Source organism: Phoca vitulina, unplaced genomic scaffold (genome assembly GCF_004348235.1).
Source record: "Phoca vitulina isolate PV1807 unplaced genomic scaffold, GSC_HSeal_1.0 scaffold33, whole genome shotgun sequence".
Taxonomy (NCBI): domain Eukaryota; kingdom Metazoa; phylum Chordata; class Mammalia; order Carnivora; family Phocidae; genus Phoca; species Phoca vitulina.
The window spans coordinates 23,386,381-23,458,469 of record NW_022589736.1 but is presented as its reverse complement, the minus strand read 5'-3'; the positions used below and the strand labels follow the sequence as shown (position 1 = coordinate 23,458,469).

General features: G+C 40.4%; 1 non-coding gene across 1 annotated transcript; it reads right to left on the bottom strand.

Moving 5' to 3' along the window:
• Nucleotides 1–39,544: 39,544 nt before the first annotated feature.
• LOC116645702 lies at nt 39,545–39,646 on the bottom strand. Its single transcript, XR_004302004.1, has one exon. It is a non-coding gene; the product is annotated as a U6 spliceosomal RNA (small nuclear RNA).
• Nucleotides 39,647–72,089: the final 32,443 nt, after the last annotated feature.

Genomic DNA, 72,089 nt, shown 5'->3' with positions numbered 1-72,089 from the left:
GAGAAAAAGTCCAGGTATTTTTAATTTACAGCTTAATGCTAGTAGGAAAATAAGAAGCTGTGTGTAATGAGCACTGTGGATACCACCAATATCCCCTCTCCAGAACTGAGGCCTTTGTCCCCCAGCTGCTGGGAGTGTTGCCCCCGAAGTCTCCCCCTGGATCCCTCCCTGGGAAGTGCCCTCAACTGGAGGAGCTCCCTTGCTTCTAGGACATGACCGCGTGACCCCTCTCCAGGGACAGCCCACATCCATGACTAGTCGATACCGGAGCATAAATGCTAGCTGCTGGCTAACCCTCCCACTCCCACCCCCACACTTTAATTTGGAATGTTCTAGAAGGGCCATCCCAATCTCAGAGCTCCATGTGAATTAGGCTGAGACTTCTGTTGCAACTGCATCGCAGTTCAGCTTCTCTCAGCCTAGTCCTACATTCCTCACACCCTTGGGGATACTGTTCCTGAGCACATTTTCTAGCAAAGTTCTTACAGGCAAATCTCCACTTGTTTCTAGGGGCAACTAATAACACTATGTGACTTCCAAGTGATGATGGGGTGTAAAAGACAAAGGAAACACAGTCCTTATAGTTAAAGCAAAATACAGTGAAACAAAAAAAATTTTTTACGCAGAGTACTTTTTGTAACTGAGAGCGTGAAACAAGCTAACGGGTAGATGTGTGTGTGTGTGTGTGTGTGTGTGTGTGTGTGTGCGGGTGTTAAAACCTCCTCTATTAGAAGACAAAGACACCCCAGTGGATCAAAACACAAAATCCAACTGTGTCCTATTTTGTCAGTGTTATTTATTTCATAGATGTTGGCTGAGGTCATCTTGACCTTTTAAAATTAAAATAAAATTGGCTGGAGCCTTTAGTTCTATGTCCCTAGGGAAGCACAGTGCCCTCCTCTGATATTTCTGCAAATTCCTGGGCACTTACATTGTCGCTGTTACTTCTGTTCACCTCTAGACCCTTGATCTCATTCGTGATTCACTGCGGCTGTTTGCCACTCTCCACGCCTCCCCAGCCCCTAACTCAAGCCCTGTCTTTGACTCTTCCAAAACGTTTCACACGAAGCAAAGGTGTGCAGTGGGGTTGGAGTGAGGGGCATTGTTTTAAATCACAGCAATGCAGACAACTTCAATTTGGATTTGATTTTCATGCTCTTCAAGTTCTTTGATGTCCATAAGAAGCTCAGCATGGGGGTCTCCTGAACAAAGACAGTTCCCTCTCTAAACAGAGCTCTAAGATCAACTAATAAAATATTTTTCATCCTATATTTTTAATTAAAAAAGAAACTGAACACTACTGAAAAGTCCAACAATAGTGAAGGGTTACTAAGTTATGGTAGCTCCATAGGGTGGGAAATTGGAGAGCCATTTTAACATTTCATTTTCAAATAATATGTAATGGCTTGGTAAAGTGTTCTTGGTATTATAAATAAAAATAGTCAAAAATATAATTGTGTATACAGTAATTGTATACCCTTTGTGAACCAAAATATATATAATTTCACGTATATTAATAAAACAGATTGCAAGGAAATACACTAAACTGTTAACTCTAGTTTCTGGGTGGTGAGTTTATTGAAGGCGTCTATTTTACTTTTTACACTTCTCTGAACTTTTTAATTTTTAAAAATGAAGGCATACCACTTTCAGAATCAGGCCAAATAGGGATATTTTGAAATAGTTATTGGGAATTTACTAGTGGATTTAAAATACCTAATTATTTTAGGGGAGGAAAAAAGCAATCGTTTATATTAAGTATTTGTATTAAGCTTCAAGCCTCTTAATTTTTTATCAGGATGGGAAATCAGGGCCTTCTGAAAAGAATGGCAGTATTTCCCATTGCTTTGCTGAGTATTTGCTGAAAGGGAGCGGGGGGTGCAGGTTCAGGGAAAGAGCAAAAGGGAGAGAGACAGAAAGAGATTTACACCTGGAAAGTAATAAAAATTAGTTGATTGATTCTATGCTCTAAAATTCACAGACAGTGGGATTTTGTATTAAATGTAATTAGTTTGTATTTGTAATACAATTATAGTAAATATCATCTTATATTAAATATCATCTTACATTAAATATCATCTTATATTAAATACAAAGAATACCTCTATTATCACATGTGCAGTTGTCTATTTTTTTAATAAATTCTCTATCAAGTATTGGTTAATTGTAGAAGTGATGTCTTCTTTTTTAAACTTTTTTAAGATTTTATTTATTTATTTGAGAGAGAGAGAGCACACGTGGGGTGAGGGTCAGAGGGAGAAGCAGACTCCCCGCTGAGCAGGGAGCCCAGTGTAGGCCTCGCTCCCAGGACTCTGGGATCATGACCTGAGCCAAAAGCAGACATTTAATGACTGAGCCACCCAGGCCCCCATGTTGTGTTCTTTTTTAAACTACAAGACCATGGGGCACCTGGATGGCTCAATTGATTAAGCAGCCAACTCTTGATTTTGGCTCAGGTCCTGATCTTGAGGATCATGGGATCAAACCCCTCGTGGAGCCCCACAACGCCCCCCATCACCTGTGGAGCTCCACACTCAGCAGGGAGTCTGCTCCAGATTCTCTTCTTCTGCCCCCTCCCGGCTGGCTCTCTCTCTCTCTCTCAAATAAATAAGTCTTTAAAAAAAAATGAGCTACAGGGACGCCTGGGTGGCTCAGTCAGTTAAGCATCTGCCTTCCGCTCAGGTCATGACCCCAGGGTCCTGGGATCGAGCCCCGCATCGGGCTCCTTGCTCAGCGGGGAGCCTTCTTCTTCCTCTGCCTGCCGCTCTCCCAGCTTGTGCTCTCTCTCTCTGACAAATACATAAATAAAATCTTAAAAAATAATAATAATAAAAATAAACTACAGAATTCTCTGTGAACGTTGTTTTTCTAAGAGAACATGAAATTAGCATTACAGAGTCAGGTATATTAACAGTGTGGCAATGGCCTCCTCTATGAAATGGTAATAGTAACTATGTCACTGATAATCATCAACATAAGACCAAGAAAGTCTCCCTTTACTGATAGGACAGGCCTTTCCCTCCCCTCTTCTCCCATTCCTCCACCCTCCCACCCACATCCCCCCACCTAATCCGTTCCCCGCCCCCATGAAAGTGGATTCCCTATAACATAACCATGCCCCTGTGGGCTGCCGTGAATCATCCTGCTTCCCCAAGAACATGAAGGCGCTGATTGCATCCACGAGGAAAGGCACTGGTTTCTAATTAAAAAGCCAGTGTTCACGTCAAAAACAAAAGACGGATAATGGGCTAAAACAGCTCTTGTTAAGAAGTCTTCTCTTTCATAAAGTCTGAGGAACTGGAAAGAGGAAAAGCATTTTTATTAATTGGCTTCAGGTCCTCCTTTCATCCACTAATCAAATCTATCAGAAATGAGAAGAGGAGTTCTTGTTCGAGCATCTTCCTCATTTCAAGCCACCAAAAAACACTTTCTCTGTCAAGGCAGAGCTTGATCGGTTGGATCCAAAGGGGGCTGTGTTTCCTGAAGGTGGGTTTGGTGCTACTTCCAGCAGAACCACCAAAGACCTCATTAAAATGCAGATCTCAGGACGTCCCCCCAGAAATTATGACTCAGTAAATCCACAGTGAAGCCTGGGAATCCACATATTTTACAAGTGCCCTGGAGATTCCTGTACACGTGAAAAGTTGAGAACCATTTAATAATGCTGTATGATGGTTTTAACGAACTCTTGGCAATTTAGAAGTATGAGGGCCTGGTAAAGTCCTAAGGTCCATGGTTCCCTGGACCTACAGAATATTGTTACCCCTTTAACAAAATATCTTGTTTTATCAACTAAGTCTTTTGAACTGGTGAGAAGGGTGGGATTTCAAGAATTCATCTAATTTCTCTCCTGGCAAGACCCAATTGAAATTTGGTGCCATCATGATTATGCATTCTGTTCCATTAGCTCAGAATCACTCATGCTACTGGTAAACATTCCCGGAACACACGGTTTAATGTATACTTTAAAATAGCATTTGATTTGACTGTAAATCACTAATCAAGATTATCCGTAATTACTACACACGTATATGTGTGTAGATATACGTGGGCACTTCAGCTTCTCCACTGCTTGTAAGATCTGGACACTAATTTTAAAAACACTTTTTTTATGATTATAAACATAGTATAGAGTAAGGCAAAATTCAAACATACATCAAATATTTAAGATAGAGAATGAAAATCTACCATAATCCCCAAGCAAACTAGATATTTCTCAATGTGTATATACATACGTGTGTATATCTTTTTTATACACATGGAACATTCTTGGAACATTTCTATACATATGGAACATAAATGGGATTCTATAAAATACAGTGTTATACAGCTTGGCCACACATGTTGGACTTGTTTCGATGATAATACCTCCTTCTTTTTATTTATTTATTTTTATTTTTTAAGATTTTATTTATTTATTTGCGAGAGAGAGCATGAGCAGGGGGGAGTAGCAGAGGAAGAGGGAGAAGCAGGCTCCTGACTGAGCAGGGAGCCCGTCATGGGACTGGATCCCAGGACCCTGAGATCATGACCTGAGCCGAAGGCAGACGCTTAACCAACTGAGCCACCCAGGCACACCCTCCTTCTTTTTAATAGCTGGATAGTGGGGCGCCTGGGTGGCTCAGTCAGTTAAGCGTCTGCCTTCAGCTCAGGTCATGATCCTAGGGTCCTGGGATCGAGCCCCATGACAGGCTCCCTGCTCAGTGGGAAGCCTGCTTCTCCCTCTCCCACTCCCCTGCTTGTGTTCCCTCTCTCGCTGTGTCTCTCTGTCAAATAAAGAAATAAAAGCTTAAAAAAAAAAAAAAAGCTGGATAGTATTCCAGTAAATGGCTGTATGATGATGGTTTATTTAATCATTTTTGTAATTAGGTTGTTCCACATTTTTGTTTATTAGGAACAATGCCACAAGGAACATTCTCGCTCCTACTTAGTCTTCAGATTTCTGCCCATTTGTCCCTTCCTCAAAATATCTTCCCTGACCCCTAAATTAGTTTTGCTTTCCTAATACATGCTATCATAGTACCATGAATCTCTCCACTCTTATCTGATCCAACTCGAAACTTATGTGTACTTGCATGATTATTTGATTAAAGCCTGATGCCTCAATTCAACTGTGAACTTTGTGAGTTTTTTCTCCATTTTTCTCCACTGCATCCTCAGTGCCCAGGTCTGCCCATTTCAAAAGCAGTTTCTGTAGGATAAATCCCTACAGAAAATTTATTGGAAAGCCTGAACCACAAGGTATGAACACTGTTTTATTTTTAATAGCTTTTAGTTCATATTCATAAAAAATACTCATTATAGAAAAGCTTCACTTGGCTTTTCTAGACAAGGAATAGAATAGACAATAAAGTAGTACATATTAATATGTGAGTTAGAAATTAGTATTCCGATATTGAGGCTAGGTACTGGAAATTTTTATTGATGGGGTGTAATAAGAGAGCTAGGATCACCCTGTTAGAGAAAGAGATGAGTCCCTGGAGGCGGTGCATTCAAAGCTCTCCACCATCCAACTCAACCTCCCCTTTCAGCCTGTCCTCCAGTCTGTGGGCCACACAATCTGTCACGTAGCTGGGCCATATGTTTCCATTTCCCCTGCCACGCTTTACATGTTCATACCTGGAATGCACTTCTTTGAAGTCCTGTCTTTTCACTGCCAGATCAAATGTGATTTCCATCATAAAGCTTTCAGGATGCCCAAATTGGAATTAATTCCTTTCTCTTGAGGAATATGTGCTGGGAAACCCTTTCTTCCTAGTATTATTATCGTACTTACTATGTAGGGACTAACATAGTTATTAGTAGGTCTCCCTCAATTAGACTGTAAATTCCTTTAGAGTAGCAGACATTGCGAGAGATAGATGATGGATGGATGGATGGATGGATAGGTAGATAGATAGATAGATACTCTTTATGAATGAACCGTTCATTTACTTATCAAATACGTATTTATAGGGTGCTTCCTAACGTGCCAGGCACTGTGTTAGGCTCAGGGGATCACTGTCTTGTACAGACCTTTATTTAGTCTAAAGCAGAGGGACTAGAGTGACAATAAATATCTAATGACATTTTGCATTAGATATCCCAATGATTTGAAATTGGGTTTCTGACTGAACTGGTTTCTTTATGCTATCTGATACTTTCTTAATGAGTCTTTCAATGTATCCATTAATTTATAACATTATCATTTTTCATTATAAATTCAGGTTTTAAGACGTGTATTGATCCCTCAAAACTGTATCTGAGAAAGTTTTGTTTGCGGTCATTAAATTACCGGGCTTTACTGAGGGGTACAATTTAAGTGCAAGGTGAACATAATTCTTCATTCGTTCTTTTTTAAAATATCAATGCAGTAACCCTTGACTAAGCCAACAGAAAATGCTACCTCTACAAATAAAATAGAGCAAGATTCAATAAAGCCTTGGCTTCTTTGTCCTGCGCATCACTGGCGCCTATCACAATTGGGTCCATCTTTGACTTTATCCCTAAACTTGATTAGAAAACTTACTTCAATTTCTCCTAGTTTTGGCCACGTTTCTGGGAATTCAGACCAAGTTTGGCAACAAAAAGACTTTGTGGTTCCTTATTGCTGCCAGTGTCTTCCCACTTTTATAGCCAATAATCAGGCTATTTGCCCTATTTGGGCTATTTGTGCTGATTAATCAAATATATATTATCTTCCTGGTAATATCCCATTCCCTCTGACCCTTTTGCCTCTCAGCTCCTCACACAAACTGGAGAGAACAAACTAACTAACCACATCTTTACACTGAGTAGAGAGGACAGAAGTGTTTTTAGTTAACTCTTTTCAAATCCTGAAGATTTCTGTACACCCAACTTCCCCTATACTCTTATATAACCATTTCTTCCTTCCATTTGAGAGAGAGACGTTTCACTTTCTTTCTCTATTAGTCAGAACCTGCTTTAGCCTTTTTCTTTTTATAAAGTCACTTCCCTTATTAATTTCCTAATAATCTGCAATTTTTAAACGACTGGCAATGCCCACTTCCTTAAAAGCATAGGGTCATCCCTTAAATCATTAAATAATTTATAGATAAATACAACTGTATTTAGAAGTGCTCCTAGATTTTAGATCTGAAAACAGAAATTTATCCCACCAACCTCCCAAAACAAAACAAAAATAAAAACCTACACTGCTTGTTATTCTCCATTCTCGCCATCCCATTAAACATTATTAAATGTTAGATGCAGCCTTGGTTTTTCAATGATCCCTAAAGGATACTGTGCTCTGATCCATGAATCTTTCATTTATTAATTCAATAACCATTGACTATGACTATAGCAGACACTGGGATGCACCGCGGAGCTCATAGAGCAGTGGGAAGATAGAGTAAATAGAACATAGTAACAGCTGCTACTCTCAGCAGAATCTTAGATCCCTAAGCTAACCCTCTGCCAGGCCCAACCAATAATCTGTTCTAGCCTTTTCTTCACAACATCGCTGAGAATCATGACAGGCGCTAGAAAAAACAGTGTTGTTACTAACATGTTTGATATACAACATCTATGTAATTGATCTGTGAATTTCTTCTTATTATTTTTTAAAAGATTTTATTTATTTATTTGACAGAGACAGAGAGCACAAGCAAGGGGAGCAGCAGAGGGAGAGGGAGAAGCAGGCTCCCTGCTGAGCAGGGAGCCCAATGTGGGGCTCAATCACAGGACCCTGGGATCACGAACTGAGCCTAAGGCAGTCACTTAATCAACTGAACCAACCAGACGTCCTTTACTCTTAAAATAATTTACAAAGAGAAAACTTGCCCCCCCCCGACCAAACTTAATATTCTAATATTCCTCACTTGAAAGTGTATTTCCTGGGGTGCTTTGCTGGCTCAGTCGGAAGAATGTGAGACTCTTGATCTCAAGGCCATGAGTTCAAGCCCCATGTTGGGTATAGAGATCACTTAAGTAAATAAAACTTTTTTTAAAAAAGTGTATTTCCTGAGGCGTCTGGGTGGCTCAGTTTGTTGGGCGACTGGCTCTTGATTTCAGCTCAGGTCATGATTTCGGGGTCGTGGGATCAAGCCCCAGGTGGGGCTCCATGTTCCGGGGTAATTGGCTTGAGATTCTCTCCCTCTCCCTCTCCCTCTGCCCCAGCCCTCGCTCACACTGTCTCTCTCTCTCTCTCTTTCTCTAAAATAAATAAGTAGGGGCACCTGTGTGGCTCAGTCAGTTAAGCATCTGCCTTCAGCTCAGGTCATGATCTCAGGGTTGTGAGATTGAGCCCCGCGTCAGCCTCCATGCTCAGCAGGGAATCTGCTTGAGATCCTCCTTCTCCTGCTCCCTCTACCCTCCTCCACACTCTCTCTCTCTCTCTCTCTGAAATAAATAAGATAAAATAAAACAAATAAATCTTTAAGGAAAAAAAGGTGTATTTCCTTACATCATGTGGATTTACAAAAATTCATTTCATAGCTTTTATTCAATTAGTAAGGAGAGACTCAAAAGTTTTTATGAAATAGGAAAAGATAGCTGAACCAGCAAAATTTCTTAGATGTGTGAAGTTGTGCAAAATGCCTGGAAACATTAATAATAACAAAAAACATCAACCAAAATATCAACAATGAAAGGATTTTCATAGCCAGAGAGTGACCTAGTATACCATACAGCTGTAGATAAAAGAAACTCCTTTAATTTTTACAAATGCTCCACAAGCCCCATTTGTACAGTTGGAGACTCTATTCTGAACCCTTCTGTCAGGAGCAGTGACCCAAAAAAGAGCCTGAGGAAAAATACCCCCTAAGAGATACTAGCATGTACTTGAGAAATGGGAAGCTGATAGGTATTAAGCCCTAGGCAAGTAGCAACAGTGTGGACAGCAACAATGGTGGCCAACTATTTTATTTTTGTTGCTCTGGTAATAGCCAGCCCTCACATTAGAGGATGGTTGGCCATGGTATTTGTGGCTAAATGACTACGATATTGTCCTCAATTACTAAGTGATTTACATTGCATATAAGGGGGAACTTCCTGACAGCAAACGAGTTGAACATTAAGATGGGAGGCAAGCCCCGTATATTTTATGTACTGCCCTAAAATGACTGACTCTTTGAACATGCTCCCATTGTATAAACATTCTATTCTTATTGCTTTTTCCGAATTGTATTTTTGAAGAGAGACCTGTCTACCTTCCTGGAATGTAACCTCTGTCCTCCTTATGTTTTGTATCCCCAATACCTAGCAAAGGCCTGATATACATTATGTATTTGAGAAGTTTTGATTGAATTAAATTTTAAAGGTGTTATTATTTTTTTTTTTAAAGATTTTATTTATTTATTTGACAGCGAAAGAGACAGTGAGAGAGGGGACACAAGCAGGGGGAGTGGGAGAGGGAGAAGCAGGCCTCCCGCTGAGCAGGGAGCCCGATGCGGGGCTCGATCCCAGGACCCTGGGATCATGACCTGAGCTGAAGGCAGACGCTTAACCGACTGAGCCACCCAGGCACCCCTAAAGGTGTTATTATTTGGTAATTTCCATAAAACCTCTCCATTAGATAAATGGAGATCATGTGATAAAGATTTCATTTTTTGTCAAATGTTAACTCTTTGACTAAGGAGAAAGACAAAAATTATATTGAGACATACATCAGATTTCTATAGAAAGGTATTTTAGGGGCTCCTGGGTGGCACGGTCAGTTGAGCATCTGACTCTTGGTTTAGGCTTGAGTCATGGTGTTGGGGTTGTGAGACTGAGCCCCGAGTTGGGCTCCACACTCAGCGTGGAATCTGCTTGGGATTCTCTCTCCCTCTCTCTCTGCCCCTCCTGCTCATGCTCTCTCTCTGTCTCTCTCTCTAATGTGAATAAATAAATCTTAAAAAAAAGAGAGAGGAAAGAAAGAAAGAAAGAAGAAAAGAAAAAAAGGTATTTTCTTTTGGATTACATTGTGTAAAGATCATTAGGTACTTTCAAAAATATAGAGAGTAAGATAAAATAATAATGCCAATAATTAGTAATACTTACAATAGTAAGTCCTGTTTGGACTATGGAGAGAGTTTACTCTCTAGATCACTTCAGTAGATATTTAGAAAGGCCTAACTATTTCTTAAATATTAAAACACATTTTAATAACTAAGGCATTTAAATTCTATCCTCTTTCAATCAGAAAATGAGTGGGACAGTGTCTATAACAAGTGTGAGAAGTTGGTGTAAAATGTCTCGATTCATATCTAAAACCAGACATTCTGGTTTCTTCTGTTCATTAATTCCATGAAGCTAGAATCACAGATGATTAAGGCAAGTCACATGAGAACCTGGGTACTCTATGCTTTCAGAATCCCTCCAATTGTCTAATTTGGACAATCCACACCCAGGTTCTGAATGGAGTGTGGAAGGTTTTGACTCTGTGTCCTATGTACTGAACCCTCCATTTAATCTCTTATTCTGGGCTTAGGGAAGCACAGGTCTGTGGGCTCGGGCACTGTTACACACCGATATGAAGAAACAGGAACACCAGCACACATACATTATTTTTATCCCGGAATATACCCCATATGGGGACAGCAGATCAAACCTGCCTTCTAACAGGTTATTATCATCCCCTCCTGCCTTCCCCATCTGTGCCTTCTCTCTCCTGACCAAGTGGCTGGGATTTGTTCAGGTTGCAGCCTTCAGATTATCTTGTTTTGTGCCTCTTGGGAAATTCACAGATTTTATAGACAAGAAACCAGGCTAGTATTGCAATAAATCCACCTTTTTTAAATATCAAAGCTGAGAGAATCAATCTAGTGTGTGAGTGTGTTATCTTGTGCCCTAAGCTGCCAACACACTCAAGTCTTTTCTTTCAATCACACATGTGTTTAATGATACATCAACCTCATTGTCCGGAACCTTCCATTCTTCTTCAGAATGACAACAGTCAATATACTGCCCATTTTGTCCCTTTGTCTTTTTTGACAATAAGTTCTTCCAGTGGAGCCAAAAACAGAAAAACAAAACAACAAAATACTATGACCTTTCCAATATGCTATTTGAACTAGTCAGAGTTCAGAACAAATGACGAGAAATATTCAAATAAGATTGTGACACACGCACAAACGTTTTCTCAACTTTCTTCAAAAACATTTTACTTCTGGGCCTAAACTATGGGTGTACACGAGGCGGTGGTGTGTGTGCATGTGTGTATGTATATAAAAAGCAATAAACAGAAAACATTAATAAAACACTACCAAATATACTATGAAATGTATTTTGGCTTTTTCATTTTAAAAAAATCAACAGTTGGGACGCCTGGGTGGCTCAGTCGGTTGAGTGTCTGCCTTCGGCGCGGGTCATGATCCCAGGGTCCTGGGATCGAGGCCCACTTCTGGCTCCTTGCTCAGCAGGGAGTCTGCTTCTCCCTCTGCTGCTCCCCACTGCTTGTGCTCTCTCTCTCTCTCTGACAAATAAATAAATAAATCTTTAAAAAAAAAAATAACAACAACAATGTTTCTGTTTCCATAGAAGACACTAGAACTATCAGGATGTATTTATTCTGTTTTCAGCATGTCTTCTTCCAGAGACAGGGAACACGAAAATAAGGGTTCTTTCAGCCCAGACCATCACATCACAATCCATCTGCATCCTAAAGGCAAGGGCCTTTCCAAACAATCATTACATTGTCCCTTCAGCAATAATGCACTGTAACATTTTTCAATTGTTTCCACAGAGTGAAAGGGATTCATCCAGTGGCAGTTGCCACGGGCAAAGCAGACACGGGTGTAAACATATCCATTATAGCTTCTCGTGGAGACATGCAAAAATAGATAGCAGGAACACCACATGACAGATTATTACAGGCTATTCTGACCATGCTCCGGTTGTAGGTGGCACTTTCCAGAAAATGAGAATCAAATAAAATAGGTCCTTTCCCTCAAGAGTCTAAAATCTATGCTGCGAAAGCATGTATTTATTTGGTCTCGCTCTAAACTGCCCGTTTATAGTTTGTCTTTCAACACATGTGGGAACGCCAAGATTCCTCGGTCCCTGAGGAGAGACAAAGTGGCCTGTTCCGAAACCCTCGGTGGCTCGATAGCAGTTCAAACACCACTTTGCTTCACACGGCGTTCTAATTCCGCTCGTCTATCTCGTACCCCTTCATCAAGAGGATGGAAGTGGGATCTGACCTCTTTTCTCCTTCAGTTATGCACTTGATTAGACCAATGTGGGAAAGAGATGTTCTGAGGGGAAAAGAAGGCTAAAGCGCAGACTGCATGTCTATTTACAGTCAGAGTGGACCGAAAAGAAGTTACCTGTCAAATCTTCATTAGGCACAGAATCAGTGTAATTCAATTGTTGAGATCATTATCATCCTGCAGGCCCAGTCATTACGAGCCTCGGTTCTCTATACCCATCCTCAAAAGAAAAACAAGAAAAAGAACCACAGGTTGAGTTCTGGGACCTCAGTTTTTAGCTTCTGGTGCGAACCTGTCGTTACCCCTGCCCTGCCCCCATTCACCCCCCACAGAGCTTGGCCAGCACACTTTGACCCAATGATAAAGGCCAGGGAAAGGTCAGACCCAAGGAATGATGATGCGGCAAAGGCAGGGACAGTCGTGTTCAGTTTGGCTTTGCTTTTTCCAGTTGCTTCATCATTTTTTCAGATCATCGGAGCAATATACGCTCAATTTAGGAAATTCAAAAAGTATAGATAATTATAAAGAAACAAAACAGGGATGCCTGGGTAGAGCAGTCAGTTAAGCATTCGACTCTTGGTTTCAGCTCAGGTCATGATCTGGGGGTCATGAGATTGAGCCCTGCGTTGGTTCCACACTCAGCAAGGAGTCTGCTTGAGATTCTCTCTCTCTCTCTCTCTCCCCCTCTCACTCATGTGCTCTCTCTCTCTAAAATAAATAAATCAATCTTAAAAAAAAAAAAGAAACAAACAAACAAAATAATGTTACCACCTGGAGACAAACACCGCCTGTTTTGGTACTATTGAATACTTTTTCCTGGTTCAAGAGTTTACCAACAGTGGAATGGCTAGTAAGTCTTCCCAAAGCCATGCTGTTATTCGTCTGGTTTCACCTCGACAGCACTGGAATATAGTGGTATTTCTTACAGGATATTGTAACTGTCCATTTACTTGTTCGTCATATGCCTTCTCTTGAGGGTGTGTCTGTCACATAGTAGTTATTCAATAAACCTTTCTTAACTGAAGTAAATTAAATCTAATTAGCCAGCAGTGGACTCCTAGGCAGACTTAGAAGCCCAGAATCGAAAGTTTTGTTTCAGCCAAGAGCAAATCAAGTATTATCTGCTGAGGAGTATATATTTTTCTTCCGAAGTAAAACATCTACCCTCTTAACCTTTAATTAGCTCAATGGAATTTTCTATCCCTGATGATTCTGACATCTCAGAAATGTCCAGAGAGAGAAAGAGAAAAAAAAGTCACAGAATGATCAGTATTTTAAAATGTCTAATTAGAATATTTCCCATTGTTAACACAGATATCTTATTTTCAAACTTTGTTCATAAATCTGGGTGAAAAAAAAAAAAAAGCAAAAGGCACCATGGGATATAACCAAGAGATCCAGACATAAAGATATAGGATGTGGGCTTAAAATTTGGTTCTGGCATTTTCTTTTCCTGACTTTCTTTTATTTTTTTTTTAAGTTTTATTTGTTTAGGTAATCTCTACACCCCACGTGGGGCTCAAACTCATGACCCCGAGATCAAGAGTCGCATGCTCTTCCCACTGAGCCAACCAGGTGCCCTTTCTTTTCCTGTCTTTAACGGAGTTACTAAACGATCCAAAATTAAGAAACCACCCTTAGTGTCTTCGTTGGTGAAACATAGATAATGTCTACCTTACTGAGTTGTTTTTAGGATTAAGTGAAAGAACACCCCAATACGTCGGACGTGCTCAGAAAATGTTCGCTGAATCTAAGGGACTCATGTTTTCTGTCCCTTTTTTCAGGATGCTTTTCTTCCTGGGATTATTCACAACATGGCATAAAATAATGAGTAACTTTTGATATAATGAGTAACTTAGGTAATTATTATCCTATGCATTCTATAAAAGAAAAATACTCAGCCATTAAGGTTGTGTCTCCTTGAGACAATTTGCCAGTCATGCCGGGTAATTTGGGTCAAAGCACTTTTTCCTTTTTCCTTTTAATATGCCTTTACAGAGACCTTGCGGGAGAGACAATTGTCTTCTTCCCCAAAGAGCTGACTGAGTCACATGCTCTTGCTGGGGTGAATCAGCGAAATCACACAGTTCTCATCCTGAGATCTAAGATGTTGGTGTAAAAGTTTTCAACACTGGGGAGCCGTCACATCTGGGTGTCTCCTTGGGGAAGGACAGCTGATCGACCACCCAAGTGACACCAGTTCCCATTCACCATTGTCTGGGACACAGCCCAACCAACCTGCTCACTCATAACTGCTCAGAGTTGACTGGGCTCGGGGCGCTGATGCGCCCTGACAACATAACAGGAGATGAAGTTAATAAATCTGCCGGCCAGTAGGTTCACTTATATTAAAAAGTACAGTGTGTGGGTAAAGCAAATCCTGGCTTCTCCACACCACCCCCCACCCCCCTACCCCCTCACCCCCCACCGCCCCAGGTCACCCTCCACCCTGCTGTAAGGGAGCTTTGTGAAAACCAGTATATGAGAATTTTGTTTTGTAAGCCTAGAATCATAACGAGAGAAATTAGTTGTATAATTCAAATGTCCGATGCTATCAAGTGTTTGGGTTCTGTCCATCTCCCTGAATTCTTTTGTTGTCTTCCAATGTCCCAGGTAAAACAAAACCCTTTCAGGCATTGTTATCCGGAACAATCTGACCTGGGTGTACTGGGACTGAATGTTGCAGTCAAATTTTAGTGCTTGGAGTGGTCAGACCAGAAATGTTCAGCCTGTTGGCCAGATTCCTTGAGTTTTAAAATATATATAGTGTTTAATGAAAATAGAGGGGTAAAACTAAATTGACCCAAAAAACGCAGCCTGATTGCCAGGATCCTTAAATAAACACCATCTTAACCTGCCCAGAGCCAAGTAGGGTGAGGTGCTATGAATCACCCACCTTTAGCCTCTTATCCACGCCTACGGCTGGAGAGAAGGAGCCTGACAAGGGAGGTAGAGGAGAGAGAGAGTCAAGCGGCACAGACATGGCGTGGGGTGAACCTTGTGGACCCTGGTTGCTGGGCTCACCTGTCTCCATTACTTGGTAAAGAAATCAAATGTTGCTAGTTGCTCAGTTTCACTTAGTTCTTTTAAGTTTCCATCCCTCTCTCGGTGTTTCTACCTTCTAACAAAATCATCAGTGGGACACCTAAAGGGCCACTTAAAAATATGTAAGGGCGCCTGGGTGGCTCAGATGGTTAAGCATCTGCCTTCGGCTCAGGTCATGGTCCCAGGGTCCTGGGATGGAGTCCTGCATTGGGCTCCCTGCTCAGTGGGGAGCCTGCTTCTCCCTCTGCCTGCCACTCCCCTGCTTGTGCGCTCTCTCTCTGTCAAATAAATAAAGTCTAAAAAAAATAAATAATGATAATATGTAAAATCTCTTTGATTTACAAAACTTCAAGTCAGCAAATTGTGCAGGGAAATCATCTCAGATCTAACTGAAACTGCCCCCAAGAGAACAGGCAAGAGCCATGAACCCGAATTTAAAACAGATTGGAAATTAGCAACATTAGCCAACACCATGATCAATTTCTCCTGACCGGTTGGGTTACCTTTTAAATCCCACTTGCACAAAACCTGACCGAAAATGAAGAGGGTTTTTTTTGGTTTGTTGATGGTTAACTTTCCAATTAAAGCTTCTTTCCTGACTTACAGAAACATGCTTCAAAGCATTTCATTCAAATTGTTCTGATGGGCTACATGTGAAATTTCATTGCAGAAATGTCATCTAATCCAAGAACCAAATTTGATATGAAATCTCTCAACTCCCATAAGCTGAAAGAAGACACAAGTACCTTAACCTAGTGGAGAAAGTTTGTCTTTCATTAGCTCCCAGCTGTTTTTAGCCAAAATGAATCACAGTAGAAAGACTCTAATACAGTAACTCACACAAAAGTATTGATGACCAAAACAGCTTACAGTATTGACTTACCCAAAGCATTAGTATTTTAACAAGAGACTATGCTTTAACATAAAGGAATAAATCACAGTTCGTGGAATTTCAGGCACTAAGACACAACGAAAGAAGAGATGAGTCAGATAACACCACATGGGCAACATGGCCAAATGGATCAAAGTTCAAGCTTTGAATTCACTCAGATCTGAATTGAGTCCTGCCTCTGGATCTTTCTAGCTGTGTGACCCTGAGCAAATAAATTACTTAACCTATTTCAGGGTCAGTTTTCTTACCAATAATAGTACTTTCTTCACACAATTGTTTTTTGGGTTTGTTTGTTTTTTTTTTAAGATTTTATTTATTTATTTGACAGAGAGAAGGAGAGAGAGAGAGAGAACAAGCAGGGGTGGGGGCGGCAGGCAGAGGCAGAGGGAAAAGCAGGCTTCCTGCTGAGCAGGGAACCTGATGCCGGGCTCGATGCCAGGACCCTGGGACCATGACCGGAGCCAAAGACAGACGCTCAACGGACTGAACCACCCAGGTGCCCCTAAGGCTTACTTATAATAAATAAGTAAATGTGTTTGTAGAGAGAGCTACAACCATCTTAAATTGAACTCGCAGACTCTCTGATGAGATGTAGTTCTCCATGATAATGGGAACTGGTGACTCAAAGACTAGGACAAAGGTGAACATGAAGAATTGAGACAATCAGAAAGAGCATCAGGGAAACCTCTATGAAGATGAAAGATCTGGAAGTGTTCATTAACTCATTGGGGGAAATCCGTTCACAGCGCATGCATATAGAACCAGTGTTCATACACTTTGGCTAAAAACAGCTGGGAGCTAATGAAAGACAAACTTTCTCCACTTGGTTAAAGTACTTGTGTCTTCTTTTAGCTTATGGGAGTTGAGAGATTTCATATCAAACTGGTTCTTCGATTAGATGACATTTCTGCAATGAAAAGATCTTCATTTTCTTTGTCAATTATACCTCAATAAAGCTGAAAATAAAGAAGACAAAACTACATCTTCCATTTACAAAAAAAAAAAAGGAGAGAGAGAGACTGGAAAGAAGGAATTTTTTCTTCTTGCCAAAAATAAGTAAAGAATGGAGGCTAAATAGACTTTTTGTTTAAATTTAATTTTTAATGTCATTGTCCCAATTCTGTAAGTGACAGAATGCCTGCAGAAAGAGGAGAAGCCTTTTATAGGTTAAAAGATGCTGCGGGGAGGGAGGGGAGAGGCCATTAACTCGCATTAGATGAATTTGCAGAGGACTCGAAGCCTCTATGAGACAGTATGTCCCGGAGAGCCTCAGGATTTGCCAGGGTGTACATGCTCTGCTTTTGTGATAAAAATCTGATGACCCCAGTCACGAGCTTATTATATTCAGGAGGAAGCTGTAGGGACCGTAGGAAAAGGAAATGGCATTTCCCCAGCACTGTGACTGTGGTTACCATTGGTTTAAACATTTTATTTTGTACTTTGTGGCAAACCACCAGCACAGCTCTTGTTTTCCCCACAGGTTGCTGTAAGTACCTCCCGTACATCCAGATCCTCTGGGAATTTAAACTTCTCTTTTTAAGCGTTAGACTTAAATTGTCTTCTAAACTGGTGGGAGGTTAGGCTCATCATTGTGGAAGACAGTAAAAATTCATCATTCTGCTGAAAACATCAATAAGGGGTAACCTCTCTAAATGTGAAATTTGACAATTTATCTGTCCTCAAACCTAATGAGATTTAACGCTCAGGTGCTACAAGGTGAGACTTATTATTATGGAATAATTATTAGAATTAAATGAAGCAGAGATCCTTCATGCTATTCCTCATTTTGATCTGTTGATTAAAGTGATAGTAAGCACCTGTCAAGGACTACAGTAGAGTCCCTGTTGCCTTCAACCCAAAAGTTATGACCTTTTCAGTTAGAGACAAATGTGTATACTTTGAAATATTCATGCATTCTCACCTTTATATATGTATCACCTTCCATTTCATGAACATCAAACATTTTTCATTTTGATCCATCATTTTAATTTTTTTTTTTAAATAGGCTCCATGCTTGGGGCACCTGGGTAGCTCAGTCCGTTAAGCGTCTGACTCTTGGCTTTGGCTCAGGTCATGATCTCAGGGTTCTGAGATCAAGCCCTGTGTCGGGCTCCACACTCAACATGGAGTCTGCTTGTCCTTCTCCCTCTGCTCCTCCCCCTGCACTCATTCTCTCTCTCTCTCTCTCTTACTTTCTTGAATAAATAAATTAAAAATCTTAAAAAAAAAAGTAGGTTCCATGACCAACATGGGGCTTAAACTCAAGACCTCAAGAATGAGAGTCACATGCTCTACCAGCCAGACGCCCCTGATTCATCACTTAAAAAGTGAAATGGATGCACTAAAGCTGAATGTATGAGATTCACGGTAACTCTGGGTAACCTCACCTAGTGTCCGGGTCTGCAGTTCAGAGCTTAATTGGACAAAAAGGAAGAGATTTTGGACAGGATCCCCTTTAGCTCACGTCCTCATGAAGCATTTGAGGAGGAAGGACTACCAATCACTCTGTGCTTGAGACACAAAGCCACAAACAAACAGTCCCTGCCTTTGAGAGCTTCCAAGCGGAGTGAGGCAGGTGGACCGACCCGTGTCACATCCATTAATCCAATCTGCACACTTCTGCCATGTCTCAGCGGTGCTATAGAAATCAAGTCCCCAGGTTTGTCCCATGTTTGGACCACAGGAAGATGGAACATCATTTTATTTCAGTATTCCTCCTTACGGGATGTCCATAATGAGGACCCTGAGATACTGAGGAAAGGTAAACTGTACAACATTTTTCAAAAGATCTTCATGTCTAAAAAGTTTTTGTTTTGTTTTTATTGTTACAGCTGGATGCTCAATAGTAAGATTGAGCTATCTGGAAAATTCAGCTAAAACACATTATTCTCTCACAGTGCAAATGAATGGATTATTAATGCACCTTATAAATAGAGCAGAAAAAATTGGCATTTATTCTTTTTTTTAAGATTTTATTTATTTATTTGACAGAGAGAGAGACAGCAAGAGAGGGAACACAAGCAGGGGGGAAGGGGCAGTGGGAGAAGCAGACTTCCCGCTGAGCAGGGAGCCAGATATGGGGCTTGATCCCAGGACCCCGAGATCATGACCTGAGCTGAAGGCAGATGCTAAACGACTGAGTCACCCAGGTGCCCCGACATTTATTCTTATGTATCATATGCAAAAGCATACAATTTGTCTAAGAAGACATTCTGTAACTCACTTAGGAAGCATGATATCTAAGTATGTAATAAAGATTATTTTCTCTGCTAGAAATCTGAAGAGCCTAAAACCAAACAGAATTAAGGGTCAGAGACACAAATATCACGACAGAGCCATAAAGCATATAAAAGATGGGAGATCTCTAGCAAATACAGACACAAAATTTGTTTATTGTTTTTATTTTAATTGGTATTTTTACTGCACCTACAAATCAGCAAGGGGCACAGCTATGATGTATCACCTTCTTCCTTCCAATTAGGTGTAAGGCCAGCCCATTTCAAAATCTGTACATGGTTTCTGCGGATAGCTAAAGGTCATGAGAATTTTACTTTGTTAATGAAGGTGGACTTCTATTTTTTTAAGAAATCGCTTTTTTTTGTCGTTGAAGAAAGAAACAGAGGTCATTATAGTCACTTATGCAGAAAAGTATCCCTTTGTCACATTTTTGAAAATATCTGGGTAGCATCTTTTTCTTGGTATATTTTTTTTTAAAGATTTTATTTATTTATTTGACAGAGAGAGACACAGCGAGAGAGGGAACACAAGCAGGGGGAGTGGAAGAGGGAGAAGCAGGTTTCCCGCCGAGCAGGGAGCCTGACGTGGGGCTTGATCCCAGGACCCTGGGATCATGACCTGAGCCGAAGGCAGACGCTTAACAACTGAGCCACCCAGGCGCCCCTCTTGGTATATTTTTAATATGGTATCTGAAAATTTTATCATTTGTTAATCTGCAGGGTTGTTGGTGTGGTTTTAATTCAGTTTGACTTCTTGGGAAATTTTAGATTTTTTTGAAAAAAAAAAAAGGTTTCGAGGGACTTAAACTCAGAAGACAGAAAACTAAAATAATTGGACAGTTTGAATGGGAGGACTTTTTTTTAAAGAGAAATATTTAATAGAAAATGAATTCATATAAAACCAAAGATTTTTACCTATTGCACTGGTTCAAGAAATGTACAATGAGATATAGACATTTTGTAATAGGGCCCTCATCTGAAATGAGTTTGTAGTCGGTTCTGAAGGACATCATTTAACAGACATCTGTCTGTCCTTCCTTCCTTCCTTCCTCCTTCCATCCTTCCTTCCTTCCTTCCTTCTTTCCTTCTTCATTTGTGAAATCCTCACGTAATATTTTATACTGCTTAGAGTGTTCAGGGCTACAAGGCAAGTCCCACAGTTAGCTACCTCCTCTTTAGTTTTTTACGGCACACGGTGCCGGGGACTAGGCTCTGTGCCTGTGTGAATCATGAGGAAAACAGGAATATCGCACTTACTAATGCATTTTGTTCAGTGATAAAAGGAAGTCATTCTCAAACTACACTCTCAAAGAATATCGATTTTCTTGAGTCCATAACTGAAATATCCTGCCCCTTAAAAATTAAACAGGGATGACTTTTTCACAACTCAAAGAGGAATTTAGGTTAATGATTGTGCTTTCTCTATTGGTTTTAATAAAGTTAGGTTTTTTTCTTAAACCTTTGACTCTTGCTATAAATTGTGTATAGGCATTATTTGTCTATTAGAGATAATATCTGATTTAACACAAAAGTATATATTTAACTCCTATATATTTACTCTATTCATATTTCATGGTATTCCGTTAAAAAACCTCATGATTTCTAGATGCTTTGCCACATGAAACTATTAGAGAACCACTAATATAACTCTGTTATTAATTAACATTAAGCATTTTGATTGAGGCTCTGTTTTTTTGAGAGTAATATAAAATACACAGATATAGTGTCATGTTTACATGACATGTAAAACCTGCTCACATTTAATTGTGACATTTTTTAAAAGATTTTATTTACTTATTTGACAGAGAGAGAGGACATGCACAAGCAGGGGGAGCAGGAGAGGGAGAAGGAGGGTCCCTGCTGAGCAGGGAGCCCAATGTGGGGCTCGATCCCAGGACCCCGGGATCATGACCTGAGCGGAAGGCAGACACCTAACCAACTGAGCCACACAGACTCCCCCTAATTGTGACATTTTAAAATTGGACAAGTGTTTTGACATCTGCCCCTCCCTCAACATAAAATATATTTTGAGCAAAGTGTAAGCTAATATACAAGTTTGCAGGTCTTCTCAATCCATGTCACTGTTACCTAATAATCCTTTTAACAAACCCTTTCTCTTATTTATTCATTTTGTCCTTACTTACTTTAACTACTGGTGATGTCATTTCTTTCCTATTTAGTTGATGGATGCCTATTACAATTTAAGTTTCAATCACTCCCTCACGAATGTGTTTTTCATTTGTCCGAGAGAAGGCCACATCAGTATTTTTCATACTATTTTGCCTCCCAGCTCACTGGAAAGACCCTAAATGGCTCGCCTTCCTCTGAATGGGCGGTGCTTTGCATTGGCTCTAGCTCAATGGTCTCAGACTTGGCTGCACATTAGAATTGCCTGGGAAGCTTTTAACACCCCCCCCCCCACCTCCTGGCCAATTAAATCAGAATTTTGGTCCGAGATCCAGGCAGTCTTTTTAAAAGATCTCCAGGTGATTCCGGAGTGTCACCAAGGTTATAAACCACTGCTTTAGACAGAGGTCTTAGCCTACATATTACAGCTTGGCCCCCACTGAATTCTCTAATACAGCACGATTCAAGGAGAACCTTCCCCTTCAACCACCTTTCTAAATAAAACCTAAATAAATGAAACAAAATAGCTATTAAGTAACTAGGAAAAGTCAAAGTAAATGACATGCACAAATTGAATTACATAATTTCATAGAAGATTGAGATTACGGGGGCCCCTGAGAAAAGCTCTATGGACTCGAAATAAACTTTTAAATACAGGCAGGATTTAGAAATGATGGAAGGAAGAGCCTCCTTCAAGGCAGGAAAATGGCAGAGGCAAAGGACCAGAGTTGGGAATGAATGTGGAGCGTTCTCGAGAAGCAACAAGTCCTTGTTGGACCCGAAGCTTGATCAGTGAGGCTGGATCAGCAGTTTCCTGGCAGGGAGAATGGAGGTAGGGTATTGTCATACAATCTCTGGAGGTTGTGTGTGTGTGTTTCTGTCTGTCCATCTGTCTGTCTGTGTCTGTTTAATGGTATGCTGAAATTTGAGTTTCAGTATAATTTATCTGGTAGAAAGTATGTAGGTGAAGAACCAGAAAGAGAAGTCAATTTTTATTACTACAATAGCATAGGTGATGAGTGGCAATGAGTATACGCATAATAAGAACTAAAAAGAAAAGGTATGACAGCAAGAATCATTTAAGATGAAGACTCCATGGGACCTCATGACTGTTGTTCTCTGTGAAACATAGGAAAGGGAAGAGGCCAAGATGATTGTAAGGTTTAGAACCCAAATTAGTGAGGAGACTGAAGGAAAACAGATCTCTCAGCATTCAAAAACATCTAGAATCCTCTTGTTAGGATTATAATGGCAATCTTAGGTACACAAGCTGGAAGTGAAGGTCTGTTCATTTCAGTGATCAAATCTTAGGAGGGTGTATCAATTACTGAGGTAAATTCAAGCAGACATTTGATGTAAATTATTTTCAGAAGCACGGATCTACATTCTTTTCAATGCAATTAACTTCTAACTGAAAATATCCATTCCAACGTCTGACAAGCTTTCTTGTTTTATCAGTGAAAAAGATTTTCAGTAGGGCAATCATGTACACATGTTCTGAAAATTTATATCATCTTGAATTTATAGGCCAGAGTGCATCTTTAAGTAACCCAAATAAAACACAGTCAGAAGGTGAAAGAATAAGTAACACATTTCTTGTATCAAATGCACATTCTGAATAAACTTTGTTTGAACTCTTTCAGATAGTAAAATTGTTGGAAACATCAGTATTCTTTGGTGGTGCAATATGAAAAAAAATATCCTTTGTAAACACTGGTAGTAATAATGTTTCTAATTACATGTCGCAGCAATCACAAATAGCAACTACTTATATCATCGGTAACTTTGGTAAGCAGTACCAGCATTCTCTGAATAAAAAGAATTAACTGAAGTCATCAGATCAGACTCATACTTTCCCGGATCTGGGCCTTTGCTCATAGTGCCATCTCTGTGAATTCTTCTCTATGTGGTTAACTATCCACGTTCTACCCATACTCAAGGGGTCTGCTCAGATACCATCTTCCCTTTTCTGAAATTCTATTGCACTTGCTGTCTTTATACCTTGTCTTAGTCCGTTCGGACTGCTAAAACAAAAACCACAGACTGGGTGGCTTATCAACAACAGAAATGTATTTCTCACTGTTCTGGAGGCTGGAAGTCTGAGCTCGGGGTGCCAGCATGGTGGGCGAGGGGGCAAGGGAGCTCTCTGGGCCTCTTTTGTAAGGGCACTAATTTCATTATAGGGACGTACTCACCTCTTAAAGGCCCCACCTCCTAATAACATCACCTTGGCCGGTAAGTTTCAACATATGAATGTGGGGGGAAGACATTCATTCCTTAGCACACCTCCTTTAGACTTACCATTTTCTATGCTTACTACTTGCTTCCTTTTACTTGTTTTTTCTCCACTAGTGACTGTGGAGGAATCTCCCTGTAGGATGGAGGAACAAGCTGTAGGAAGGACCAGATGGGTCCAGAAGGTGACACATTCTACAGTGGGACATTCTGTAATTCAACTGGTCTTTCTCTTTAATGAGACAGTACCATGAGAATAGAGACTGTGCCATATGATATAGTGTCTACAATCTGTAATAATAATTAGGTGTGTTTCATGGTTTTGGGTCAGAACCCTAGTTTGGACAACCGAGATGTAAAGGACTTTTTTAGGATAATTGTGGAAATTGTAATACAAATGGGACGTTAGATAAGATGTCCCTAAGTTTATGGATATGAAAAGCTGGAGATTATTAAGTGAAAAAAGCAACAAACAAGACAAAATGTACAGACAATATGATCTCCTAGAAAAAAGATTTGCAAGGATATACACTAAGAATTTAACAGTCATATCAACGGGTGATGGAATGGGATCTTTTTATGATTTTATTTTTGGCTTCTCCACATTTTCTAATTTTCTACAGTGTGCATACACTGCTTTTATTACAATAAAAACCTTTTTTTTTTTTTTTAAGGGGATAATTCTCCCTGTATTCCCAGCTAATCTGCCCCAGCTTCATGCCTGTTTCCACCCCTACATTACATGTCAGTTGCACCAAGGTCCGTCCTGGAACTCAGCCAGAGACCAGGAAGAAACGCTAGGCATCTCATTTTCCCTCACCCACCACAGAGTCTACCTCCTAAACATTCTCCAATCTGTTCACTTCTCTCCTTCTCTTCTACCACTTGGACCTCGATCCAAGCCTGTTATCTCTTACTGGGGAGTAGAGTGACAGTTACTCAGCCAACCTCCCTGTCTCTGGTCTCACCACTGTGAGCTATCTAAAATTCCAGTCTAACAATATCATTCTCTTGTTTAAAATCTCTCAGTGGTTCCATATCCCACACAGGATATGGGCCAGGCTCTTGGTATTGGATGGAGAGCTCTTTAGGATCTAGCCCTGGGGGATGTCCCTCCTCATCCCTGTCTCACACCACCCTAAGCTCCAGCATTACCAACCTGTATGTAGTTCCCTGCACACATTATGCCCTAATGTGCCTTGCTCCTCTTCCTCAAGTTCTTCCTCTCTTTTGAATGTCCCTCTCTTCTCATCCTTACCATCACATGCCAAATTCCTATAATCCTTCAAGTATTACTCCTCCAGCAACCCTTCCCTGAAAAGCCCTGGCAGTCAGGCTAAGGGTCCCTCTTCATGAGTTCAGGGCACCGTGCCTACTTTGCTGTCATACCCACCACTTACCTCAATGGACAGAGATCATCTGTCTGTGCGTCTACATCTCCCACGAAACTAGACGCTATTCCCAAGCAGGCACTGTGAAGTGTCCCATTCACAGACATGGTATGGGCACAACACACATTTCAAAAGCTGATCCGAATGGTGTGGCTGGGCAGGGCGCTCCTTCAGCTGGGGGTCTCCACTCTCCCACTAGCTGTCGCCCCAATCTGCAGCACCACAACTGTGGATTGAAGACTGCCCCAGAAAGACTAACGCCCACCAAGGGATGATAATAGCCATCTCTGTGCTTGGCCAGATTGTGAAGTTACTGGAAAGCCCCAGCCTCCCAGGCTCCAGATGCCTACCTGGGCCAACCCTGGGCTGTGTCTCTTTCCATCTGGCTTCCTGCCATGTAGACCTGAGTTTTGTTCTGGCACAGATAGACACAGATGCTCTATGCCTTCCAAAAAGTATCTTCTGTAGAACTTAACCTACTTTATCCAAACTTACTACACTCTAGTCTTGTCCCAGATATGCGCTCCTGGGCAGCACAGATCCTGCTGACTAGTTGCTCCCTTGTCATTGCCTAAACCTCACTAAGACAATGAGCCTTATCTTTCCACCTACATCATAAACTCCCCAAGAACAGAGCCAATGCATCTATATGTCCTTGTATCCCGAATCACGCCTAGCTCAGTGCTTTGCATATAGTTAAGTTTCAACCCATCTTTGTGGATTCAGTTAAATTCTGAACATTATCTCTCAAGCCACTCATAATTCTGTGCTCTATTTGCTAACACTATTTTTAACATTTCAAGAACCGCTCTACCCTAATCATTGGTTAGTACCTTTAACCATCTCTCCATCTTTGGATGGTTTTAAAGTCTACTGCCAGTCCTCATCTGCACACTCCCCATTAATTCATTTCTTCTCTGATTTGCCTCTCAAAAATTATTTTGAACACATTTTAAAGCATCTTTTGCCAAAGTCACACTGGGATCAGCTATATTCTGAAAATAGGCATATTTGATTTTTTTCAACTGCCTTCAAATGAATTATTAAATTCTCTTTTTTCTTCCAAGTTCTGTAGGTATTGTTCCATTATTTCCTATGTTCCACTGCTGGAGAGAAGTCTTACACTAAGCTGGCTTAGTTCTTTTGGAAATTATATCCTTCCATGCCTTCCCTTCTTCAGCCTGTAGGATGATGGACTGTCAGCTCTCAGCCTCAAAACCAGGATGGGGCTTGCATTTTCCCGGCTAGAGTCCTCTGAGTTCCAGTAGACCATCTGATTGCAGAGAAGAGACAGTGTGAGGACTTAGAGAACAAAGCAAGGACCAGGGCTGGGTTCTGGGAGCCACATGTTCAGGGTTTGGAATAGGAGAACAAGTGAAAGCAGCTCAGACTCTGAGCAGGACCAGAAAAATCTTCCAGGCCTCCATTTCATAGGAGAGTGGGTGAGTGAGCCTGGATTCAAGGGCTGGGGCTAGAAAGATAAGATCCTTTCTAGATTTAAACATTTAACTACAATATGTACTTTTTTTTTTACACTGTCTTTGAAACATGCATGATTTATCTTCTTTCTACTCCCTACCTCTACCCTACCAGTGACCACCTACCTCGAGCCTTTGTTCTTAGATTTATTTTAGATTTAGATGTTAAATGCTTTTAGGTTTTTAAGTAGATTTTTTTCTATACTTAGTATTTCTAATCTATTTGTTCTACTTACTTTTTTCATAACAACAGTTTATGGATTGGCAGCTCTCCATATCTGCCTCTTTGCTCCAATTATTTTCTGCAGAAGAAAACACAGGAGAGTATCTTTGTGGCTTTGAGTTAGGCAAAGATTTCTTAGATGGGATGTAAAAAGTACAAAAAGAAAAGAAAAAAATTAGTAAGTTGAACTTCATCAAAATTAATGATGTTTGCTTCTTGGAAAACACCAGAAAAAAAAATGCAAAGGCAAGCCACAGATTAGGAAAAAAATATGTATGAAAAGTATATCTGATGAAGGACTTGTATTCAGAATACAAATAGAACTCTTAAAACTCAATAAATAAGAAGACAAGCAATCTGGAAAAATGAGCACAAAAGTTTGACTGGACATTTACAAAAGAATATTTGAATGGCCAACAGGCAGGTGGAAAGATGCTTCACATCAGTAGGGAAATACAAATTAAATCCATAATGAGATGCCACTTCACATCCACTAAAATGGCTAACATCAAAACGACTGCTAATACCAAATGTGGGTGAGGATATGATGAGAATGTAAACGGTACAACCCCTTTGAAAAAGTTTGACAGCTTCTTTAAAAGTTAAGTATGCACCTACCTTAGGCATGTACCAATTTACCAATGTACCAATATTTTAATTCCTAGCTACCAAAGAAAAATGAAATCATATGTCCATATGAAGACTTTCACAGGAATGCTCATAGTAGCATTATTCATAATAATGCCCCAAATGGAACTCATCCAAATGTTTGAAGAAATGAACTTCTGAAATACACAACATGAAGGAATCTCAAAACCGCCATGCTAAATCAGGGGTGCCTGGGTGGCTTACTTGGTTAAGCCTCCAGCTCATGGTTTCAGCTCAGGTGGTCATCTCCCATAGTGAGATCCAGTCCCTTGTGGGCTCCTCACTCAGCGGGGAGTCTGCTCAAGACTCTCCCTCTCCCTCTGCTCCCCACCTCTCTATCTCAAAGAAACAAAACAAAACAAAAAACAAAAACAAAAACAAAAAAACCTTGATTATGGTGGCACAACTGTGTATATTTTTCAAAACCCACCAAACTGCCTACAATGGGCAATTTTATTGAGTGTAAAATATACATCAATGACACTGTAAAAAAATTTATATATATATATGTATATATAATTTCCTTCACATTCTAAAGCATTGCCTTAAGCTAGTCATCTACACATGATTCTACTTTCTTCAGTGTTAGATGAAATAATACTTTTTATTGCTTTCAATTAAAGTTTTATTTCAGTGTGTGTGTACTTATTCCAAACATCCTCTTTTATTGAGAACTAAGGAAGTATTAACTACATTTTTCTTCTGCTTCATGAGCAAATCTATTTCGTGGGGGGAGAGGAAGATTCTTCTCTAAGCATTTATAAATTATAAATTTGCTAGTGAATTTGTTCACAATTCCATTTGTTTTCTTTTCTCTCTTTTTTTTTTTAAGATTTTATTTATTTATTTATTTATTTGACAGAGAGAGACACACAGAGAGAGGGAACACAAGCAGGGGGAGTGGGAGAGGGAGAAGCAGGCTTCCCGCGGAGCAGGGAGCCCGATGTGGGACTCGATTCCAGGACCCTGGGATCACGACCTGAACCAAAGCCAGACGCTTAACGACTGAGCCACCCAGGCACCCAATTCCATTTGTTTTCTATTTTCTCATTTTGGAGTATGATTTGTTGGCCTTTGATGACTATGTCGGAAACCTGTTTTCCAAGCCTCAAAGGCTTGAGGGGAAGGCTCAGGGTGCGGGAGCAGAGGGACTGTGGGACTCGGGATCTCAGAGCCCAGAGCAGAAAGCCCGAGCCCACCGGAGCTTTGCATGCCACCGCCCTGCATGTGGAGAGCAGGCCTCCAAATAGGAAAAGGGCGGTACCGTCCAAGCCCCGCTGACCGGGCGTAGACCGCAGAGACTGGAGGCTGAGGACAGCTCCTGCGAGGGAGAGCCGGAAGAGGCTAGCGAGGATGCCAGGTCTCGGCGAGGGCAGAAAACTGGAGAAATGCCTCCGGACAGAATCTGGAATAGTTTCAGTTGATTCTCACAGCGGCTCCTGGAAATTCTCTTCTTTAAGGATGGACATACAGGAGGCTGAGAGTAGAGGCTGAGTGCTCCCACAGCCTCCCTACCCTGGCCTTCGAGTCCTCTCAATGCTCCCTGTTGTGGCTCCTGCAATCCCTGCGCTCTCAAGATGCCAACGTCCTTAAGGAGCTTTGTTTTTCAAAGGGGAAAAAACAAACAAACAAACAAACCTGTGACAGCTTCCTTAGGTCTCTAAAGAACATCTGCCTTTAGTTCTCCTCAGGTGAGCTATATATTTCTAACAGACAGAATGAAATCATTGACGGAGTAACTGCTATTAGAAAAGGCTTATTAGGGGCACCTGGCTGGCTCAGTCCATAGAGCATGGGACTCTTGATCTGAGGGTGATGAGTTGGAGCCCCAGGTCGGGCATGGAGCCTACTTAATGAGAAAGAAAAAACCGGTTTATTAAATCCGATTCTTCCCTTCTGAATGCCATCCTCATCTCTCCCCCTCCCCCTGCCTCCCTTCTCCTTTCCTAAACCAAACACCTGTGTGCTGCCCCCAGCACAGGTCCGTCCAGTGAGATGTTCTCTCTGCAGAAACAGAGCCCATGTTAAAGAGAGTATCTTTGTGTTTCCAATGCCCTTGCCCTTGAGTCCACTGTTCAGGAGCTATTGTTAAGTGAGGCGGTGGGATGAGAGAAGGCAGAAGCCTCTCAATAGACCTTCAAATGCAAGTGGAAAGGAGAAATATGAATGTATTCTGGGATAATCCCAGAAAATAGGAGGGAACAAAGGAGTTGAAGAACAAATGGGCTCTGAGAGAGTCTTATGAAAGAAGTAGCATCCGCTGATGACCACAGAAAGGAAGAGATGGTTATTATCTAAAGATTCAAAAAGACTGGCATATTGTTCTGGCCCAGGGCCAGGCGCGCATGATGATCTGGCAAGGATTATCAGAGATCTGTTAAAGCACGGATCGCATGTGTGCTGAAAATGTGTTCTTTCTCTGGGTTTGAGGTGACAGACAGCCACATCACACGCCATCCCTTTCTCCATCCTGGTTCCAGCCAGGCAGTAAACCCAATTGTCACCCAGTCTGTCTCAACCATGTGGTTGCCCTAGCCAGCTGAACAAAATATTTTCAGAATGTGGAATGTAAACAAGGTTCCTACTGTTAACAATTCCATGTTACTTGCTTGTGGTTTATTTTATTTTATTTTAAGTCGCATTTAAATTCAAAAGATTGCCAGTCTGCATGATGCATGTAAGCAAATCAGAAATATAGATTAGAATTGCAACTGATTAGTTAGCTGTGGAAGTGTCTGTGTGAATGGAACAAGGAGGAAAATCTATTATGCTCCTGGGATATTGCCTCTCCACAGGAAATTCAATTGTGAAAAGGGCTTTAAAAGCAATGCCTTTAGTCATCTGTGTTTTCTACACACTGGTTACAGTAAATGCTAATAGAATACCTAGGCAGCCCTCCGCAGGTGGCTCAGCTTCACAAAGAAAAACAGGGAGCCGTCCCAAGACGGAGAAGTCCCACAAATATGCATTAGCAGACGGTGATCACAAAATGTGTTTCTCTCGCGCTATTGAAGACGTTTTTCAAGAAAACACAATTTTCCAGGTCCATTATTCCCCGTTGTTTGAAAGTACATGTCTACGGCATATGTTGCTAAGTGATAAAGGTTGTGTGAATCTTCTCGTATTCCCTGAGAATCCAAATCAAGACTTGCCTTGGTTTATAAATTTCCTCGGAACCACATTCTGTCTTCCAAATCGATAGGGAGCTAAATGAGACATAACAATTTCATTATTTACCCACGGGCCTGTACGATTGATGTTTTCCTGGCCCAGTGCCATGAATTATACATTTTCTAAAATTTTGTCAACACTCCCTAGTTACGCTACCCACCTTTTTAAATATTATTTGGAAGCTGGTAAGCTAATGTGAAAATGAGCTCCATTATACATGTCTTGGAGTTTTTCATGGTATCTTCTGCTTGTGGTTAAGTAGCAATCCTGGGGTCACAGATGAGTCAGGCGGCAGCAGATGGACCCCGTGAGCTCACCACATTCCGTCTTCAGTTGTCTCTTACTGCTGCGCTCAGAAGTAATTGGTTCCCAGCTCACCTAATTAGTCTCATCACACTTTGTCAAGTGATACCAGCTGCATCATGACTCACAAAAGAATCTTCCCCAGAAGAAAGCCCCGCGGAATGATGGTGTGTGCCCTACAAGATTAGGCACCTAGACGATTGGAGGAACAATCACCTTGAACCACAAATTATTTGGATCGTTTGGCAAAAGGAAAAGCAACTTCTTCTAACAGGTGAGATTTGAAGAAGTTTTCATCTGAGAAGGGGAATCGGATAGCTCAAGAATGGGGACTCACGGCATGCTAGGAAATGTGGGGAGAGGATAATCCGTGCTTTGAATCGAGTGGCTCCGTAGATAGATTTTCATTCCACACCTGAGCACCCTGACAAAGAGTGAAACTTCATTGTTCTCAAGGAAAGCCCCGAAACCAAATAGAACCTTCCTCCAGAGCGACAGGCTCAAGTTTAATTTTCCTATACGTTTCTGGTTTCTTTTATAAACATAAATTTCAACTCAGGCAAAACAGATCATCCCTGGTCAACTGTAAAATAATTATTGTCAATCTTGTTGGATCACTGTCCTGCACTTTGTTTTATGTGCCCAGAATCTCCTATTTTTCATTGCAGTTGTCCCCTTTTAATTCCTTATACTACAAGCGTGAGCAATATAGAAATCTGACTTTAATTAGGCATCTGCTTGAAAGCCACATCTTGAGCGTTTCAGTGAGAACTGTTTTCATTGTGAATAATTCTCACTGAGAGAAGAGTTTCTTGATCTAACTTGAATCTCCTTGATCTAAATGAAAACCATGTTTGCCCATTTTATCATGAGGAGAAACATTTATTCCTCCTACTCATAATTCCAATTTGGCCCGTAAAGGAAGGGGCATCTGCCGGCACCCCATCAAGGCATGCGGGGGAAGACCCTGAAGAACTTGACATCCAATAGGCCACGTTTCACCCACATAAAGGGTCACTATGTTGTCCTCCCCAAATCCTTCCTTCCTGCATGAATGAGAAGAACCAATACTCCCCTCTGTTTCCTGTCCACCTGAGTGTCCCAACATACACTAAAACCCACCCTGGGCCCCTCTCCCCAGGGGTACTCTAGGGCCTGGAAATCTTCAAAGAGACAGGAGCCTTACTTCGGCCTGAGGTTGGAATCTCATCCTCTGACAGTCTTGCTGCGTTAGGGGTGGAGAAGTAGGGGAGGACAGATGTTGATGTGACTGTTATAATACGAGTGCTTGTTAGTCTCCATGAGCTAGGTCTTAATTAAAGGCTGGAGGAGATGATGGTATTAGGCCATGCTATAGTCTGAATGTTTGCGTCCTCCCTGAAATTCGTATGTTGAAATCCTAATGCCCATTTGTGATGGGGTTAGGAGGTAGGGGCTTTGCAAGGTGCTTAGGTCATGAGGGTGGAGTTCTTATGAATGAGGTTAGCGCTCTAAAAAGAGACCCCACAGAGCTCCCCTGACCCTTCTGCCCTGTGAAGCCACAGTAAGAAGTCTGAACCCAGAAGAGGGTCCTCACCCAACCAGGCAGGCACCCTGATCTTGGGCTTCCAGCCTCCAGAACTATGAGAAATAAATTTCTGTTGTTTATAAGCCACCTAATATGTGATATTTTTGGTATATAGCAGCCTGAATGGACTAAGACCTCAAGCCCTAACATCTGTCGATTCCCTGCAGAGGCTATTGTTTTTGTAATTGTTTTACATGCAAAATAAGGGCATGGGTAGGTAGCCAGGCACTTGGAGGGATCCAAAAGAGAGCAAGTCCTGGTCTCTGTCCTCAAGAAGTTCTCCATTTTATCTCCATTGATTAAATGATTCGAGGGATGTTACTATTTCCATTAGGTCTTGTTTTAGAAGATATTAATAATTGCATGGCTTCCCTTCTGGATATTTCTATTTTCTCAAGTGTGATTCTGAGAGTGTACAGAGTATTCTACTAAGATCTCCTCAAAATGAAACACTACTTGATCTCGCAGAGTCAAAACTTTGCCTTTGGGCTAAACTTTAAAAATAGCATCTTTGTCTAAACAATAAGCACCACTTTGGCTGTTCTTGTGGCATCTGCGAGTGTGTCGCCTTCTCCGCCTTTCTCACACTTCTGGTGGAAGGTGCTGGGAGCAGCTCTCCCTGATTCAGACAGGTACACGGCATGCATTTTAGCACTCAGCCAGCACACAAGTCAGGGAGCCAAATTACTCAAGAAGTTAGATTAAATGTCATTGGCTGGTTCAAACCTGAGTGCTGAACAGAATTCGGGTTATTACAATATCTCCAGATTGTTTCGTTCCATTTGTGGTAAAAATGGTTCCAAATTACGTTGATAGCACAATGTGGTACTACCCTGTTCCAGCCTCCTGAATCCTCTTTAAAATGTTTTATTTGTTACATCTATGAATTTATCATTAGGTGGAGTTCTCTCAGGCTGAACTAATAGAGTGTTCAGAATGGGTGTAGAAAACCTATTTTTCCCTCTCAAAGGCAATTGGCAATTCCCCCCAAAATCCTTCAAGGGACTCATAAATAAAATTCATGTTATTTTTTTATTTGAAAGAGAACACATCCTACTCACAAAGTATTTAAATCCAGAAGAGAACATAACATTCCACTGAATAAAAACAACAAATAATAAAAATGTATACATTGGTTCTATATTATGTCCCCGTTAGAAGACCCAGAGAGAGAAGAAGAAAAAAAGAAGTAGGAAAAGAAAAAAAAAAAAAAAATTAGAAGGCCAGGTGGTGACAGAGTTACAGAAAACAAAAACAAAGAACAAAAACATGCAAACACAGGGAAAAGCACGAGAGAGAAGCTCAGACAAATCAGGAGCATAAGCTTTAAAGAGTAACGGCCAACAATGGCTTTCTAATATGTTGCCTTTAAACAATGACATGTTTTTACAACTAGAACAGAAATGAAGGAATTATCCTGGGGAACTTTACTCTCAGAGCAGACACTTGAAGTAGAACTTGAGGACCAGTGTTCTCCCACCCTTGCTTTAAAGGAAGAAATGTTAGAAAATAGAACTGAGTTTGGGGCGCCTGGATGGCTCAGTCGGTTAAGCATCTGCCTTCAGCTCAGGTCATGATCCCAGGGTCTTGGGATCGAGCCCCACACCGATGTGGGGCTCCCTGCTCAGTGGGGAGCCTGCTTCTCCCTCTCCCTCTGCTCCTTTCATCCCCCACCCCAGCTCATGCTCTGTTTCTCTCTCACTCTGTCTCAAATAAATAATTAAAATCTTTTTTAAAAAAGAACTTTGTTGGGGCGCCTGGGTGGCTCAGTCGTTAAGCGTCTGCCTTCGGCTCAGGTCATGATCTTAGGGTCCTGGAATAGAGCCCCACATCGGGCTCCCTGCTCTGCAGGAAGCCTGCTTCTCCCTCTCCCTCTCCCACTCCCCTAGCTTGTGTTCCCTCTCTCGCTGTGTCTCTCTCTGTCAAATAAATAAATAAAATCTTAAAAAAAAAAAGAGAACTGAGTTTGTGGTATTTAGAGATTGGACTCATTTTAGACAGGGGTATAAAGTAGGAGTTTGAAAGTGAAAAGAATAAGTCACAGGAAACAAGAGTGTTGCTGTCAGCTGGTCTCCACACACCATATAACCAGCGTTTGTCATAAACCTGAGGATTGACGATCAAAATGTAGTAAGAAACCTGCAATGAACACATTGAAGTCAGAGTCGGGCCTCCCCTATCCTGCAGCTCCCTCCCCACTTCCCTCCGCTTCCCCGACAGAGTGCTCCAGGAGCTCACAGGCCCTTGAGAAATCAGTGAAGCTGTGGTAGGATGAGGCACAGAAGGTGCTGGAACCAGTTCATTCTGACTTGTGAGAACCAATTATTCCATTTGCAGGAATTCCGCAAACTGGTTGTTAAACGTAACCATTATTAAAAATTAAATTATATCAATGTACAATAAGTAAATTATATTAAAATCAATGGGAAGAAATACACAAAACTCATCATTTCCTAGTAACTTGTCTACCTTTTATTTCTACCTATGCCCTCCCAATATTTACCTTTATTGTACCTGCAGGGTGGGAATATTACAATGGTGGATGCATCTCTTCCCCACTCCACACTGAGTGAAGTCATGCTGATAGCTTAAACCCAGCCACGGTGAGAAGATTTGCACCCTGGACATCAGCAAATGCTACAAATTAGGGCTTTTTATTTTTCAGAGAACTAGTTGTTGACTATTTACTAGCACACCACTGGATGGCAGGGAAAGTCAAATGCCATCATCAGATTTCCCAGCGAAGAATGAAGTTCTGGAAACGCTGGAATGCGATGGGATGCTCAAGTGTATATTAAAACAACTACTAAGTTACGAGTATAGATCCGTTTTACTTATTCTGTCACAAATGTAAAAGTTGTTATTTTGTATGAAGATAGAAAATATAGAACAAAGAGAAGAGATGGGAGTCACCAGCATCTCAGCGTTAACGGCTTTCCCACAGCGGTATCCTGTTGACTACTGAGCCATCGGTCATAATCAGTCAATTTGCCAAGTCCAGAGTGAATGCAGGTTAGATAGGAGCACCTTGGGATCAATCCTAAAATCAGCCTACTACCCAACCAAACCAGGAGTACTAACATCTTGATATTTCCTCTGTCGTATTTCTCCAATATCCTCCAGCTGTGCAATGATACAGATGTAAACTTTCAAAAGGAAAACAATGATAAAAATCAGTGTGGAGTTCATCTGTGTGTGTGTGTGCGAGGTGATTTCTGAAAATGAGGGAACTACACAGAACGCCAATTAAAAACAGGCACTACAAGGGGCGCCTGGGTGGCTCAGGCAGTTGGGCTTCTGACTCTTGATGTCAGCTCAGGTCTTGATCTCAGGGTGGTGAGTTTCAGCCCCATGTTAGGCTCCACACCCTCTACTTAGAAAAAGAAAAAAGAAAAGAAAGGGAAAAAAAATAGGCACTACAAAATAATTAGGCACATTTTGCCAACTAACACATATCAGCCATGCCTTTTGGAAACATACTCTTATCCTTCAATTTTTCTCTTTATTAAACTCAGCAGTTAAGTACATCTGTGTAAAGCTACAGTTGACCAGATAGATAAAAGATAGATAGATGATAGATAGATAGATAGATATTTTCCTGGCATATAAAATATTTTTGCTCATTTTATCCCAGTAGAGTCCAAACTCCTGAGGATCATCCTCCTCTTTCTTAAAAACTAACAACTTAAAAACATTGGACCCATTAGTTCATGTACGTATGTGCCTTATAAGGGCCGGGCCTATGAGAAAGAAACTTCCTGTCTATATGATGTATTTTAAAGAGTACCAGGAAAACCCCTTTACTGCCCAAATACACCCTCACTTCACTAAAGCACAGGATACATGTTTAAAAAAATTTTTAAGATTTTATTTATTTATTTGAGAGAGAGAGCAAGCAAGAGAGAGAGCACGAGCAGGGGGAGGGACAGAGGCAGAGGGAGAAACAGGCTCCCTGCTCAGCGGGAAGCCTGCTTCTCCCTCTGATCCTCCCCCCTCTTGTGCTCTCTCTCTCTCTCTCTCATTAAAAAAAAAACCTTTAGATTCTTGAATTCTCTTCTGATTTCTCAAAATTTGTAGTTAATGACCCTACCCTAACTTTAATTTCCCGAGTAGCTATCATTTATAAGAGGTACTTCCTTCCATAAACTAAGCTCACTTCCTGCCCTATCTTTCAGAAGGAATGTAAACTCAAGTTTCTGATGAAATTGACCTTTATTTTTAAAGATTGAGGGTAGGTGTCCTTTCCTTAATAATGTCATCTCTATCATTTCATTCCCTATTAAAAAAGAGGAAACAATTTTCTGGGGATTTTTTTACGTCACATTTATTCTGAATACATGTAATTCAACAAGGAATAATCTGACTTACCTTTGAACTCCTTATGAAGAAAGGGATGCATAAGTAAAAAATGAGCAAGACTACAAGGGCAATAACTGGCCTACCTAAGATAAGAACTTCTGGTCACTTTATGAGAATACCTTTGCTTACAATGAACATTACAAATATAAATACATCACTGCTAGGAGTGTAAAATAATAAAGGCACTTTGGAAAGCAGTTCCTCGGTTCCTTAAGTGAAACGTACACTTACCATAGGACCCAACAATTTCACTCCTAGGTACCTACCCAAGAGAAATGAAAACATATGTCTGTCCAAAGACTTGTTCTTAGCAGCATTATTCATGAGAAGCAAAAAGCTGGAAACACTCCCAAAGTCCATCAGCTGGTGAATGGGTGAGCAGGTTGCGGTACATCCATTCAATGTGCCAATAAAAGGGAGAGGACTGCTAATTCCTTCCACAGCACAAATGAGCCTCAAAAGCATGATGTTAAGTCAAAGGAACCAAACACTTAAGACTATGTATTGTGTGATTCCACTGATATGAAATTTATAGAAGGGGTAAAAGTACAGAGACAGAACATAGATCAGTGGTTGCTGCAGCTGAGGCGGGAGTGGGTACCATCTGCAAATGGGCGTGAGAGAAACTGGCGGGATGATGGCAATGTTCTAAACTAAAGCTGGACTGTGGTGATGTTGTACCCCTGTGTAAATTTACTGACACTTGTCTAGATGCCACTTAAAGTGGGTGAATTTTATACCATGTAAATTATGCCTCAATAAAGCTGCTTGTTAAAAGAAAAACATAGTAGCAGGAAAAATTAAAGAAAATCTTTGACTATTTTCCTTTACAAAAAGAAAGATGGGAAGGATAAACCAGAAAACCATGAAGCTGGTTACCTATAAGGGGAGAGTGGCAGTAAGGATTGGGGGGGGGGAAGGGCCATTTGTACGAATATAAAATGGAGAGCAAACTGAAACACAGCAGCCCATTTAGATTTCATATGAATAGTATAACAACACAGAAGGAAAATAGAAAAAAAGAAGAACTAATCTGAGCAACGGATGACTATTTTACTATGTAACACCCTCAGTTTGTGATGGAGTAATAGGGCACAGAGGAAATTACAAATAAATCCTGTCCTCTTTTCAGTAGGTTTGTTTTGTATAGAGGCAAGGATGAAGCAATTCTGAAATTATTTTAGATTCACTATGCAATTTTGAGGAAATAAGTAAATGTATTTTGTGGGGGGACCCAAGGTTCTAACTGAAAAAGCCACATGCAGGGCGCCTGGGTGGCTCAGTCGGTTAAGCATCTGCCTTCGGCTCAGGTCATGATCCCAGGGTCCTGGGATGGAGTTCCGCATTGGGCTCCCTGCTCAGTGGAGAGCCTGCTTCTCCTTCTCCCTCTGCCTGCCTCTCTGCCTACTTGTGCTCTCTCTCTCTCTGTCAAATAAATAAATAAATAAATAATCTTTAAAAAAAAAAAGCCACATGCAAATATAGAATAGGAGAAGGCAAGAAGAAACCTGTGATGATGAATGCAATTGAAATTATGAATTCATATACATATGAAATATGTATATGTCCCCATGTATGCGTATTGATCAATGTACGCACATAGATGTCTATGTATATTTGTATGTGTTCATGTACATGTATAGATATCCATTGATTTTCTTGTTCATCCAACTGAAAGGTATAAGAAGCAAAGACTCCCCGGGAACAATGAGCATACTTTGCACCCAGATCTTGGTTTCTAATACCTTCTCTCATTAAAAGGAACCAAGGCTCTTCCTAGAAATGGCTAAATTCAGGACTGGGGCAGGTAGATACAAGAAAAGCCTGAAAATCTTTTTATGCCAAATATTAAGGAAGTGCTCAACATGATGAGGCGGGGGGTATCACATATCACTGGGACGCAGGAGCCAGCTTGTAGGGGCTCCACTGGCCAAATCCAGGACAACCTGAGCAGGAAGATAATAAATACAAGAGTGAATTATAAATTACTGAAAACAGGTATTTGTGAGTCCATACCTATGATCAATATATAAACAACTGGGAAGTTCCTGCTTACAATCAAATACTAAGTGCCAAATGATCAATGAGGACAGAGTAGCAGAGCTGAAAAAAAAAAACACAAAACATTTTGCAACCATCATAGGAAAGACCCATTCGGCAGAAATCAATAGATGCTGGACCCAGATGGAAATTTTGATGAGGAGCAGAATGTGTTTGCATTGATTTAAATCATCTCCCCACAGATTGCATATATATACATATATATACACACACATATATATATATGAGACAGAGATGAAGTAAGTAGATAAAATGTTATTAGTAGATAAATCTGGGTAAGCAGTATAGAGATATTCTTGGTAATACTCTTACTCATGCAATTTTTCTATATTTGAAATAATTTTCAGATAAAAAGTTGAAAAATTGAAGGAAAAATCTGGAAGTTGTCCTTTATCCCAACCCCTCTTCCCAGGAGCAGGCCAATGTTAACAGTTTTGTATGTGTATTTCTAGACCCATTCCTTTTTCTTTTTCTCTCTCTTTTTTTTTAAGATTTTATTTTTAAATAATCTCTACACTCAACCTGGGGCTCCAACTTAAAATCCTGATATCAAGAGTTTCATGCTCTACCAACTGAGCCAGGACCCATTTCTATGCATTTTTTTTTTACCTGTGGTATAACATACATAACATAAAATTTACTATGTTAACTATTTTTAAGTGCCCTGCATTCAGTACAAAAGACTTGAATGCTTCTAAATTTGCACATCATCCTTGGGCAGGGACCATGCCAATCTGCCCCTGTGTCGTTCCAACTCTATGTGCTGCCAAACCAAGCACTCTATGTGTCTTTAAATGTACAGGCCCGAACGTTATAAATGTAAGCATACCATACAAAGGAAGAAAAAGAAAAAAGATAAAGGTGAAAGAGATGGCTTTTCCTAGTAAAACAAAGAATGTGTGACTAGTAGACTGCAGGAATTTTAAAGGAACTTTTCAGGCAGGAGAAAAAAAAAACTATAACAGATGGAAATTTTATTCCACACAAAGGAATAAAGAACACCAGGGAGAGTAAATATGTGTATAAAAACAAAACATTCTTTCTCCTACTTAATTTCTTTAGAAGATATGTGACTATTTAAAGCAAACGTAATAAAGTGTGTGGGGTTTATAACATATGCACAAGCAAAATGTATGACAACAATTTCACCAAGGACCAGAGGAGGAAAATGAAAGTGTACTGTTTTAAGTTTAAGTGTACTATTCTTACATGTCACATGAAATGATACAAGATTATTTAAAGGGAGACCATGGGGGCGCCTGGCTGGCTCAGTCAGTGGAACATGTGATTCTTGATCTCAGGGTTGTAAGTTTGAGCGCTATCGCTGAGTGTAGAGATTACCTAAAAATAAAATCTGTTTAAAAAATAAAGGTAAACTATGATTGCTTATGATTTGTTAGATACTGTAAATCCTAGAGCAGCCACTAAAAACAATTTTTAAAGGAGATATAGCTAGTAAGCCAATAGTGGAGGTAAAATGGAATCTTGAAAAGATCAGATTCCTACAAATGAATAAAGAAACAAAGAGGGGTGCCTGGGTGGCTCAGTCTGTTAAGCATCCGACTCTTGGTTTCGGTTTAGGTCATGATCTCAGGGTTCTGAGATCAAGCCCCACGTCAGGCTCCCTACTCAGCAGAGAGTCTGCTTCCCCTCTCTCTCTCCCTCTGCATCTCCCCCTGTTCATGCACTCTCTCTCTCTCTAAAATAAATAAATCAATCTGCAAAAAAAATTAAGAAACAAAGAAAAAAGAGAACAAAGAGTATATTGGGATCAATGGAAAACAAATACTAAAATGCCAATCGTATCAATAATTGCAATGAATGTAAGTAATCTAAACACTCCATTATTATATATATCAAATCATTATATTGTACCCCTAGAACTAATACAATTTATATATCAAGTATAAATCAATTTTTAAAAACCCACTCCATTAAAAAACAAAGATCGTCAGATTGGGTGAGAAAAAAAGCAAGATATGCTATCTACAAGAAAATATATGCTGTCTGCAAAAAGCCAACTTTAACTATAAAGACATGGGCAGATTAAAAATAAAAGGACAAAAAAATTATCAAAAAAACTTACAAAAAAAGAGTAAAAGGATAGATAGATAGATATTCTATGCCAGCAGTAGGCAGAAGAAACGAAATTGGCCACATTAATATTAGACAAAGTAGATTTCAGTCCATAGGACCATAATAATAAAGAACCAATTCATCAAGAAACATTACAGTGTTACAGAGTTTCAAAATACATGAGGCAAAAACTGATAGAAGTAGAAGAAAAAATACACAAAATTGTAAGTGTAGATTTCAACAGTCCTCTCCTAAAATAATTGTTAAAATATGTGGGCAGAATATCAGTAAGAATACAGAAGACTTGAATAACAGATTAACCAAATTAAATTAATTGGCATTTATAAAACACTCCACCTAACAACAGAAGAATAAACACTATTTTCAAGTGTACATAGACCATTTATCAAATTAGGCCATATTTGAGGCCGTAAAACAAGTCTCAATAAATTTTAAAGGATTGAAATCATCCCTTCATAGTATATTCTCTGACCACAAAAGAATTAACTAGAAATCAATAATAGAAAGATATGTGCAAACACTCCGATGTTCGCAAATTAAACAACATACTTCTAAATAACACATAGGTCAAAAAAGAAATCACAAGTGAAATCAGAAAATATTTTTAACTGAATGAAAACAAAAGCAACACCTATAAAAGTGGGATGCACCTAAAGCAGCGCTATAAAAGAAATTTATTACTTTCAGTGCTTATGTTGGAAAGCAAACAGTTTTTTTTTTAAAGATTTTATTTATTTATTTGAGAGAGAGGGAGAGATCACGAGCAGGGGGAGGGGCATAGGGAGAAGCAGACTCCCCGCTGAGTGGGAAGTCCAACACAGGGGTTTGATACCAGAAACCTGAGATCATGATCTGAGCCGAAGGCAGATGCTTAACCAACTGAGCCACCCAGGCACACTGGAAAGAAAACAGTTTTAAATCAAATATCTAAACTTCCACCATAAGAAACTAGAAAAGGAAGAGCAACTTAAATCAAAATGGAAGGAAAGAAATAATCAGAAATCAATAAATAAATGGACAAACAATAGAGAAAACAAAACCAAAAGCTGATTCGTTTAAAAATACAACTGATAAATCTTTATCTTACACTGAACAAGAAAATAGAGGACAAAATCACCAGTATTAGGTATGAACAATTCTACATATACTAAAAAGATAATGTGGGAACTTACGAATAACTTCAAGCTAATAAACTCATCAAATTAGATAAAAGGAAAAGATTCCCTGAAAATCAGAACAACTAAAGTTCACTCAAGAAGAAATACTTTAAGGATCTCAATTTATATATATATTAAGATCTCAATTTATATTAAAGATACTGAAGTTGTGGTTATAAACCTTCCTTCAAAACAAAACAAAACAAAAAAATTAGTTCCAGACATCTTTATCAGTGAATTCTACCAAATATTTAAGGAAGGAATAAAACCAATCCTACACAAAAAAAGTAAAGAAGAGAAAATTTTCCTATTTATTTTATGAAACTAGTCTTACTCTAATACCAACACTAAAAAAAGAAACTAAAAGGATAGAAAGCTGCAGACCAATACGCCTTGTGAATGCAGACACAAAATCATTAAAATTTTAATAAATCAGATCCAGTTAAATACTAAGAAAGAACATACCATGACCAAGTGGGGTTTATCCCAGAATTGTAAGATTGATTCAACAATGCAAAAATCAGTAAACGTAATTCACCATAGTAACAGACTAAAAAGGAGCAGCTATATGATCAACCAGCTCAACAGATATAGAAAAACATTTGACAGATTTCAAAACCCATTTATGATAAAAAAAAAAAAAATCAAACCAACTCTCAGCAAACTAGAAAAAGAAGGAAATATTCCCAATGTGATAGAGGAAATCCACCAAAAATGTAAAGTTAGCACCAATCTTAAAAATTTTAAACTGAATTATTTTCCCCTGCAACTGGGAGGAAGTCAATAGGACTCCTCTTGCCATTTCTATTCAAAGGGAGTTCCTAGACAATGATATAAAGCAAGAAACCAAAATAAAAGCCATGTAGTTTGGAAAGGAAGAAATGGCTCTGTGGTTGTTCATGTAGAAAATCCTAAGGAAACTGCCAAAAAGTAACTACAGCTAAGAAGTCAATCTGATAAGGTCACAGGATACGAGGCCAACATACAAAATTAATTGTATCTCTAGAGGCTAGCAACAGACAGTTGGAAATTGAAGATTTTTAAATAATATCATTTATGGTGGCATCACAAAGCATGAAATACTTATGGATAAATTTAGCAAAATATGTGATGGTATGTACATGGAAAATTCCAAGACTTTGCTGAGATAAATTAATGAAGATCTAAGTAAATGATGAGACATACTTTGTTCATCGTTCAATTGGCTCAATATTGCTAAGATATCAATTCTCCCTAAATTGATCTATCAGTTCAATGCAATTCCAGTCAAAAGTCCAGCAGGATTTTTTTTGTAGAAATTTACATACAGATGCAAAAACCTAGAACAGTCAAAACAATTTTGGAGAAGAACAATCTTAATGTAAAGCTAAAATAATCAAGACAGTGTGGTGTTAGCATAAGGATAGACATAGAGATCTACGAAACTGGTTCAAGAGTCTAGAAATAAGCCCACACATAAATGATCATTTCGCTTTCAATAAAGGTGACAAAATATCAACCGTGAAAAGATGGTCTTTTTAACAAATAGTTGAAATCAATTTGGAAAAGACAGTCTCTTCAGCAAGTGATTCTTTCATGTGACAAAAAAAAAAAAAAAAAAAAAGAGCCTCAACTTTTATCTCATATTACATAAGAAAATTACCTCAAAATGTGTTCTCAACTTAAATGGAAAGTCAAAACCATAAAACTTCTAGGACAAAACAGAAGAAAAATCTTTGTGATTTGGGACTAGACAAAATGTCTTAGGACATAAGGCACAAACCATGAACTAAAAATAATAAATTGGAGGTACCGAAATTTAAAACTTTTGCTCCTCAAAATAACATCGTTAAGAAAGTGAAAAGGCCAGCCACATATTGAGAGAAAATATTTGCAAAATCTGATAAGGACTCATATCCAGAATTTGTAAAGAATTCACAAAATAATAACAGGGCAAGCAATCTGATTTTTTAAATGGGTCAAATTATTTGAACAGACATTTCACCAAAGAAAATGCACTAATCACAAATAAGAACATGAAGGGAAAGAAAAAGCTCCTCATCATCAATCATTAGGGAAATGCGAATAAAACCACAGCTGGCTACCACCATACACCCTCCATGATGACTCAATTGTTTTAAACAGGTAAAAGCAAATGTTGATGAGGATAGACTCTCATACACGGAGGATAGAAATGCAAAATGGGGGCGCCTGGGTGGCTCAGTCGTTAAGCGTCTGCCTTCGGCTCAGGTCATGATCCCAGGGTCCTGGGATCGAGCCCCGCATCAGGCTCCCTGCTCCACGGGAGGCCTGCTTCTCCCTCTCCCACTCCCCCTGCTTGTGTTCCCTCTCTCGCTGTGTCTCTCTCTGTCAAATAAGTAAATAAAATCTTAAAAAGAAATAAATAAATAATTTTAAAAATTAAAAAAAAGAAATGCAAAATGGTACAGCCACTTCGGAAAACATTTGGTTTCTCATGAAGTTAAATATACACTTACCATCTAACCCCACAATTCCATTTCTAGATATTAACCCAGGAGAAATGAAAAGGTACATCCTGTGAAGACATGAACGTTCATCACCGCTTTCTTCATAAGAGTCCCAAACTGGAAACACAACAAATGTCATCCACGGGAGAATAGAAAAACAAATTATGGAACACTACCTCCTATAAAGGAATGAACTTCGAGACATGGGAACAGGACAGCATGGCACACTGAAATTCTTTCCTGCTTGTTCTCGTTCCTTTACCCCCTTTAGTTCCCCCCCCCCCCCCCCCCCCACACACACCCCTACCACTGTAAACTAGTTGAGATCAGGAACTGTTTCCTCTTTTCCATCCTAATCCCAGTGCCTAGCAGAGAGCCTGACATACAGTGACTGCCCCGTAATTATTTGTTGAATGAAAGAATTTCCCTGCTTTGATGAAGTTCATGAAGTTCTTATTTATGCCAAATCAGAGTGCGCCTTCTGGGCATTGGGTTCTTTGCTCATGCCTTGCTTCAGCGGAGAACACTTCACTTTGACTTCTGGATGACCGCCCGGGGTCGAGAGTGTTTACAGGGCAGTGACGATAGCCCTGCACGCCTGCTCCCTTATTCTTTCCTCTTGATCTGCCAGAGGTTTCAGAGGTTTGAGCGGAGGTTTCTTCTATCCCTCCTTAGGCTCAGGCGCGTTGCCAGTCTCAGCCCCAGGGTTTGAATTATATGCTCCTTTGGCCAAGCTTTAGGAGCCAACTCGCAATTTGGCTGTTGCAATATGTTCTGGCTCTGTTGCACGTGGTTTGGTCTCATTGATATTCATAAGCTTGCAAGGAGGAGGCTCATCTCACCAGGGAGGCTGGGCAGCAGAAGAAGGGCCCTTTCCTGGTCTCACTGTGGCATTGGCCAGGCCACTGTCCTGCCTGAGAGGAGCCCGGATCCTTCCTTAAGTTCCCTCCCAGATGGAGCACATCTTTCATCTTTGAGTTTTAGGTATTTTGGCCTCCAGACAGAAGTATCCAAAAGCCCACATCACCCTGGCAGACACTAAGCTTTCACCTTTTGGGGACCCTGATGTGTTTTTCATTCAGTTAAAAATATGTTGCCAGGTCCAGCATCCCACAGCAGCTCGGAAGGAATGCCGGAGCAGAGAGTAACGTCCACGGGGGCAGAGACGGCTGCAATTCTGTGGGCCAGCCTCCAAGGAGATTGGTTTTTTCTTGGAATAGATTGTATGTCTGCTTTTTTTTTTTCCTCTCTGATTAGGTCATGGACTCATAATACAAGCATGCCTTTGCTTTCCTTAATTCAATTAATCCATTTCCAGAATAAGCATGGAGCTCCTTGTTTGATTTCATCAACCGGTACATGCACATGGCGTGAGTGTGTGTGTGTGTGTGTGTGTGTGGGTCTATGTGTGTGTGCAAACAATATAGGAGCCTAAACTATGTGTGCCACACATTCAGGGAATCCCAGCATATGAGGGTCTCCTGCCAGCTACAATATTATACTACAATATTTATATTCATATTTACAGTACAAACTATGTGCGGGGCACCATGTTAAATGCTTTTCAGGGTTTATCTCCTTTAATCCTCATGGTAACTATGTGAGGTGGGCTGGTATTGGCCCCACTTCACAGATGATGGAACCGAGGTTTATCAAGGGGAAGTGATTTGCCCAGAGCGATGGAACTGGTTTTCAACCTCAGCAATCTGACTTCAGAACTATACTTTTCATCTCCACATATTGAGATTGATGGAATAAAACCATCAAATAAAGAGGGAAGTCAACAGCCACCTCTAACTTCATATTGCTGACTGTGGATGGGCCACGAACTGCCCAAAGGTAAGGGCCAAAGTGTCTGGACTCTGACTTACTGGTTAATTTTTTGCAGAAGTGACTGCTTGGTGTTTCTCAAACATCATCTGACCTACACCTGACCCCCCCTCCAGGAACTTGAGCCAGGTTCCTTGAGGTGGGAAGGGGGCTAATGATTCTCTAGGAGCCTGTGAAGAACAGGGCAACTCTGGTGGGAACCATCCTCCCCCCTTGCTGAGAAAGCCACGGGGAGAAGTCATTCATTCATCGAACACTCGTTCATTCATGGAACATTTTTACCTGCCCTTGCAGAGCTTACAGTCTGGCAAAAAAAAAAAAAAAAAAAAAAAGATGATGACTAAATGAGCAGTTAGGATGGGGTGCCAGAGGACCTGCTGAGAGAGATGACTGTGAGGGAACGCAGGGAGGACACTGTCTCCCATGGAGGAGTAAGGGCCCAGGGGGAGCCACGGAGAGCGAGAAGAAGTAGATTAAGACCTCAGCATGTTGAGGGGGTCCCCAGACATTTTAAGTGACCATCAAAGAAATTGTAGGTGCAAAAGGCATTGGAGAGTTTCAGGGTTCTGGTGTTTTCTGCTGGTAGGCATGCACAGCCAAAACATCTCTTCTCACTGCTAACATCAAGCATGCCGCTAACTGGCTTTGATCTAGAGAAGTTTGATTACATCCAGCCACTGCTAAAAGAAGTTTTCTTTTTCTTCCAAATATAATTTTGTTTTCATAGATTGGATCTGCCATCCTCCCAGGGAGAGTAATTCATTTCCCCCGCTGAAGTTGATTTTTCTGAGAAGTAAATCCTCCTCGACTTTGAAAGACGACCAGGAAGTGACGTGGCAAAACCCAAGGAACAATTGTCGTAATTAAAAAGGAACCTCAGGCTTCTCCAACTTTTCATCGAGTGCCCCAACAACAGAGGAGAGGAAAACCCTGCCCCTGGGAAGTCTGGAACATCGCTATAGTGCTCATAAACGTCTTTGAAGTTTTTTATTTTGTTTTAAAACATTATACAGACATTAATGAATTTTGCGCTAACCCCCTAATAGAGCAGAGATTGTTTTAATACGAAAACAGTATATTGCCTCCAAATCTTTGAGTAGAGGCTCCAGGAAAGTGAGCAGACTGCGTGTTCCAGGGCAAGAAAATCCTTTTCACTCTTTTTTTTTTTAATTACACATTGCTTTTTTTTTTTCCCATAAAAACCACCAGTAAGTACATAAAATTTACAGTAAAATTTGAAAATATTTCACAACACTTAATGTTTTGCTCTCCCACTTTGGAATAGTGATCCCAAATCTAAACCAGGAGGCTGGGACTCATCTCTTTTTGAATCTCTGTTTTTGTTTTTAATCTGTAAAATGGGGACAGCAACAGTCACCATGTCAAGATGCTATAAGGACTAACTCACCTGAATTAATGTATATAGAGTATTAGGTGATAATGAATACATCATAAAAATTTGTTTCTTTCCCATCAGTGCATTTCAGTGCAATTTGGACAAACTCCAGTGAAAAGCATCAACCTTCTAAATCAAGATAAAATTCTTCATAGAACTATCTGCTTGTCAAAATACTTGAAGTTTAAAACAGATGATTAAGATTCTGGAAATGTGACTTCTATTTTCAACTCCCCTGCTAACTTTAGAAATTCATTCATTCTGTCTATGCTGTGGTCTCACGATCCAAAAGTTGGAATACTAATACTGACTTCTGAAAATAAATGATATGAAAGGAAGATACTTTAAGCATACATCAGTGACTGCCCTATGTACCACCCTTGACCATGGTTTTCTAAGTGCATCTCAAAACTTTGGTGAGTGCCATTCAATTACTTTTCTCCTAAGAACAGAGGAGAAATATGAGGGCAAGGGGATAAGCAGAACTGCCAAGATGGGGTGCCTGGGTGGCTCAGTTGGTTAAGCGACTGCCTTCGGCTCAGGTCATGATCCCGGAGTCCTGGGATCGAGTCCCACATCGGGCTCCCGGCTCAGCGGGGAGCCTGCTTCTCCCTCTGACCCTATCCCCTCTCATGCTGTTTCTCTCTCTCTGTCAAATAAATAAATAAACAAAATCTTTAAAAAAAAAAAACAAACAAAATTTAAAAAAAAAAAGAACTGCCAAGATGGCATAGTAACAATAGAACAGGCCAGGCTGAGGGTGTTAATGCCCCTGACTTCTGCAGATGACAGAGATCAGCATATCTGCAAAGTTATTAGGCTAGGCCAATGTCGGGCAGACAACTTGGAACATATCAAGGACTTCCTGAGTATCTTCTGTTAAATTATTGCACAAGAAGACCATGAGAGGGAAGGAAAAAATGTTATTGGACCTCAGATCTATAACTCATGTGTTTTTTTTTTAAGATTTTATTTATTTATGGGCGCCTGGGTGGCTCAGTTGGTTGAGCGGCTGCCTTCGGCTCGGGTCATGATCCTGGAGTCCCTGGATCGAGTCCCGCGTCGGGCTCCCTGCTCGGCGAGGAGCCTGCTTCTCCCTCTAACCCTCCCCCCTCTCATGTACTCTCTCTCTCTCTCATTCTCACTCTCTCAAATAAATAAATAAATCTTTTTTAAAAAAAGGTTTTATTTATTTATTTGAGAGAGAGAGAGAGACAGAGATAGCGAGAGAGGGCACAGCTGGAAGAAGAGGGAGAAGCAGACTCCCCACTGAGCAGGGAAGCCAACATGGGGCTCGATCCCAGGACCCCTGTATCATGACCTGAGCTGAAGGCAGATGCCCAACCGACTGAGCCACCCAGGCGTCCCTATAACTTATGTATTTTAAGTCACGATAAGGAATTCCTTACCATTAAATCAAATTTCACTGGCGATTCATTCAACATGTGCCATTAAAATAGATAAATATATATTCTATTTTTTTTAAAAGCACAATCAGAACTAAAATGAGTTATATAGTGCAAATAAATGAAGTCATTAAGAAAATAAATGAGATAGACCTTCAAATTAATTTTTTGGCATAGAAAATTGCACTGTATTATTATTTTTCTTGTAAACAACAAAAGAATTTTTAAATATTTAGGTATAAGTCACTAAGAGTTAGTTTTATACTCATATGCCTTTAACATAGATTACTAACTTTATTTTTATTTCTTTTTTATTTTTTTATTTAAAAAAATTTTTTTTAAGATTTTATTTTTAAGTAATGTCTACACCCCACCTGGGGCTCAAACTTAGGACCCTGAGATCAAAAGTCGCACGTTCCACCGACTGAGCCAGCCAGCCAGGTGCCCCTAGCTTGCTAACTTCAACCCTTTTAAATAAAGGAATGTTGCAAAAGATTTTTTAGTATTGAGGAAAATAAAACCTACTACTAATGCAAAATTCCCCTCCTTGCCTTGGTAGAGAGAGAAAAATATTGCATGAATTAATATGATATCCTGAAGAGTTATTACATTTCTTTGATAAATATGATAGATGGAAATGGTATAGAAAACAATGAGCTAGCTATAGAGGGTGACATTTTATTGTGCACGTAGGATTCTCATTAGTTATGTTAGATGTGTTTATATCATGCAACTTTCTTTGGCATTTTCCTTAATCTATTTTGTTCATTTGCTGCCTTCATAATAACCTTGGTGCCCTGCAAATAGTCTCACAAATTTAATCTTTTCCTATTTGATTGCATTTTCATATTTACAGGGCTATTTGGAAAAAAGAAGACCAGAGGAAAACTTTGATGCCAGATTGTCACATGAAATTAAATCTATGTCCTTAAAAATGAAATGGTGCACTCAGCACATGGCTGCACTCTTACAGAATTAGATCTAGTATTGTTTCTGGTTTTTTGTGTTGCTGAGGACTATGTCTTGCTATCTGGAAAATTCCTTTCTGAAATTATCTGTGCAATATTTCATTTAAATTGCAAGATAAGATAATCTGCATTTCACTAACACTTCTAGAACTACTATGTAAATAGATACATTAGCCTAAAGATTGACACTAGCTTCTATGTCTAAGAGAAACACAAAGAGGAAAAGCATTACATTTCTGTATAGCTATCTAAGGCTGATGCTAATTATCACATATAATCTTTTGCCTTGATTTGAGCTGTTAACACTTGAAAATCTATTTCCTGAAACTAGCTTGTAATGAATATCAAGGCATGTGAATTTCAAATAAACGTGGAGGAAAAAGAGCCATTTCCTAAGAGTTATGATCATATTTTTTCATATATGTGTATGCTTATATCATGTGTGCTAATATTAACATAAAACGTTGTCAGTAAGAGCAATAATGACATGAATTTGCTGAATGCTCTCTTTTGGGCCAGATATTGTGCTCAGTCTTTTTCGTGACTTACCTCCTTTAATCCTCACAAGACTCTATGAAGTAGAACTCTTAACCCCATTTTGCAGATGAGAAAACTGAGGTTTGGTGACATTAAATAACTTGCCTAGGGTTGTACAGTCAGTAAGTGGTGACCAAAAATTTGAAATGAGACATTTGGACCCCAGATCTTATGTTCTTAAGCTACTATTCTACATCAAAAAGAAATTAAGGTAGCTTTGGAAGATACATAGTATATATGAAAAGAACATTAATTAGGAGCATATGAGAAAGAGAACAGGAATGTAAGTGGGGCCAGGAATTAGGCCAGTATGCGAAAGGCACTTGCTCAGGTTGAACCACAGATGCATTCTAGGCTTTCTAGCAGTCTTTGCAAAGACCAAACACAATTACAGTGCCTATATTGTAAAACCAGACCATTCCATCAAGAGAAGTATGACTATTCTTCATATTAAGACTATAAAGACAGTCTCCTAAGGATGTTCATAAACGGAACACCATGCAATGGAATGAAGTCCATTTTCAGCAATATCCTTACGACAAAGGTGATGATGAATTTCACAGGACTGTTTCTTACCCACGTGCCCCCATAGCCAAGTAGCACAATTCAGTTAAAGTAATTCTCCAAAAGGCCAGTACAACCTGGTCCAGATATATACAAGGGCCATAAGCAAGACCAAAGGCATTCACGATGCCAAGCAACTTGGTTTTGAAATAGAAAGTTAAAGCAAAACACAAATAATAAATGTATGATGTAGTTTTCCCTCACTAAAGAAAACCATTGACTTTCATCTGTAGTCATGACTTATGTACAATATTTTTCAAGGAGTAGAAGTCAAAGGGGCGCCTGGCTGGCTCAGTCGGTATAGCACGTGACTCTTGATTTAGGGGTTGTGAGTTCAAGCCCCACGTTGGGCACAGAAAAGAAAGAAAGAAGAAAGGAAGAAAGGAAGGAAGGGAAAAGAAGTAAAAGTCATGAACATAGAATTTTCTCTCAAGAGCTTGTATCTTAATAAGAGGGAATTAAAATAGTATGTGGTCACCTTTACAGGTATCAGTGACTTAGAAACACCTGATTTTCACATCTGCTGCTGCACATTCCCTCCTCCCCTTTTCCCATCTCTTCCTTGCTACCGTGACAAGGAACACGGTGGAAAAACACGTGGAATATCTAGAAAAACCTAAAGGTACAGGAGTAGACAAATGAAAGTTATAAACATCAGTATCTGCTTATGAGACCATAGCATGAGGTCAGATTTCAAGAAGGGGCTGGCCTTTTTTGTAATCTTGGCCCCCCGCTTATGCTGCCACACACTATGGGAATTGTTTCATTTCACTTTGTTAGACAACAAAAAACACCCATAAGAAATGGTGTGCAAACAGCAAGCACGCTCTTTTCTTCAAAACTGCAGCTTCTGGCTGACATAACAATCTTCAAGTCATTCATACCTAAGTATACATTAAATTAATCAACTACAGTTCTTCAATCACTTTGCTGAGAAAGGTTTCCTAGAGAAATGCAGATAAATGCACAAGGCAGGGGAGGCGTTCCAAAAGGGAAGAGGGCAGGTGCCCAATGATTTCAGAATTTTTCCCAAGGCCGGCCTTTCTTTCGCCCAAAGAGAAAAAAATATTTTCCTCTGTCTTCCTCTTCTTTGTCTTCTCAGCAGCAAACATTAAAAATGCACCGAGAAAGGGTAGCATGAGGGATGATTGCAGTGATAGCACTTTCCTGCATCTTGATCGTGGTGGTGGTTACACGAATACATACGTGTAATAAAATAACATAAAATACACACACACAGAGGCACACACACACAGAGTGTGTATAAAACTAGTGAAATCTGAATAAGGTGGGTGGATTGTACCAATGTCATTCCCTGGCTGTGACATCGTACTGTAATTATGCAAGATGTTATCATTGGCGAAAGCCTGGTGAAGGATATGTGAGATCTCTCTCCATGTTATTCATTACAATTACATGTGAATCTACATTTATCTCAAAATAAAAGCTTTTAAGACAAAAAAAAATGGGTTTATATCTTAGAAATGGATCTTTCCAAATTCCTGGTGTGGTTGTGGACCAAACCCACCCTGCAATTTCATTCACTTGTCTTTGTTTATCTAATTTGTGTTCCCTTCTCACATATGCTTTTTGATTGTTTTTTTCTCCACCTGAAAAAGTCTTACTTGCCCTTTGCCATCCAGCTTCCAAGACTCCTCTACAAATTTTTCTCTTACTCCACTCAGCCAGCAGAACCGCCACCTTTTATGCTGTCTCCATAACACTTTGAATAGAGGAGTTAAGGATAATATGTATTGAGTAGTTACTCTATACCGGGCGCCTCACCTTTAATCTTTATAAAAATCCTATGACGATCCCCATTTTACAGATGAAGGAATTGAGATACTGTCACAGGAGAGCGACAGAGTCGGCTTTCACAGCCAGGGACCCTGACTCCAGAGCCCACAGGTAACTGGTGTATGTCCCGCCTGGTCTGTGCGCCCCTGGTTATCACTTGGTACACGGTGTTCACTTGTTTATATTCTCATCTCTCTCCCTTCTTCCAAAGGAAGAGTCACTCATACTCGCTTTCTCCACTCTTCATCTGCCAGTCATTCTTCCCCCACTTGGGATCTGGCTTCTGTTCCCACCACGCCACGGAAACCACACTCACAATGGCGAACAATTACCTGAAGCTCCTCAGCTCAGGTGTCTACACTTGCTACCTACGCTTGATTTCTCGGTTGTATTAGAAACTTCAGACCCCTCTCTCCCCCGGACTTCTTTTGCTTCCCCTACACCCCTGTTTTCTGTTTCTCTTTCCGCATTTTTGGAAGCTCTTCTCAGCTCCTTCCTTTCCTCCTTGTCTGCTTACCCTTAAATTTTCGTCCCTGCCCCCAGCCCCAGTCCTGTGCCTAGCATTCTTCTCTTTTCCTTCTATATACCTTTCTTAGGGGGACTCATTCACTCCCGGTTATTTCTTTCCAGTCCAGATAATCCTCTTGGGCTCCACGTCCATATAACCACGCATTCCTGCTCCTTTCCTGTGTTGTCTTATATAGACCTTTATTAGAACACTTCTCTTGCCTTTTTTTTTTCTTAGCACCTGGCATAGAGCGGGTGCTTAATACTTTTTTAATAAGAGAACTTAGGTAAACCAGATTGGAGGATGTTTAAATCGGGCCGAAATGATGATGCTATAAACTATAAAGCTCCCCTGGAGAGACACTGGATTTACAGACAGAATAGGCTGACTCTGGGGACTGATTGGATATGGGGCTGGAGTGAGAGGCGAACATAACTTCTAGGTGTCTGCCATGGGCCACTGAGTACAACGTGTGCCAAGAGAGAAGCTTGGCCCTGTCTTTTGATCACCTTACCAGCTAACTGCCAGTATTCCATTTTGTTTAGTTTTGTGCTGTGTAAGATAGAACCGAGGGAGGAGCATCTTTCCCCTAAGCCATCAGTCACCTGCACCGATTCCGCCCGTCTGTAAGGAGAAGCACAGACTCAGTGCCTCGTCCAGTGACTATATTGCAGGCCTGCCACGAAAATGGGCTGTCTTCTATTGAACACGTCCTGTGCATCAGGCACTGGGCTACATGTCTGCATATATTTTCTCCTTTAATACTCACTAGGATTCTGACACCAAATTCCAATGGTGGGGTTTTTTTCCTCACCAAGTTGGGTGTCCTACAATTCAACTCAGTCCTGACACTAGCTACCTGGAGATGGTGTTGATCCCACAGCTTAAGGGATCAGTCCTATGAGACTGCCCCCTCTTCTGACACCAAGTACAAGCCCAGGTTGTCACCTAACCAGTGGTAGCTATAGATCCGAGGTTCCCACAACCCCTTCTTTGGGTTAGATTAATTTGCTAGAGCAGCTCACAGAACTCAGAGAGACAGTTTACTCACTAGATTACGTTTTGTTTTTTTTTTTAAGGTTTTGTTTATTTGACAGAGAGAGAGATAGCGAGAGCAGGAACACAAACAGGGGGAGTGGGAGAGGGAGAAGCAGGCTTCCCACCGAGCAGGGAGCCCAATGTGGGGCTCAATCCCAGGACCCTGGGATCATGACCTGAACCGAAGGCAGACTCTTAATGACTGAGCCACCCAGGCTGCCCCTAGATTACGCTTTGTTGTGGAAGGCTAAAATCAGAAAGACCACGTGGGAGGGATGCATGGGGTAAGGTATGGGGAAAGATCGCGGAGCTTCCATGCCCTCTCCAGGGGCACCACACTCCTCAAATCCCCATGTGTTCACCAAACTGGAAGCTCTCCAAACCCTGGCCTTTTGAATTTTTATGGAGAGTTCTCTCCATAAAAATGTCAGGGGTGGGGGGAGGGGACTGGGACTGAAAGTTCCCACCCTCCAATCAGGGTGGCTTCTTCTGACAACCAGCTCCCATCTTTAGGTGTGTTCCAAAGGTCACCTCTTTAACATAACAAAAGACACCTTAATTGCTCTCATCACAGGAAATTCCAAGGCTCTTAGGAGCTCTGTGTCAGAAACTGGATGAAGACCAACACCAATGTTTATAGCAGCAAAGTCCACAATAGCCAAACTATGGAAAGAGCCTAAATGACCATCAACAGATGAATGGATAAAGAAGATGTGGTATATATATACAATGCAATATTATGCAGCCATCAAAAAATGAAATCTTGCCATTTGCAATGACGTGGATAGAACTAGAGCGTATTATGCTGAGCGAAATAAGTCATTCGGAGAAAGACAATTATCATATTATCTCACTGATATGAGGAACTTGAGAAACAAGACAAAGGATCATAGGGGAAGGGAGGGAAAAATGAAACAAGACAAAACCAGAAAGGGGGACAAACCATAAGAGCCTCTTAATCTCAGGAAACAAACTGAGGGTTGCTGGAGTGGAGGGACGTGGGAGGGATGGGGTGGCTGGGTGATGGGCATTGGGGAGGGTGTGTGTCCTGGTGAGCGCTGTGTATTGTGTAAGACTGATGAATCACAGATCTGTACCCCGGAAACAAATAATACATTATATGTTAATAAAAAAATAATTTAAAAAGATCAAATACGTACTTTTTATTATAAATCACAATAGCACACCAGAAAAAAAAAAAAAAGATTCATTTCAGGGGTAAGGATGCTAAGGCTTGGAAAGGTTAAGTGGTTTGTTCAAGTCTATGCTACAAGAAAAGAAGCCAAGGTAGGAGTTAAACCGAGATGGGTCTGATACAAAAGGGCACTCTTTAATACAAGGCTATATGGCCTTCCTATATGTAGTTAAAGTTTCCAGGAAAATAAATTCATATTAAGTAATTCAGGGGCACCTGGATGGCTCAGCTGGTAGAGCATGCGATTCTTGATCTCAGAGCCGTGAGTTCAAGCCTCATGTTGGGGGTAGAGATTATTTAAAAAAATAATCTCTTTTAAAAAAATTCATATTAAGTAATTCAGATGATAAAATGAGAGAAAATGAGAATATTCACACTGAGCCATATATTTTGATGTGTTTCGTTGGAAGATTTTTTTTCTTCCTTTATGAGTTCCCTTTTATTTGTTCATATGTATAAATATGACCATTTTAAAAACCAAATGTTTTTATGTCCAAGTTCTTTGAGCACTTGATAGAATTCTTAGAATGTCATCTACTATTTTAAAAAATACATAGATGGGGTTGAGTCTTCATGATTTCGTGTGTGAAAATCTTGTTTCTGCGTGTTTGCTTTTTAGAGGGAAGAGACCGACTGCGTTGATCCAAGAGGCTCCTTCCTTCCTTGACGAGACTGGAGAAGGGAAGGTGTTTTCCACATGTGCACGTGTAGGAAGAAGCTTCCGTTTGTGAGGTGAGAATACGAAATCTTCGCCTGAGACGGGAAAAGTTGACAGTAGAGGAGACTAGAAAGATGCCCTGCAGACAAAAGTGTGGCCCCGTGGGACCAGAGTGGGGGAGGGGAACGCTCTCCCTGAGCTCACTCCCAGAAGCAGTGCTGCCATCTTAGCAGATCGTGAGGCAAGCACACTGGCCTGACAGTTAAAAGCATGACGAGAAGGTATCAGAGGAAGAGGTGTGACAGCAAGATAGACCGTGAGAAGAGAGCCCAAGACTACACTCTTGGTCGTTCGTCCCCCCACCAACACCCCACCCCCACCCCACACCCCCACACCCCCACCCCCCCCCCCCAGGAACTGCTGAGGGGATCCCCAACCACAGAGGCCACCTCGGGCCTCCGATTATGGCTGAGAAGCTTAATGGGAAAACTCAGCCCTCTCCTATCCACACTTTGTGTTTCTTACATATCCGGGGACACCAGCTAGGAGAAATTCAGAGAGTAACGTCTAAGAATCAGCACATGAGAGAGAAAAAAGTGTCTTATCCTAAGAGTGAAACTGGACAGCCTACTAGATCGCCTCCCCTTTAAAAAAAAAAAAAAAAAAAAGAACACTGTTGTTTCATGTCCCAGAAAGTTTTTTGAAACAAGCAGTTTGTCCCCTTTTTCTAAGCACAAGGCCAAAAATAGGAATTATTTGGCTTTCTCTTCTGAGGCTGATCTGTGTAGGCCCAGCCTGAGAAAACCCTCCCTGCCCCTGCGCTGAGGAAGCTGTCACGAAGGAATTCTGGGAATCGCGATACGCGTTTATGCACAGGATGTCTTCTAAATGGGAAACAAAGCTTGACCTGGTTTTCCTCAGAACCAGACCACACTGCTTTTTCTCCGCTCCCTTTAAAGATGAGGGGGAGAAACCAGCTTCTCCCGGCCAACTTCTCCTAAATGCTCTGTCAACTTGAGTCCCCCGAAAGGAAGATGGTCAGCTATGGGGTATCCCCTAATTTTATGGGCACTCGATCTTTTGCTAGAGTAAATACGTGTGGCTTATCAAAAAGACACATTTACCTCCAATAGCTAAACTTCGCCGAGAGCTTCCGATGAGCCTGGCTCGCCTGCTAAGCATTTTTGGTGCTATCTCATTTGATCTTTGCCACCCTGTGAGGAAGCGTTATGAGGAGCCCCGTTTTACAGATGGCTACACGAGGCTTAGGGAAGTTGAAGAACGTGATGACACGGTTAGTGACAAGCCCAGTGTTAAACCTGGGCAACAGGACTAGAGCCATCTCTCTTGACCCCCAGGCTCTAAAGAGACAACTCAGGAGACGTAAGAGGAGCCTACGGGTATCAAATGCCACCGGTTAGCGTATGCTTTGTGCCGAATAAATGGAATGAACCACTTTTACACGGAGCACAGAAAAAAAGGTTCTTTCAATGCAGCTAAGACTAGATACTAGGAGGCAGGATCAGAGGGAGGACAGGCTTCTGGGGGGACTGACGTCTCTACCACTGGCCTCCACACAGCTTTGGCAGACTAGAAAGGAAGTCATTTTTTGCAAGCACTTTAAGTTTTTATCTACTCGGGAAGCCAGCTGTTTGAACAGGCATTCCATCCCAGATGTGTGCACGGGAGCCGGTCAGTTTGTCGGCTGCAATCTCTCTAACTCTCCCCCTTCCCACACACTCTAGGGGCAGCTTCCTGGATTTCAAGCCTCTTCCACCAAAGCCACGAGTTCCTTGGCTGTCAGTTTCTAGTGAAACAGAGCCCAGAATAAGTTTGACTGATTATATGCCCTAATACTGAACAGAAAGAAGAAAAGGTCTCATACACACACACACACACACACACACACACACACACTTAAAGTTGTCATGTTCTCTCTCTGCAGTTTTTGGCAGACTTTTCAGGAAATATTAAGTTAGAGAAAATTCAGAGATCTCAGTAACTTTCTGGGCTGCTTGAAAACATCCAGCACATTATGAATACAGTCTAAAATTATTGAAACATTGATTCTACTTTATTCTAGCAAATATAGCAGCTGCCTAGAATCAGAACTGAGAATAATCAACGTAGGGGAGAAAAAAAGGATGAATTTTTACAGGGGCTAACAATGTCTCGCAACAAAATGAGCTCCCGCGAGAGAGCACGAGCAGGACGGGGGGGGGAGGGGGGGGCAGAGGGAGAGGGACAAGGGGACTCCCCACTATGCGGGGAGCCCGACACAGGGCTCAATCCCAGGATCCTGGGATCACTGACTGAGCCACCCAGGCGCCCCAATAGATACATTTTAATAGCTGCAAGGCACCTCCCCTACACTAATATTGACTTCAAAGAAGAGTCACATTAAAATCTGTTACTACTTCCTCCTTGGCTTCCTACACAAAATGAAGGACTGAACTCCAGTACTGTTGCACAAAAAAGCATTCACCATTTATCACAGCAACCACGGTAGCCTGAGCTACAAATATGCCATCTCTCTTGGGGTGCACAGTTAGCCTGTCTTCGGAGGACAGAATTGGAACAAAAGAAAAGGCAGCGAGGAAAACACTTCATCTTCAGATGTAGTAACAAATGGTGTGCAACCAAAATGAGAATTGGAGGGGGTCTTGTATTTTACACGATACGATACGTTGCTACTTGCTTCTTTTGGTCCTCAGTTACCTTCATGTTACTAAACCACTTTAGTAAGATGGCAGAACTGCAGACATTTTACCCGCAAGGCGAATTCTCTCATACCTAAATTCGTGCCTATGCAAATTGTACACTTCTCCTGAATCCCGCCATTGATTGGAGTCTCTGCAAGCCACTAAACTGTGACAAAATGTGTACCTTCCCGAAATAACATATAAGCATTTCATAAATGAGTCCCAAATATTCACGAACTATTTTCAGACATGGTATTTATGAGACTATTAAAAACTCATTACTTTTGCCAACTCTTTCATGAGTCAAAAAGTAAGCACAGGTTATTTATATCATTGCCCTAGAGACACTAGTAATTTTGGTCTGGAAGACATTTGCATTGAAGATGCATCATGCATTGGCATCATTTTTTTTAACTTTCTTTTAACATTACATGGGTTTTTTGTTTTGGGGGCGGGGGTTCCTTTATGAAGCCTCCATACCCAGCCTGGGGCTTGAACTGAGGACGCTGAAAGCAAGAGTTGCATGCTCTACCGACTGAGCAAGCCAGGCGCCCCTTAACATTATGTATATATATTCGTCTATTGGGTAGCAATTCTAGTTAGTCCTTTTAAAGTGTCGTGTAAAGGACATACATCCTGTTTTTATTTGATTGATAGAGTTGAAAAACCTTATGCTTTGAAGTGAGAGCGGAGCAGTCTCTGGAGAAATCTGAGTGGACATTTAGTGTCTTTCCATTAAACCGGACCAGGAGGAAAACAGGACCCCAAGGCAAAAAGTATCGCGAGTTATTTCCCTTCCGTAAAAAGAGTCGTAGACTTCCCATTCCGTGTGAAATAGATGGAGAACACGTAAGAACTGACATAGACACGTCAGTGACAGAAACAGCCTTGTGCCTCAAGAGGCCCCCTGTGTACAAGAACATCAGCCTCTGTGCAAAGCGTTGTACACATTTTGTTTTCTACCCATTAATTTCACGTGACACATCCTTCCACGGGTGCATGAAGACGCACGCATGCGCGTGTGTGTTATACACGACTTGCTGGGTTTGTCCTTTGGAGGGATAGAACGATGCTAGTTCCCTTCTACTCTCTCATTTTTCATAAGCTCTCCCCTGAGATCGGTTTGCGCAGCGTCCGGAATCTGGGAAGGGCTGACACACCGAGGAACGTAACGTATAGCCATCTTTTTTTTTTTTAGTTTTTGATGTAGTGTTCCCTGATTCATTGTTTGCCTATAACACCCAGGAACGTATAGCCATCTTAAAAGCAGTGCAGCCAAGTCAGACAGTGTTGTCAGAATTAGTCAGAACTCCTGGTTTTGCAAGCCTGAGTCCCTGTTCCTGGCGTTCTTGTGGTTTTTCTTGATTTCTGATCCTCAGAACCAGACTCCAGCTTGTCCTGGGTCCTTGACTGAACCCATCGCGTTGGATTTCTTTAGGCTTATTTGTCCATCCTCTTATTTCGATTTGCTAAGTAGGTCAAAACTGGCCAGAACAAAGAGAATCCTAAATACCAAAACTTAATTATACAAATGACCCCAGACCTCTTTCTTGCCCTGCCTGTCACATCCAATTGATAGCCCTGTCACTCAATTCTACTACCTAAGTGCATGTGGAATGTGCCTTCTGGGCGCCGTGCTCACCCATCAATCACCTCACCTTGGGACCTAATGACCCCTTACCTGGATAACTGCAATAGGGTCCTATCTGGCCTCCTCTGGGAATGCTCCCTCCCCCTCTAGCCTCTTCTCTCAAGAATGCTGAGGGAAACACCCTAAAGCAAAACTCCAGTGATAGCTAACCCCCTGATTAGGATACAAAACCCTTCTTTGGTTCCCCAGGCATTGGAAAGGAAGATCAAGCAGCTTGAGGTGCAGCGTCTTTCCAGTATCCTGGGCCCCCCCTCTGCACCATTCCCAGTTACTGCACACCCAGTCCCAGCATTTCATGCCCCAGGCGCCTGCCCACACAGCTCTGGGAACTCAGGTTCTCCTTCAGGCACTGACTCTTGTACAAGGCATCCCTGTGCCTTTCTCCCCTCTCCCTTTGGGACCTTCTCCTGGTCAGCTGGCTTCCTCAGGGAAGCCTCCAGGCCTACAACCAGTTGAGTGTGTATCACACCATGGAATAATTAAGAAATGGCAAAACAAGGGGTATGTATGCACATAGCTGATGGAACGGTCAGAAATTCTGAGGGAAACACACATATGTCACCATCAAAATCTAACCTGAAAGAGGTGCTGTTATTATCTAAAGCAAGTAAAAGAATGAAAACAAGGTTTTCAAAGAACAGGAAATTTTGAATGTGAGCCCCAAGAATACTTGTGCTGCCCCCCAAACGAATGACTGTCTTTCCGGCTATCTTTCCCTCCTGAAAGCACCTAGTAACCACAAGATAATGCTGTGTAAGAATTCTTTTCACCCTGTTCTCAATCGCCCTGGGTTTTATATGAACAGCAAGGGCAAGATCACAGCTTTTCTATGGCAGAACGGGCAGACCTTACCCCCCAGATAGACAAGCAATTGATATCCATACAATCAATCAGATTAAAGGGCACAAGAAGAAAAAAGAAGGGTGACATGAAGAGGCATTTTGAGGAAATGTCTATTTGACAAGCAACAAGCGGAGGGAAGTTGGAGAGATACCCTGGCGTTTTCATCTCTCGCCCTCTGAAGGGTTTGATGTCAATTCCTCCTCTGCCCTTGTCCCTGTCTCTCAATTTAGGATGAAACAATGAAGAGATGGAAAGATCAAACAAATAGATCTTTGTGAGACAACAAAGAGGAAACAAAGAGTACATTGGGATCCTGAGCTGGCGGAGGGGGCGGGGCCTGCCTCAGGCTTGCATTCCTGGCTGGCTGGGAGTGGAGAAGAGATGTTGCAACTCACAGGTGTGTGTTGGGGGGGAGGTTGGGGAGCTGCATAATGCCCCCCCACCCCCAGCATCATTCCCTAATTCCAACTCTAAACATAGGAGGGTTCCATTTAGAGAATCTTCTGCCAGTGGTCCAGTATGGGTCCTGGACCTCCACCTACCAGCTAAGTGATTCTGGGCAAACGTGCCTCAGTCTTCTTGTCTTTAAAATGGACGTGAAGTGGCACCAACCAGCCAGCATTACCCTGAGACCGTTATTTTATTTTCAGGACATTTAATCCACAAAAATAAGAAAGATGTCATCTCAGAATGACAGGCCTTCCCTGAGTTAAAATAAATATAAAGCATTCAGAAGACTAAGTCTCAATAAATGTTAGCTATTATTATGTTAAGCAAGTGACCAAATTATTTTGTGCTTCAGTTTTTCCATCCGTAAACTTGAATTTGTCTTTACCCACTGGTCCTTAGAAAAATCAGGATATTACGAAAAAGCTTGGAAATTCAAACTACCATGTCAACTTGGGAGACATATTTAGAAAGACTTCACAGTCACCAAAACGTTTCACACACAAAGAAAGAAATAACTCTGTCCTCACTTAATCTTACTTCTTTCAAACACATCCCCCTAGAGATATCATTAGATACACGACATGCCTAATGACAAGAACCTTATGAGTAGGACTAATGTTATCGTACTTTACAAAGACTAAGGTGTAGAAAGGTTGGGTAAATGGTCAAGTCAACCACTGTTGGCTGCCTCTATCTTTTTTTTTTTTTTGAAGATTTTATTTATTTATTTGAGAGAGAGAGAGGGAGATCACAGAGGGAGAAGCAGACTGCCCACTGAGCAGAGAGCCCGATGTGGGACTCGATCCCAGGACCCTGGAATCATGACCTGAGCCAAAGGCAGACACTTAACCGACTGAGCCACCCAGGTGCCTCCCTCTTTCTATCTTAAGTATACTGGACTATGTTCATTTTCACTGTAGAAGTGCAACATTTGATATTATTAAATTTTGAAGTATTTTTCAGTTGTCAAATCCATATTCTAAGACATGTTTATAGATTTACTAAACATCCTTTCCTGGGAAGGTCTGTCATTTTGAGATGACATCTTTCTTACTTTTGTGGATTAAATGTCCTTCTGAAAAATAAAATAATGGTCTCAGACCATGCTATAGTCCTAATGTTTGTGTCCACCACCACCCCCCCCCCCCCCACAAATTCATATGTTTAAATCCTAACCACCAAGGTGATGTGGGGAGGTGGGGCCTTTGGGAGGTGATTAGGTCCTGAGGGTGGAGCCCTCTTGAATGGGATTAGTGTCCTTGTAAAAGACCACCTCGCAAGTTAGGTTTCAACGTAGGAATTCTAAAGGACAAGAAACACTCAGTTCACAACATGGTATTGGTAGATGGCAAAGTTTTCTCCTTTTCCTTTTTTATTTCTTTTTAATATTTTTTATTTTTTTAAGTAGGCGCCACACCCAGCGTGAAGCCCAATGCTGGGCTTGAACTCATGACCCTGAGATCAAGACCTGAGTTGAGATCAGGAGTCGGAAGCTTAACTGATTGAGCCACCCAGATGCCCCAAAATATTCTTTATCTTTAAGTAATCACTGTACCCAACGTGAGGCTCAAACTTACAACCCTGAGATCGAGAGTCACACGCTCTACTGATAGAGACGGTCAGGCTCGCCCCAAAGTTTTCTTCTTTTAAAAAGCAAAACAAAACCCTCAAAATAAACTTCTATGGATATGGCCAATTATTTCTTTTAATTGATGGCCTATGAAATTCAGACTAAGAATATTATAGCATACCTTATAGAATTTTCACTCGTTATTGAGCCTGAAGACTTCACCTCTGTCATTGCTCTATTTTCTGGAATCCCAAGAACTTGCTCAGCCATCATTGTTAAAATGCATGCTCATAATTTGATGTGAGCAAACCAGATAAAAAAAGATATATTTTTGAAGCAATTAGGGAAATGAATTATGGACTAACTCATATGATACCAAGGAATTATTGTTACTTTATAAGATATGATAACAGCATTGTTGTTATTTTTTTAAATCCATATTTTTTTACAGACAGACATGCAAGAATAAAATGACACATCTGGGGGTTGTTTCAAAATACTTCAGCAAATTAAAAAAGGAAAAGGAAAAAAGGAGAGATGAAGCAAATGTGCCAGTCTTGATCATTTTTTTAATCTGGGTGATGAAGAGATGGATATACTACATTTGTAATTATTTGAAAAATTTCACAAATAAATTATTTAAAAATTTTACAATAAAGATATATATAATATTCAAATCCTGTCATCAAGTGCTGACACTTTTTTTCCCATTATTAACTCTGTAGACTTGGGCAGACAGACTCCTCTTCTATAAAAATGAGGTGAGAATATCTAATTTGCAGGTTGTTTGGGGGATTAAATGAGACACCTGGCCCCAAAGGGATGTTCAGTCAATGTTAGTGCCTTTCCCTCCAACTGTTCTCCCCCTTTCCCTGACATGTACAAATTCAGATTCATAAAATAATGTTTAGGTACGAACCATTCACACTTTACCAAATGAGATGCTATGGTGTTTTAGAAACAATAAAGTTCGGGGCGCTGGCTAGTTCAGTTGGAAGAGCATCCCACTCTTGATCTCAGAACTGTGAGTTCGAGCCCCACTTAAAAATAAATAAATAAACTTTAAAAATAGACAACAGATAAAAACAAACTTCTCTAGTGCAACTGTAGGATTTGATTTACAATAATAAAATTATGTTTTCAGGAACATAATTCATGTGAAGTAAGATATAGTTGGAACAAGAAAGGATGGTCATTCGGCACAATGGTTATTGAAATGTTGCTCAGAAATTACATTTTTTTAGAAATTCTGAGTCCCTTCAAAGTTCTGTTTTATTAAATTTTATAATAACTGTATTTCATTAATTAACATTTATGCAACTGAAGTATTGCTTGTTATCACACTGGCAAAATCCCTCAGCCTGTACCACAGTTAAGTTGCTTAAATTTCTTCTTAATATAATACAATTTTTTGGAATCCTTTTGAAATTATAAACGTTGCTGAAAATTCAGCAACTTTTCTATAGCCAAAAAAAATTAGGTCTCTCTATTACTATAAATAATTATTAATATTTTCATAGGTATATTCACTTTTTCATTGGTATGTTAAGGCTCATAATGAAATAATAAAAAATTATGTCAAAATTAAAGAAAAAAATTTTTGAAGTGTTTGATGAATCAAAGCTTCAGGGGATACTTTAAGAAGAACACTGATCTAGAAAGCATATTCTTCCCTAGCTTATTTCTTAGATCATCCTATTATTGATTATTGAGTGGAAATGTAATGCCATGGAAGGTACTCATTTTTGAAACTTTTACAAAAGAGCAAATGTGTTTACTACACTTTGCCACACGGGTATTTTTAAATTTTCAATTAAGAACTAACATTCATCATTTTTACTAGCACACCCATGTGCCCAGAGCTTTTTAAAGGGCATTGGAACAATTTCATAATTTAAATCTTGTCAAAAATAACCTATCAAGCATATGACAAAAGGAACCCTTGCTTTGAAGCTTGGGGAAAAAAAAAATTGCCTTTCACTGTGAAAAATCATCTGTCTTTAGGGTCTGTTTCATGTTTCTTCAAACGTTTCTTGTCAATCTTTCCCCAGAGCAAAATCTGAGATGAAGTTGTGTAATTTATTGTCATGCTTTAACCATATTATATTTATTCTTCCCTTTGATACCTTTTTTGTTTGAGGTGCTTGGAAACATGGAGATCACAATGAATTGACTCTTCCTGTGGATACTGGGAAGGGGCAGGAGTAGCAGAAAAGTGAGGCGACTGGAATGCAAAGGAGGAGATCAAAAATGGGGAAAGAGGAAGGTAAAGTTTTGCTAGTTTGACAGCAAAAAGGATTTGCCTTCTGGGCCTAAAAATAGAAGGTCCACTCATAGGTAAATATTACAAATATCAACGGGGTAAGGTCCTTGCATCTGGTGTAACTTGACAAAATCAAACCTAGTCCAACAGTCTGGTTCATACCAGAGCAGGAAGGAGAAAGCATGCTTACTGGGTGTCTCTTAGGCATCATGAACTACGGTAGGTAGGTTCCTTACAGGTTTATGTTATGTTGTTCTCGTGACAACCCCATGAAATAGATGCCCCTTTCCCAATATACAGGTCAGAGACTGAGACTCAAAGAAATTATGAAATCGATCTTGAGTGACCTTTGTGACACACTTGAACTCTAGGCTGTTAATCCTAAAGCTCATGATTCTCCCACAACAGAAATCATCTTGCTATAGCATCCAAGTCTTGTGCTATGGCTTGCCTTTTACTCAAATCAAATCAATCAACGGCACATAAAGGAAATGGATGTAAGAAAATCCTGTGAATTAAAGTCTTTTAAGCCACAAATTAAAGAAAATCAATGAGGAAATGCATCCAAATGGGACAGAGACAAAAATCAGTAAATTTGGTGAGACGATTTAAACGACCCATTTGTTATCTGAATTCATGGTTCTTTATCTTTGTATCGGGGGACCTTGGAGATTCTGGTGATAGCTATGAAGCTCCCTATGCACACAACCTTTCAGAGCGCTTAAGTTTATTGGGGTTAATAAAGCCTACTCTATATTATTCAGAGTATAAAATGTATTTAAATATGAAAATGTTTACACATATAAATGGAAGACTTTTCAGATACCTTTATGGACTCTGCAACATAAACTGCCTGAAGCTTGACCATCGTTGATTGTATAACTTTGGACCCATTAATGTAAAGGACCATAAATCCATCCATTTTAAGGAAACCACATTAGAAGGGGCCGTATAAGAAGACTGTTGCTGGCATCTAAAGACAGTAACAGTGTCACATGCCTCAAAGTTCGGGGGGCATATACCCTAGGGTGAATGCAAATTGAGCTGTTAATTTCATTTTCACCTGTTAGATGAAATGACATCCTAATCAATTCATGTAAATCGGTGCATGACAGGGCAGGCCTGGCCCAGGGGTCTGGAGCCTGACAGCTTCTAGGCATCGAATGCACTAGTTGGTCTCCTCCTAAAGGAGAGGGAAGTTGTAAGAGGAATAGGAGCTTTCCTGCCCACCACCACCTCTCTTCCCTGAAAAGTAAGAAGCAGCCAGGAGAAACACAGGATAAAAGTGGGGTGGCAGACTGAAGCAGCGAGACAGTCCCCACAAGAGGAAACAGAAAGGGATGGTGGTGAGCAAGGCAGGACCTGTTAACCAGCTCAATGAGCATTGCACACATTTTTAGGGTAGTAAAATTTTGCAAAAAAAAAAAAAAGGTTTAAAAACACAACACTTTAGGAAAGTGAAACTGGCAAGTTAAATTGGTTTACTTTTGCCCGTTGTTGTTACTTGGCTTTCCATATTTTCACACGAGGTGTCTGTTCTTGAACATCACCACCAGCCGGGTGGTTTCTGTCCCTGGCTCTGACACCAATTTGCTCCAAAAACTCAAACCCTTCTCTCTGGGACGCGGCTTGCCTAAGAAGGGACCTAACAGGGCTCTTCCAGTCTTTCTAAAGTTCTAAGAGTCTGTAATGCACTGCAGATACATATGGAAAATTTTCCCGCGGTACAACAAAAACAGGAAATAGGAAACTTCTGCACCAATTAAGATGGGGGTTATTCTCCGCCCCTCCCTGCCTGAAGTAAGGGGATAACTAGAAGTTCGTCTGCCAGGGGAGAAGAATTGGATGTTTGAATGGATAATGTTTTCCCTTCGAAACTAAAAATTAAAGCCTTGAGACGTGGCCAGATATAGACAAATTCTGACAGTAGGCAGTTTATTCCGGGCACCATTCTCTCTTTCTGCCTTTCTGTCCCAACCTTGGAACCTCGGGGTTGTACCCCTTCTCCAGTCCCCCTCACCTCCCACGGAAACTTGGGGACCACTGCAGGCTCAGCATCCCCACCCTCAGAATTCTTCCAGAACCCCAGCAAACACGGCATCCTTTATTTCTTTTAGGTGTTTTAAGAAAAGCAACTGTTTTGAGCGCATTTAAACTAAGATATGAATGACTAAGACTTCTTTAACATCCCAGAGGCATTTGCATTTTTTAACAACATCCTGCTGGAAGAGAGAGCGGCAGGGAGCAAGCTTTTTAACTGGTAGGATATGAGAGAAAGTAAGATGAGATTTAAGAAGAAGAAGAAGAAAAAAAGCTTTAGTGTGAGAGGCACCTGAGCCCAGGGACACACCAAATCTACTCAAGTATGATTCCTATACTTGTTTACAGCACGGTCCTTTTCGGAACCTGGAGAAGCTCTAACTGTTCCTTCTCGACCGCTCCCCGCCAGTATGAGAGCTTTTATGGAAGTAGCTGAGGCTCCAGCAAGGGATGAGGGATAAATTTGTAATTGTCTGTTATTTATAAACCAGGAAATGTTTATATTTATACAAGTTCTAAAATTCCACTTCTACAATTGTGACTAATAATTCCTTTCTCAAATATCAAGTTAATGCTTCAAAAACAAATCAAGAAAAGACAAGCACCCGTCTTTGAACCATTTTGCTCTGCCATTGTCTCTGCTTTTCTGAAAAAGTCAAAGGTGAGTGGGGAGGAAATACAAACATTAAAAGAGATTCCTAATATCTGATTAGTTAAGAACTGGCACACAATTTGGGAAATCACCTTTAGTTCAATGTTGCTATGTCCCTTGGAGCGTTTTAAAAAGTGATTTGGAAGTAATGAAAATAGGATCTGCAATTTTCTAAAAACTGCTCAACACTGAAAAAAATTATTTATACACATGCACATATATAACACACACATACATATTGCATGTAGAAAGTATATGTGTGAATTCATATATGTGCATATATATACATAAATGTGTGGAAATACATAGGTAGTTGGATTTTATTCTAAATCTATACACTTTGACAAAGTGTATTCAAATTACCAGTCTTACATTAATTGATAAGATCAGTCTGTAATCCTTTATGTTAGAATACTAATTTTTAAAAAAGAGAGAGAGGAAAAAAAACAAGAAATGGACTCTTAACTGTAGAGAACAAACTGATTGTGCCAAAGGGGAAGTAGGTGGGGGATGGATGAAATAGGTGATGACGATTAAGGAGGGCACTTACTGCGATGAGCACTGAGTAATATATAGAATTGTTGAATCACTATATTGGACACCTGAAACTACTATAACACTGTATGTTAACTATACTGGAATTAAAATTTAAAAAACTTAAAAAGAATACTATTTTTTTAAGTTTTTTTTTTTTATTTTTTAAGTAATCTCTACACCGAACATGGGGCTCGAACTCACAACCCTGAGATCAAGAGTCGTAGGCTCTGCCGACTGAACCAGCCAAAAACAGCAAATATTGTTAACACTACTGAAACTGAAAGTTACAGCTTTCATCCTGTACCATAGAGTTCTTTGACACCAAAACTTTTGAACCATTATATAAATAACTGTCAAGAGAAATAAGACATGCATTTGCTACTTCTCACGACCGGATTTGAGATCTGATTCAATCTGCGGTCAAACAAAGTTTGTATTATAAGCCGTGGGAGCAATAACCAGAAAAACAAACACATATATTGTGTTTCCAAATATTTGGAATCATTCTAATCTGGACTAGTAAAAGATCTTTCTCTATTAGATCAGCAAAGTTCAAGTTGCTAGACAGGAAACTGTTTAGGTGGTAGACCTCATCAAAAACTTGAGAGAAGACAATATAGTTTTTTCCTGTCCTCTCCCTCCTCCTCCTCATCCTGTTCATCCTCCTCCTCCTTCTTCTTTTCCTTCTTTTTCTTCTACTCCTCCTCCTCCCCCTCCCCCTCTTCCTCCTAGTCCTCCTCCTTTTCTTCCTCCTCCTCCCACTCCTCCTCCTCCTCCTCCTTCTTCTTCTTTGTAGAACCTCCACCTCAATGATGGAAACTACATTAAGGAGATTTAGGAAATTATTAATAGTAAAGTGAACATGTACAAAAGGGGAAAGGAAAATAAGAAAGGACTCAAGGCTTCCCTTTGTCTATGAAGAGCTGTTTTTCTCCAGTGCTGTAACCTTCCTCTTGGCTTTGGGCTACATCACCACTTTGTGAACATAGTTTTCTCTTCAACAGAACCACGTGCTCTGAAACTCATACTATCAGCACCAGGAAGATAAGTGTTTTCTCTGCACGATCCAAACCCAGATTAAGTCAAGGAAGGTGGAATTAGGTCATAGAATGAGGCCAGAGTCAGATACAGCCGTATTCCAATCCCACTTTTGCCATTCATTAGCTCTGTGACCAAGGGCACTTTTCTGAGGCTCAGTTTTCTCATCTGTGTAATGAGCATCATAGAGCCTGTCTCCTAGTTTGTTGGTGTGTTAGTGTATGTGATGCACCTAGCATAGAGCGACAAGCGTGGCGGTGGGTCTTCTTAAGAAAGGCCACCATAGGATGACACAAGAGCTCTAATCTACCCCAGTCTACTCTTTATAATCTGTGGGGATTTCATGGCTTTTGTGCATAAGACTTCTGGGTAAAGTGTCATAGGATGGAGTAATCAAGGTGCCCTTCATAGGCTCTTCAGACAAGTAGTGTCCTGAATGGGAATGAGGCAATGTAATATTAGGTTTGAACGTTTACCTAGTAAGTTAACATTTTTGAATGTTAGGAAAATGGTGTGGTGAAAAGACTATGGAATATGCTCCCTCTTGATTGTCTCTTATAACTAGACCTGGGCTTAAGCCCAGTTCTACCAGCGATTAGTTGGGTGACCATGAACAAGCTCCTTTACATTTTGAAATTTCAGTTTTCTCATATGTAAAAAATATCTTATTCGTATTTCAGGGCTGTTAGAAGCATTTAATTAAGATAGTGTATATGAAAGAGCTACATAAACTATATAACTCTAGACAAAGACGATTATGTTTGTCCCAAAAATTAGTCATTCAGCAATGATATTCAAACCTTGCTATAAAACTACTCCCTAATCACAGAATTTAATGTAAGTCAGACCTTCCTCAGAGCTCGTCAAAGATAATTTATGTAAAAAAAAAACCACTCATTGACCTCATTTTGAGAGGATGTGGAATATGGATAAGGATCATCCTAGAGGAAGGCTCCCAGCTTTTTTACTTACCATGCTGTGCGATGGAAGCCTTTTTCATATTGTACTTTAAAAATAATTAACGCAAACCCAATAATAAATTCACTGGATCTGACTGTTAAGATGGTTGCCTTTTTTAAATGCTTTCTTCTTATTTCAAAGAACATGTTTGTATGCATGAATGTATACATACATACACATACATATAAGCATATATATGTGTATATATATGTTTATGGGAGAAACTTTAGCAAATACAAATAAGTAATGTATATAATGTATGTAATGCATATAATGCATATAATGTATTTAATGTATATAAATATATAGGGAGAAAGATAGAAATATAGATCTCAGATATAGATAGAAATAGTTATGTACCTATATATACATACTATGTGTGTGTGTGTATATATATATATGTATATGTTTCTGGAAGAAACTTTAGAAAACATAAATAAGCAAAAATGAAATAAAAATCACCTGTAACTGGGGCGCCTGGGTGGCTTAGTCGGTTAAGCGTCTGCCTTCGGCTCAGGTCATGATCCCAGGGTCCTGGGATCGAGCCCCGCATCGGGCTCCCTGCTCAGCGGGGAGTCTGCTTCTCCCTCTCCCTCTACCTGCAGCTCCCCTTGCTTGTGCTCACTCTCTCGCTCTCTCTGTCTCTCTGTCAAATAAATAAAATCTTAAAAAAAAAATCACCTGTAATCTCATTACTCAGAGGTCACTATTAAGTTACCATTTACACAGCTTTTTAATATATATAAATACACAGAGAAAAAGGTAGAAAAAACAGATAATCAGCTGTAGAGTTTATAAAAATGTTATTTGAACTGTGTTCCATAATATGACTTTTTTGTTCAACAATATATCCCAAATATTTTCGTGCCCTTGCAGTAATGCTTGAATGGCTCTGTA